Below are 72,089 nucleotides of genomic sequence, written 5' to 3'. Positions count from 1 at the left end.
ACATAATGATAAAGCATACCACACTACATAATGATAAAACATACCACACTACATAATGATAAAACATACCACATAACATAATGATAAAACATACCACACTACACAATGATAAAACATACCACATTACATAATGATAAAACATACCACATTACATAATGATAAAACATACCACATAACACAATGATAAAACATACCACACTACATAATGATAAAACATACCACATAACACAATGATAAAACATACCACATTACATAATGATAAAACATACCACATTACATAATGATAAAACATACCACATTACATAATGATAAAACATACCACATAACATAATGATAAAACATACCACACTACATAATGATAAAACATACCACATTACATAATGATAAAACATACCACATAACATAATGATAAAACATACCACATTACATAATGATAAAACATACCACACTACATAATGATAAAACATACCACATTACATAATGATAAAACATACCACACTACATAATGATAAAACATACCACATTACATAATGATAAAACATACCACATAACATAATGATAAAACATACCACATAACATAATGATAAAACATACCACACTACATAATGATAAAACATACCACATTACATAATGATAAAACATACCACATAACATAATGATAAAACATACCACATAACATAATGATAAAACACACCACATAACATAATGATAAAACATACCACATTACATAATGATAAAACATACCACACTACATAATGATAAAACATACCACATTACATAATGATAAAACATACCACATAACATAATGATAAAACATACCACATAACATAATGATAAAACACACCACATTACATAATGATAAAACATACCACATTACATAATGATAAAACATACCACATAACACAATGATAAAACATACCACATTACATAATGATAAAACATACCACATTACATAATGATAAAACATACCACACTACATAATGATACAAAATACCACATTACATAATGATAAAACATACCACACTACATAATGATAAAACATACCACATTACATAATGATAAAACATACCACATAACACAATGATAAAACATACCACACTACATAATGATAAAACATACCACATAACACAATGATAAAACATACCACACTACATAATGATAAAACATACCACACTACATAATGATAAAACACACCACATTACATAATGATAAAACATACCACATTACATAATGATAAAACATACCACATTACATAATGATAAAACATACCACATAACATAATGATAAAACATACCACATTACATAATGATAAAACATACCACATAACATAATGATAAAACATACCACATTACATAATGATAAAACATACCACATAACAAAATGATAAAACATACCACATTACATAATGATAAAACATACCACATAACACAATGATAAAACATACCACATAACACAATGATAAAACATACCACACTACATAATGATAAAACATACCACATAACACAATGATAAAACATACCACATTACATAATGATAAAACATACCACATTACATAATGATAAAACATACCACATTACATAATGATAAAACATACCACATTACATAATGATAAAATATACCACATTACATAATGATAAAACATACCACACTACATAATGATAAAACATACCACATAACATAATGAATAAACATACCACATTACATAATGATAAAACATACCACACTACATAATGATAAAACATACCACATAACACAATGATAAAACATACCACACTACATAATGATAAAACATACCACATTACATAATGATAAAACATACCACATTACATAATGATATGATAAAACATACCACATTACATAATGATATGATAAAACATACCACATTACATAATGATAAAACATACCACATAACACAATGATAAAACATACCACATTACATAATGATAAAACATACCACACTACATAATGATAAAACATACCACATAACATAATGATAAAACACACCACATTACATAATGATAAAACATACCACATAACATAATGATAAAACATACCACACTACATAATGATAAAACATACCACATAACACAATGATAAAACACACCACATTACATAATGATAAAACATACCACATAACATAATGATAAAACATACCACATTACATAATGATAAAACATACCACATAACACAATGATAAAACATACCACATTACATAATGATAGAACATACCACATTACATAATGATAAAACATACCACATTACATAATGATAAAACATACCACATTACATAATGATAAAACATACCACACTACATAATGATAAAACATACCACATAACACAATGATAGAACATACCACATTACATAATGATAAAACATACCACATTACATAATGATAAAACATACCACATTACATAATGATAAAACATACCACATTACATAATGATAAAACATACCACATAACACAATGATAAAACATACCACATTACATAATGATAAAACATACAACATTACATAATGATAAAACATACCACATTACACAATGATAAAACATACCACATTACATAATGATAAAGCATACCACATTACATAATGATAAAACATACCACATTACATAATGATAAAATATACCACATTACATAATGATAAAACATACCACATTACATAATGATAAAACATACCACATTACACGATGATAAAACATACCACATAACACAATGATAAAACATACCACATTACATAATGATAAAACATACAACATTACATAATGATAAAACATACCACATTACATAATGATAAAGCATACCACATTACATAATGATAAAACATACCACATTACATAATGATAAAACATACCACATTACATAATGATAAGCTATACCACATTACATAATGATAAAACATACCACATTACATAATGATAAAACATACCACATTACATAATGATAAGATATACCACATTACATAATGATAAAACATACCACATTACATAATGATATGATAAAACATACCACATAACACAATGATAAAACATACCACATTACATAATGATAAAACATACCACATCACACAATGATAAAACATACCACATTACATAATGATATGATAAAACATACCACATAACACAATGATAAAATATACCACATTACATAATGATAAAACATACCACATTACATAACGATAAAACATACCACATTACATAATGATATGATAAACATACCACATAACACAATGATAAAATATACCACATTACATAATGATAAAAACAACCACATTACATAATGATAAAACATACCACATTAACATAATGATAAAGCATACCACATTACATAATGATAAACATACCACATTCCAAAATGATAAAACATACCACATTACATAATGATAAAACATACCACATTACATAATGATAAAACATACCACATTACATAATGATAAAATATACCACATTACATAATGATAAAACATACCACACTACATAATGATAAACAAACCACATTACATAATGATAAAACATACCACATTACATAATGATAAAACATACCACATTACACAATGATAAAACATACCACATTACATAATGATAAAACATACCACATTACATGATGATAAAACATACCACATAACACAATGATAAAACATACAACATTACATAATGATAAAACATACCACATTACATGATGATAAAACATACCACATAACATAATGATAAAACATACCACATTACATAATGATAAAACATACCACACTACATAATGATAAAACATACCACATTACATAATGATAAAACATACCACATTACACAATGATAAAACATACCACATTACATGATGATAAAGCATACCACATTACATAATGATATGATAAAATATACCACATTACATAATGATAAAACATACCACATTACATAATGATAAAACATACCACATTATATAATGATAAAACATACCACATTACATAATGATAAAACATACCACACTACATAATGATAAAACATACCACATAACATAATGATAAAACACACCACATTACATAATGATATGATAAAATATACCACATTACATAATGATAAAACATACCACATTACATAATGATAAAACATACCACATTACATAATGTTAAAACATACCACATTACATAATGATAAAACATACCACACTACATAATGATAAAACATACCACATAACATAATGATAAAACATACCACATTACATAATGATAAAAACATACCACATTACATAATGATAAAACATACCACACTACATAATGATAAAACATACCACATAACATAATGATAAAACATACCACATTACATAATGATAAAACATACCACATTACATAATGATAAACATACCACATAACATAATGATAAAACATACCACATAACATAATGATAAACATACCACATTACATAATGATAAAACATACCACATTACATAATGATAAAACATACCACATTACATAATGATAAAACATACCACATTACACAATGATAAAACATACCACATACATAATGATAAAACATACCACATTACATAATGATAAAACATACCACATTACACAATGATAAAACATACAACATTACATAATGATAAAACATACCACATTACACTAATGATAAAACATACCACATTACATAATGATAAACATACCACATTACCTAATGATAAAACATACAACATTACATAATGATAAAACATACCACATTACAAATTGATAAAACATACCACCCCTTAAAATATGATAAAACATCAAAATTACATAATGAAAACATACCCATCACAATGATAAAACATACCACATTACATAATGATAAGATACCACATTAAAATAATGATTAAACATACCAATTACAAATGATAAAATATACCACATAAAAAATGATAAAAACATCCACATTCATAATGAAAACATACACTTACATAATTATAAAACCACATTACACAAAGATAAAATACCATAATAAGATAATAAAAAACACTACATATGATAAAACTAACCTCACATTTACCCCAAAAATTAAATAAAAATAACCACATTACATAATGATAAACATACCACATACATAAGATAAAATCCACTTACAGATGTAAAATTACCCCATAAAACCCAAAGATAAACATACACATTACTAATGACTAAAATTAAAATAATAAAAACACATTAAAAAGATAAACATACCAATAAACAAGATAAAAAAATACCACATTACATAATGATAAAACATACAACATTACATAATGATAAAACATACCACATTACATAATGATAAAACATACCACATTACATAATGATAAACATACCACATTACACAATGATAAAACATACAACATTACATAATGATAAAACATACCACATTACACAATGATAAAACATACCACATTACACAATGATAAAACATACCACATAACACGATGATAAAACATACCACATTACATAATGATAAAACATACAACATTACATAATGATAAAACATACCACATTACATAATGATAAAACATACCACATTACATAATGATAAAACATACCACATTACACAATGATAAAACATACAACATTACATAATGATAAAACATACCACATTACATAATGATAAAACATACAACATTACACAATGATAAAACATACAACATTACACAATGATAAAACATACCACATTACACAATGATAAAACATACCACATTACATAATGATAAAACATACAACATTACACAATGATAAAACATACCACATAACATAATAATAAAACATACCACATTACACAATGATAAAACATACCACATTACATAATGATAAAACATACCACATTACATAATGATAAAACATACCACATTACATAATGATAAAGCATACCACATTACATAATGATATGATAAAACATACCACATTACATAATGATAAAACATACCACATTACATAATGATATGATAAACATACCACATTACATAATGATATAAAACATACCACATAACATAATGATAAAACATACCACATAACCTAATGATAAAACATACCACATTACATATGATAAAACATACCACATTACATAATGATAAAACATACCACATAACACAATGATAAAACATACCACATTACATAATGATAGAACATACCACATTACATAATGATAAAACATACCACATTACATAATGATAAAACATACCACATAACACAATGATAAAACATACCACATTACATAATGATAAAACATACAACATTACATAATGATAAAACATACCACATTACACAATGATAAAACATACCACATTACATAATGATAAAGCATACCACATTACATAATGATTGAATAAAATCATACCACATTACATAATGATAAAAATATACCACACTTACATAATGATGAAAACATACCACACTTACATAATGAATAAAACATACCACATTACATAATATAGGATAAAATATACCACATTAACACAAGTGATAAAACATACCACACTTACATAATGGGATATGATAAAAAAAAAAATAAACATACCACACTTACATAATGAATAAAACGACCCACATTACACGATGATAAAACATACCACATAACACAATGATAAAACATACCACATTACATAATGATAAAACATACAACATTACATAATGATAAAACATACCACATTACACAATGATAAAACATACCACATAACACGATGATAAAACATACCACATTAACATAATGATAAAACATACAACATTACATAATGATAAAACATACCACATTACATAAATGATAAAACATACCACATGACAAGATGATAAAACATACCACATTACACAATTATATGATAAAACATACACATTACATAATGATAAAACATACCACATTAACAGATGATAAACATACCACATTACACTAATGATAAACATACAACATTCATATGATAAAACACACATTACATAATGATAAAACATACCACATTACATAATGATAAAACATACCACATTACATAATGATGATAAAACATACCACAGTACAAATGATAAAACATACAACATTACACATGATAAAACATACCACTTACATAATGATAAAACCTACCACATTACACAATGATAAAACATACCACATTACATAATGAGAAAACATACCACATTACACTATGATAAAACATACCACATACACAATGATAAAACATACCACATACATAATGATAAAACATACCACATGACATAATGATAAAACATACCACATTACATAATGATAAACATACCACATTACATAATGATTAAAACATACCACATAACACAATGATGAAAACATACCACATTACACAATGATAAAACATACCACATTACTAATACCACATACATAATGATAAAACATACCACATTACATAATGATAAAACATACCACATTACATAATGATATGATAAAACATACCACATTACATAATGATAAAACATACCACATAACACAATGATAAAACATACCACATTACATAATGATAAAACATACCACATAACACGATGATAAAACATACCACATTACATAATGATAAAACATACCACATAACACGATGATAAAACATACCACATTACATAATGATAAAACATACCACATAACATAATGATAAAACACACCACATTACATAATGATAAAACATACCACATAACATAATGATAAAACATACCACACTACATAATGATAAAACATACCACATAACACAATGATAAAACACACCACATTACATAATGATAAACATACCACATAACATAATGATAAAACATACCACATTACATAATGATAAAACATACCACATAACACAATGATAAAACATACCACATTACATAATGATAGAACATACCACATTACATAATGATAAAACATACCACATTACATAATGATAAAACATACCACATAACACAATGATAAAACATACCACATTACATAATGATAAAACATACCACACTACATAATGATAAAACATACCACATAACACAATGATAAAACATACCACATTACATAATGATAAAATATACCACATTACATAATGATAAAACATACCACATTACATAATGATAAAACATACCACATTACATAATGATAAAACATACCACATTACATAATGATAAAATATACCACATTACATAATGATAAAACATACCACATAACATAATGATAAAACACATCACATTACATAATGATAAAGCATACCACATTACATAATGATAAAACATACCACATTACATAATGATAAAACATACCACATTACATAATGATAAAATATATCACATTACATAATGATAAAACATACCACACTACATAATGATAAAACATACCACATTACATAATGATAAAACATACCACATTACATAATGATAAAACATACCACACTACACAATGATAAAACATACCACATTACATAATGATAAAACATACCACACTACATAATAACATACCACATACAAATGATAAAACATACCACATTACATAATGATAAAACATACCACATTACATAATGATAAAACATACCACACTACATAATGATAAAACATACCACATAACATAATGGTATGATAAAACATACCACATAACACAGTGATAATAATATCCCATACCATATACCACACAAAAACAAAAATGCAGACATAATGTATATCACATTAAACATTGAAATGTGTCAAGAGTATAAATGCTATAAAATATACAGCAAAACACTACTAAAATAAACTGCAATACACAACGACAAATGATTAGGGAGCTTTCACATAGTTATTACATATATTACATAAAATAAGCCTGATTATCAAAACAACAAAAGATATTTCCTATCGAAGGATTAATGATAAACATGAAAGAAACAATCCACAATCCACCGTTGGAGGGATGTCGATGGCTTCAATAATGCAAGGCGGCATGTGTCACATATCGGGTTTCTGTTCAGACAAGCAGGTGCGCCAAGGAGATTAGAAATCAAAACATACAGTCATCACAAGGTAAGATAATTAATTGTATTTTTAGCTTCAAGAGACTCTTAACATTCATATATAAGATTACTTTTCATTGGTTAGTTTCTTTTTCAGTCAAATGAGGATTGTCAAACGTGAATTAAGGTCAGTCAAGGTCAGTAGGTCCGCATATACCACTGTATACCAAGTACCACTGAGAAGGTCTTGCCACAAGGAACAAACATGCCAAAAAAGAAAGTCCTATCTTGTACAGTTAACCAATCTAATTAAAATCTAGATGGTCATTCTAACTACGTTACATGAAACGTATTGAGAATGACCATCTAGATTTTACAATCTAGATGGTCATTCTAACTACGTTACATGAAACGTATTGAGAATGACAATCTAGATTTTAATTAGATTGACCGTTAACATACAGTGATGGGGGATGACGTTTTTAGTCGTAGGTCAAAGGTCACGGTTAGAAGATCTGTATATTGTAGTACCAATGGAAAAGTTCTGGTCACAAGGACATGTAAAAAAACTAATCAATAGTATTGACACAGCACTGTTTAATAAAACAAAAACGTCAATAAGGCATGTTTGTTTTACCAAAACGATAGTGACGAAACCAGAGTATGTTGCGTAATATTCAACTTAATACCCAGTAAAATCCATATTGTTCATGCCTTTTTACAGAAATATATTTTGGAATGCACTATGAGAAGCATGTGCTACACACCAAAAACCTTTTCGATAGTTAAACATTTTGTATATGCAACTATTTCAAAAAGAAGTTTTGGACTGTTATCGAAACTAGAATGTAGATCGATGTAATCCAATTAAAAGTGCCAACGAGTAAATGTTTCAGTTCATGCGATGCACTGAGTCTTGTCGTTACGATTCAATAAGTAAGAATTTGTTATATATGTATTAGTATACAACAAAATATATAGATAAAACCAATACACTTATACTCTCAAAATTGTACACGACTGGAAAAGAACAAACTATATTGGAAATATTGAATGATGAATCTCTAACATGAAAAGGCCTACATATGAAATCTAAAAAACAGATTTTTTTCTAGGGAAAAGTGGTAATAAGCACTGTTAACAGTCAGACGACGGACCACGGACGATTTGAACAGCTCATTTGATGATGGAGGGCTAATGATGAGCATATTAAAAGCCAAAATGGTAACTAAACCAGAATCTGTATTTCCTGATCCGGATAACAAAACCGCACAATTGACACGATATTTGTTTTTGCTTGCGGGTAAAATAATTGATAACTTGACAGATGTCTCCAAATTCGTTCAGATTTCTTCCGTTTGCTGAAGGAGTTTGATAAGCTTGGAAACTCTTCCAACATATTATCAACATTTTCTCCAACAAAGACTAAATACTGTAATGCTACCAATTCTCAAAAAGCTTTTAGATTACTGTTGAATGGTAATCGGAGAGCCTATCAATCATGTGTAACTTGGAAAGCCTTTAAATTGCATTAATTAAGAGCTGTCATTAAACTACATCCTTGTTTTCGGGGTAACCACGAAATTTTTGACCCCTCAAGAAATAGAAATTTATGTAAGAAAGAAAATATACATGTTGCTCCATTTTCGTTATTCCTTTCCTTGATTCTAACGCCCTTCCTATTTGGTCTCAGGCAGTAGCGATTAGCAATGCACAACGAAACACACTGTTCTCTCGCTTAAACCCTCAATATTAAGTTGTAGGTAAGGCCTTATTAGTCGTGAAATATAGTATGGTGTTGTTCTACGGCTATAACAAATTGTACTTTGCTATGACAGCACGATACAAAAAGTCGTTCATTGAATCTAACATTCGTTTACATATAACATTTGCTTTATTTGACAAAGTTTTCTGATGAAAACATACACTATAAACAAAATATCAGGTACAAAGTCTATTATAAAATAAATTTAATACTTTCCAATTTTTTACCGGAACATGTTCGCTGGATTTTGGATCACCATATAATTATGTCGATTGTAGATAAAGGTTTCTATAATTTTGTATAAATGTCTTACATGTTTCCAAATTTGGAGTTTTATTGTATTGTTCCATCAACAATATACATTTTATAATACGCAATATGCATATATACAAACCTTATGCCAAAAAGGAGAGAAGCATTTTTTTTCTAAACAACATTATATTTGAGAAAACTGAATTTATAAAACAAGTTCAGAGTTATTGACTATTCGTACAACCCCAAAAAGTGGTAAAATGTTTAAGGTGCCCTATTACAAAGGCTACATTCCTGATATACTGATATTGTCTATTTTTATAGCGAAGAATTTGAGAACAAATGCTGTGAATAATCCTGTATTGCAAACTCTGCGATTTTGAATATTTCGTTTCATGAAATGGGAGAGTATAGATGTTCTCCCAGTCATCTTGGTGGAGAGAAATACCTTAAATAGTGTGCCACCTTTCATAAGTTTGTTGAGGATGTATCAATACAGTTGACAATAGTTAGTGATAGAAAGTCTGTTTTCAATATTTTTCAATTGCCTCAAATCATTATGTAAACTATTTTTAATATATCATCTATAATTGGTGGTCATTGTCTGTCAGCCTCTCTGTATTACACTAATAAGACTACTGTAGTAAATTAAATCGATATTTTTACTCAATATTTCTGAATAAGACAGCATTTACTACGTCTTTAACACAGAAGATGCCTTCATTATGCGGATTTCGATTAATTTGTATTGCTTTATTTAACCACAATGGCTGAGAGAGATCGTATTTCGGAGTTACTGGAAAGAATTCGTAATTATTTCCCCTAATAGACATAATTGCCGTCTAAAATTTCCGAAAATTATACATTTTATCTACTTCCGCCAGACTTATAAGCGTAGGCTATACCTGTTATGTAAATCAGATGATTAAAGAAACAAATCAAGGTGATATTTCTTTTCCAATTAGGACAAAAACGTGTGGTTTCACCTGGATTAAATCACCCCAAGCAACGACTAGATCTGAATTGTATATCATGTTATGGATTTTAATATTCGCTCTGGTATAATTACAATTACAGTCAAACCTGTCATATTTGACCTTCCAAGGGAGCCAATAAAAAAGGTCACATATGACAGGTGGTCTCTTAATCCAGGTTCAAAGAAAATGACCCAAAAACGAAAGTTCGTAATTCAGCTACAAATATCAGTACAAATATGAAAAGGCATTTCCTCAGTCATCAATTAAGATTGTGAATAATCAAATCTGTAAGGGACCTCTCGAGGAAAATGAAAAAAAAATTGAGAGAAGAAAACAGAAAAAGAAAAATTACTATCTACTTAATAAAATAAGATGCCTATAATAATTAACAATATATGGAAATTTCCCCATTTCTACAGATGTAGTACAATGTATTATAATCAACGGTGTCTACTTCGAATCAACATGCAACGTTACAGTCTCCTGTAATAAGGTTTATCATTCTAAATAGCTTCTATTGATAAGGCAATGTGACCATATATCCCACAGAGCTAATTGGATATTTCTTATGATCATATTCAGTAATTAAAACAAAAACCGTTTGGGTCGTTGTATTCACCCTCTAAACTGTACGACGTCTTCCGGGTGACTATCCGGGATCCTCGGGACCGGACCTACTGCGTTTAAATTAACTAAGTCGTCGTCTAGAAGGTAATTTAGTCTGAGTTCCACTACAATATCAGTGTTCAGCGGGGGGTTTTTTTGTGTGAAATTTTGGTGTTTTGTGATAAAAAAAATACACTCTGATATAAGTATATAATATATCATTCTATTATTACTTTAATGGCGATGTCTGTTCACCAACTAAAGATTACGATAGATTCAAAATGGACGCCACTTATTCTTGTCATTCTTATATAAATATTAGCGAGGGATTTGAATTCGCGTTTGACTCTCCTCCCGAATTAACGCGAAAATAAATCCCACGTGAACTATAATTGATTTACAGTAGTCGATAGAGTTTTTTAAAAGTATTGCAATAATGCTACAATTTGATGAAAACGACGCAAACCATCTTCCGATTCATTCCTTAACAGTGTTCCTGTATTAGTATCACTGTGCGTATCCGTTAAAATTATGATATAATATTTTAATTGGCATCCCTGAAAAACGTCCCGCCTTTTTATTAATCACTAACAAAACCTCGACAATTCAAACATCCGTTTCGTATTCTACTCATTTCCAAATGGTACTCTGATAATGACAGTAAGATGTAACTTCGACAAAGTTTACCTTAGTTTGAAATTATATAAAGTAGGACGCATTTGAAGCAAACAATGAAAAATCCCCGTTTCCCAATACCCATAGATAAAATTCCCTTTCATACATTCTCTCTTTATTTCGGAGCGTTCTCCGGCATTATTTTTGTTAATCCTAAAAATACGATTTTTACTGTGCCAACACTAACACAATGTAATCATATGTAATTTCGAGGTTATTATTTCAATTTTATGATTTGCAGAACTGAGGTTTATTCTGTACATGCATGTATAAATTGGATACTCGTGTAAATACATTTACTCACTCTAATCTAGAATAAATATGTAAAGTAAACGATTGTATTCATAGGAGTAAGTTCCTTAAGAGTTATCGATCCTTACACGAAACAACAACTCTGGACTAGGTATACAACATATGCATTTCTATAACTGTGTAACACAAATCATTTTTAATCCAATGTGTCCAAGATTTGGAAAAAAATTATTGTATTTGAATTACAGATTACACAATTAAGAGGAAAACACCAGTATCAATGTTATCACACCCATTTAAAATAGTGAAATTAATGATAGTTTCTGATGTAAAATTAATACATGTACATATGTGCGCTCGATGTGCATTGGTCAACACTGAAATAAATTTATCGTTGGAATCACCTATGAGGACGACACCAACTCATATATATATATACCTGCAGGTTTTGAAAAAATCTATACATGATAGCTATGGATTTTCTAAATTAAATCTTCGATTATGTGTTATTCGAATTTTAAATCCAACTTAGCTACCATGATTATACAGTGTACATGTATTTATTTATTTATTTATTTATTTATTGATACATTTTGAATTAATTGACGATTAATGGCAGATCAGCACCATGCACAACTGTGATGCAACTCATCTTTTCGTATGAAATTCATTCATACCATATAGATAATATGATAGTTTCCAGCTACAACACTATGTAATCTGTAAATGTACCAGTGATTAAGAAACAACTCGTAATGATATGTTCATGTAATTTTGTGGTGCAAATTGACTGACTCACTATTAAATGAAATTTATTTCTAAATTTATTTCTTTGCATTCCACATTCATAGATACATGTTCGAATAGTGTACTTTGCCTGATTAACAGGATATACAGTAGGTAACAAAAACAGTGAATTCGTATACAAAATACAACCTATAGTATATTAAATATCACATTGTAAATATCTAAATGTTTGTACTGAAACGAATTAAACGATCTTGATATGTAACAAAGAAGACTAGTTATAGGATCTCACTCAAGACGTCTCTGAATACAGTAGGGAGTCATTCGTCTGAATCAAGGTTCCAACTATCAAGTCAAAGTCGACTCAAGGTCACTCCAGGGTAACATCCGGTTATTGCTAAACTGGGTTCTTCAGGAGATCTCTCTATAATCTGGTAAAGAGGTTACATACAGGGCAAATCAATATGAGTCATACCAGAGTCTTTAAAAATGGTAGTTGCTGCTCCTGCTTAGCGCTCAACATACAAGGAGTGGGACGACTGGTTCGCCCGTTGTCAGTATAATGTGACCGGGTGGGGTGTGCTGCTGGATGTCTTCGGCAGTATGCTTCAGTGAGGTAGCACTATAAATCGGCAAAAGTTCCGGCCTATCACAAGGAGACTTAACACGAACATACTGCAGCCTCCCAAAACACACATACACACTCACCACACGCATGCATGTTGCACGCACGGGAGGCCGTCCTTAAATGACCTTAGCTGTTAATAGGACGTTAAACAAAATAACCCAAACCAAACCAATCCTTCGTCAATATCTAAGTTTAACTTGGAGTGTTGCTTGTTGTGGATATACGAGGTAATATTTTAGCTAGTGCTAACGATTGATGTGTACCTTTATTTTTACATAGATATATAGGTGCTTGGACTCATGTCAGTATTAATTAATAATATCTATATACGTGGTTATATGAACCACGCGTGTTAAAGTCATATAATTTTATTTCATCTGTTACACTCATTTTCATTGGTTAGAAAATTAAGGTTATCTAAGCATTAAACTGTCTTTTTATGGATTATATGGTCTATATAGATGCCAGAGCTTTGCAGACAATCTTCATAATGCGCGCTAGCGCATTATGAAATGATTGTCTGCAAAGCTCTGGCATCTATATAGACCATATAATCCATAAAAAGACAGTTTAATGCTTATATTTACGTTTTCTATATTAGTTTCTTTTCGATTTCAACTTTAATTTTCATTATAATTTAAAATCTTACTATTACCGACGTTTCCATTGTCAGAGGTCAAGAAATTGAACAGCCTATTGTGATTCACGTGCTGATTGGCAAAAAAAAAAAAAAAATAGTGCGTGGAAATAATTAAAAAAATACTGAAAACATCATCTCAATTATATTGGTAGTCAGTATTTCAGAATATACGGATGAATTATTCAGTTTGTTAACGATTTCGGATTTTTTTTTTTAATTTACCATCCGGAACAATTATGCGGATGGAAATTTCACCCGTCACCACGCGCACGCAACGGCTGACAGCATTGACAGAGTTTAGCTATGAAAGTTGAATGTGCAGTGGGAGGAAGTGGAATTCGCCAAAAAAACAGGTGTAAACATGTTCTTTGATTGCATGGAAACAGCATTACAGTTTATAGTAGCTACAACAGCACCGGTGTCAGGGATACGACCAATGAGAGAAGTGACAGTGGCCGAGGGAGTTAGACGAGCTTCAGCGACAACGTTGCTTGTGACGGGTACCATGGCTGTTTCAAGTTTAGGATGCGTTAGACACGATAATGCACCACTTGATGCTTTCTTTTGTGAAGAAGAAACTGTTCTATTGTACGACCGGAGGGAAGCCTCGTTCTTATGATTTGACATAAACATGATGTGTCGGGTTTCAAAATTTTTGTCATTCAAACACTGGATGGCGGTGGCGCGCAAACAATGTGGTGTGTAATGATTTTCCACTCTGGCCCCGGAACAAATATCTGTCAACATATGTGTTTATTAAATCTTGTTTTATTTCCATTTTCGTGATTGTTAACCATTCTTACCTTAACTTTTGTTTTACATTTTAAGATTTGTTTTCTGGTCTCGTACTCTATCCGATAGCATGATGAGCAATGATAAGATGCCATTTGTTTACATTGGTTGCAAGTAGTTCCGGGGGATCCGGTCGCGTATGAATAACACCTGAATGCACGATTTGGGTGTCAGTTATGCATAGAATGGTGTCACGCTTTGGATGTCAGTCATACTCTCATAGACTGCAAATTTGTTTAGTTTGTTTATATAATGGCTTTGCCATCCAAATGTATATATTTCTTCATAGCCCGAACACAATTACGTCATTTTTTATGACGTAATACACGTAGAACTACTTTTGACGTCGTCTGCTTGCAATTATCAATATGTCGTTCAACGTCGGCAATCCTGATGATATTTTCGGATTGGATATCGAACAGAACCATTATCAACCCATCGGAGATACCGAACTCGATGCAATATTATCATTTTTTGGATCTGCTTCTGATGACATTTCCCCTCAAAAAGCCAATCGGGAAATGAACGAGACATTTGAAGACTGTCAGCTGTCTATGCCTACTCCATACACACAACCGAAACGCTTTCCAGAGCTCCAGGAATCTAGTTTGCAAGAGATCGAGAAAAATCGACAGGCCAAAGCGACGAAGAAAAATACCAAATGGGGATTGAAAGTCTTTCAAGGTAAATTTTAGATTATTCCATCATTCATAGCTGAAATTTATTCCATTTCAAAGAAATTTTAATCGAAATTTTGATTACACAGACCAGGAATTGAACCTGGATCCCTCGCACATGAAGCCCGAGTACTCTACATTGAGCTACCTGTGTCTAAAATTTCATAAACAATCTTTATATCTATAGGCTACTCTATGTCCCAATTACAATTTTAATATGATTTTTTTTACATAAAGCAACTAATATGTCTAAGCGAAAAAGCTTATAGGCCATTTTTCATTTTTTTAAAGCATGGAGCACGGAGAGGTACGGAGAAGAAATCGATTTCGGTACAATAGACACTGGCAATTTAAATGACAAGTTAAGGGTGTTTTATGCTGAAGCAACACCGAAGAACCCAGAAAAGAGAGAAAAAGAAATGACATCCGATCAGGCCAGGGAGTAACATAAAAATTCAATGAAGAGCATAAGGGGAGCCCTGAATAGACATATAAAAGATGTAGGTCGGGATATGGACATTGTCCGGGACAAGGATTTTCGTTCGGCGAACAACATGTTGGATGGCAGATTAAAACAGAATATCGTGAAAGGAAAATCGCTTCCAACACAACATAAAACCATCATCGAAAATGATGACTTAATTAAGATCGGAACTTACCTTCATCAGAATGTAAATCCAGTAATCCTCAGACTTAGAGTCTGGTACGACCTATCGATACACTTTGTCTCACGTGGCCTAGAATTCCATTCCCAATTAACACCTGAATCCTTTACATTTCACACTGACGCAGATAGCACAGAATATGTCACTCTGTCGCACGAAACAAAACAAAAAAATCGCCAGGGTGGTCTTACTAGCATTGACGCATCGTCCGACAAAAGAATGTATGCCACTGGAAATATCCGTTGTCCTGTACAGCCGCTTAAACTTTTTCTACGAAAAACACCTTCTGATGCGAAACATCTATTCAATCACTGTGACAAAGACGCAATGAATCATCCAGAATCATTTGAATGTTGGTACACTAAAACACCAGTTAAACAGTACCAGTTCGCGAGATTCATGGCGGATATTTCCAAAAACGCCATTTGTTCAAATACGTACACCGCCCATTGTTTACGGGCCACTAGTATCTCCAAACTGAGTGAAGCTGACGTTGAACTCAGACACATTATGTACTATTCAGGTCACCGTAACGAAAGCTCTATCTGAAGCTACAGTCGGGATTGTTCTGCAAACCAAAAACGTGTAATCAGCAACACTTTAGCTTCGCTAACCAATCAAAACTTCGACCATAATGAAAATGGCGTAGGCCCACTTGCTGCCGCGGAAAAATACAACTTGCCTTTGATACCGTCCAACTCATTACCGATGACATACGCCTCCTCGAGTAGCAATGTTCTGTCGTCTGGACTGTTTTCAAACTCATCTTTCAATAACTGTGTGTTTAATTTTCCTCACTAGGCTCCTACATATAAACATTCCAGTGTAGACTGATTTGTTAGTCTACAGCACCGTGAGTGACTGTTGACTGGGCTGTCAATGTGACTAGTGCGAACTGGATCAAACCGGATCGGCATGGTCGTTTTCGCGGGAAATTTTAAAAGCGGCACAGTTATTGGCCTAAATGAACTGCTGGTTTGCTATTAATGCGCCGCACATAAATCTATTAATTTGTTAAAATAAATTGAATAAATGATGGTTTATGTCTTATAAGCATTGTTTTTAGTTATTAAACTAAAATTATAAGCATTATTCTCAATTTTTTTTGGTTTATGAAGTCATAGACAAAAAAACGGAGGGGTCATAAACCAAAAAAAAATGAGAATAATGCTTAAATAAACAATGTAATTATACCAGACAGCTATGTTATCCCAATAGTTCAGATGAAAGACAGCTTGAGGCTTATATCGTCCTTTATCGAAACCATGAACCAGGTATGCCAGGCGAACAACGATCAACGCACGCGCCCCGAACACACAAATCTTGACCAGATAAATAAATAAACAAATAGGTACATTAGAAAAATCCAAATACTAGTGGGGTGACACCTAAAGGAGTGTCACAGAAAGAATGAAGTGTAGTTAAGGAAGATAACTCTGGATGAGCACGAAAGACAGAAAAAAATAAATGCTGAGGGTGATACAGAAATGTCCGTCTTGAGTTCAGAGGTTCCATGCGCGAGTCCTGGTTTACATCAAAATCGTTCAATGTCAATATTTCGACCAATGAGAAGCATCAGCGTGGTTTTATGGCAATGAATCCCATGTGGTTGAATTCGAATTCCCCTATTTACAAAAATGTACCATTTTGCATCCAAATCCATTGTCTAAACTTCGACCAATCGGAAGCCTTGGCAATGATACCCATGCAATGGAATTTGCAGTCCCCTAATACCAATATATACCATATACCAATGGTAATCGAAATCAAAGAATATCTCAATTTTCACCAGGCAGAGGCAAATAAGTCTGCGGCGGCCATCTTGGCTGACCGATCGGAAAATAAAAGATCAGTTGCAAACCCCATGACCTTGAAGAACATTTGTGTCATTTTTTTTCAGTGGGACACTAAATAGATTATTGGTTATCTTATAACACTGGTAACCCCAAAAACCTTTATTTTCTTTCCTTTACCATAAATACCTTCACTTGCTCTTAATTTCCTCACTTTCACTTAATTTTCTCACCTGCACTTACTTTATTCGCGGGACATTTAAAACTCTCAAATACGTTTAAATATTAATACTGGCGAGAGGAAATTGAAGGTTTGGGGGTTACCACAGTAATAATTTTCATAATTCTTCAGTTTTCTGGAATATGACACATTAATTGATTATCAGGCATCAATTGGCATCTATGCAAGCATACGTTAGGGTCTCTCGTGTGTTGTTGTTCAGTGAGGCAGTCACCCACTACTATAAGGAGACCCAGCCTCATAAAGATTCTGATTGCAATATATACACGTGGTGATAAAACAACCAAACAATCAACCCTAAGTTCATCTTAGTAATAGATGTACTCGCGGTATTCTAATCGATAAATAATTACATATACGATCAAAGATAAAAACAAATGTCATGCATATCATTATGATGTCAAAATCAGGGCTTCTAGGGACCACAGAACAAAATCAAAAATAGATTGTGGGTTTTTCCCGTTTGGGCAGAAGATTTAATAGGAAGGTGAATGCATCCGGGCCTACTGATTGGATATTTAGGTGACTGGTGACGTAACATCCGCCACCTCTCGATAAAAACCCTATTGTGGCCGTTCTGTGAAAGATATAGAAAAACTAAAGATATGCTTTTCTTCAGAACTATCTCTTCTTGTTATGTTTGGAGTTTCAAATTTTTGGATTGAATCGCTGATTTTTAAGGACCGGTTAAACAGAAGCTACCGGTCAAAGTGACGATTTTGGCATGTTTGACCCAAAATATCTCATAAATACGAATTTCCACAGGGATACCAGATACATCCAGACCTAGATCGAGCCGAGTTTTACAATGGTTCAAAACCCTATCAAAATTGTATGTGTCATTTTTTCCACCCCCAAATCGCTACAATAGCCGGCAAAAATCGCGAATTAGCTCATACTATCATTACGTTCCGTAAGGAACGATAACGAGTTATCGTCCCTTACTACACTTCATTCTTTACTACAGGTGTCTGCAACTGTAAATGGCTGGTGTTCTAGAAATCTACAACCAGATTTGATGATCATACGTTTACTCCATTGCATGATCGTAAGAGGCGACTAAATTTGGAATCTTATCTTTGCTTTTCTTTCTGAACACCTTTCTTCTTCAATATTTCTCCCTTGACAATGCCTCACTTTTGACCGTCGGTTGAGCGTTTATCACTGTGAGGAAGGCTTTGGGTTATGTTCCCTAGCCGAGACATACCAGAGTCTTTAAAATAATAGTTTCTACTCCTGCTTAGTGCTCAGGATTTTAAGAGTGGGGCGACTGGTTCGCCCGTTGTCAGTATATTGTGAGGTGTCCTGCTGGGAGTCTTCGGCAGTATGCTTCAGTGAGGTAGCACTATAAATCGGCAAAAGTTCCGGACTATCACAAGGAGACTTAGACACGAAAATACCGCAGCCTCCCAAAACACATACGCACTCACCACACGCATGCATTTCGCACGCGCGGTCCTTAAAAGACTTAAGCTGTGATTGGACGTTAAACAAATAAAACCAAAACCAAACCACTCATTCAGGTTCTTCCATTTTGATATAAATGAAGTTGGGTAAATAAACGTAAACGCAAAAATATAAAATTTTGGTAGTTTTATCAGCTTATTAGTAATTATAGAGACGTACAGTGAAAATGTATAGATTAAAACTCTGCCCGGTACGCTTTTTCTTAAATATATAGCAGTTATATTTAAATATTGGTACTAAATCTATATCAAACATAATTTCATATTAAAACAAATTATTAGAATATTACACAACATGATGAGCAAGAATGAATGTAAAATGTTTTGTATTAAAATCAAATTATTTTCACGTGCATTTAAACAAAGAGAAACAACTTGAAGAAGACAAGGCCTTCGCTGCGGGAGCACATGGTCTAAATATCGTTAGTTTATTTCATAGTCTGCCCTTTTTTATCGATTCTGAGTACAAATTTCTGGGGTATTCTCTGAAGGTTTTTGAAAGAAGCGGCTTAACTTTAACATACAGAAGAATACAAAATATGTATTTGTTATTTTTAATTTCTTCATTGCTCTGCAATGAAATTTCGTTGAGATACGTGTACCTAAAATGCTAAGAAATTTCGTTGAGATACCTAAAATAATGTAGATTAGATTAAAATTTCCTCGACTCCTAAGATAGATGCTAGTCGTTGGGCCTGTAGGTATTCGTGTAATCGTGTTGGGAATCAACGTAACATATATCCCTTCTATTCTCCCTTATGGAGTTCACCGGCTGTCTTTTATACCCGCTTGTAGTGAACGGACTAGTCCCTTTAATATATCTACTGTTGAACTGTTAAGTGGCTATGATAAACACCTTTAAACATCTACTCCATCGTCAATAGTGAAAAACTGTAAGATAGGCCTGCAGTATTTCTGTACTCTTTGATTTGGTGTTTGATATTTTAGCCTTTTTTAACAATTATTTCAAAAATGATTTAATCTGACTTGTTACAAGCATTTAAATTGGCATGAATTAATATGTTATCAGCCCATTACATAAAAATGACGACGCCGCTTGTAACATCGCTTTTGATTTGGTGAATGATTTGAATTGAAAAATATTTGTATTGCAATAAATTTAAGCGAATAGGTTCGGTCACAAGTTATGAAATCATTTTTAAAACTATTTTCCCATGATGCAGCGGCGTAATGATTTCCGAGGGAAAACAGTCCATCAATAAAATTAAATTTGCGTAGGGAAGGCGTAGATTCATGTATGATAGGTTTAATTTAATGTATTAAAATGTTATGGTGCTCTATAACATATAAAATGAACAAGTCAAATCTTAACATTATCACAATGGTTAAACTCTTAAATATTCGTCAACATGTTTGAAGTCTTTATGTTTAATTATGATATTTTTTACGATAATATTTTTGACCAGAAAATACCTTTCTTCGAGATTCTCACGATATAACAATACATCCTATTATATAACGATGCATCTTTCATAATTCGATACATATCACTTTATTAATATAACTCTTGTTATTTTTCGGCTTATATGAAATTTCATCCTGAAGAGGGGCCGCGGTGGCCGAGTGGTTAAGGTGTACCGACACTTTAACACTAGCCCTCCACCTCTGGGTTGCGAGTTCGAAACCTACGTGGGGCAGTTGCCAGGTACTGACCGTAGACCGGTGGTTTTTTTCCGGGTACCCCGGCTTTCCTCCACCTCCAAAAACGTCCTTAATGACCCTGGCTGTTAATAGGACGTTAAACAAAAACAAACAAACCAAATTCATTGTGAAGTCCATAATTGTTTCCTACTGTTACGCGTTCTAAACGTAAGAACCGCTAGTCCGTCAATTTAGTATGAGATGCCTTTGTCAACTGTTACAAGGCGTCTGTTAAAACTAGCTCAATGTGTAAGCCTTTAATACTGGTGAAGTCTCTAATCTCAATAAACAGTGGTAATGACTAGCGTGCGTGTACAATGGTATGTTGTGACTGTTATTGTATCATAACAAAGGTCATTATCTTTCTACAATTAAAAGGGTAAAATAACTACAAAATAAACAATTCCACTGGCCGATCAGTCCTCATGACTCAAATCACCACTGACCTATCTGTTCCCACGACAAACATCACCACTGACCGATCTGTTCTCACGACAAACATCACCACTGACCGATCAGTCCTCATGACAAACATCACCACTGACCGATCTATTCCCACGGCAGATATCACCATTAACCTTTCTATAATTATAACAAACATCGACAAATATCCCCATTGGCCATTTAGTTTTCACGACAAATATCCCCACTGGCCAACCAGTTTTCACGACAAATATCCCCACCGGCCAATCAGTCACGACAAATATCCCCACCGGCCAATCGGTCACGACAAATATTCCCACCGGCCAATCAGTCACGACAAATAGTCCCACCGGCCAATCGGTCACGACAAATATCCCCACTGGCCAATCAGTTCTCAGGACATACATCACTGCTAACCGATCTGCTCTAACATGTATCGCCATTGGCCGATATTGTCTCACCCAGTCAGTTAATCTTTCTCGTCAGGGTACGTTTGATATATTAAACACGTGTAAATGCGTTCAATACAAACTTCAGACGCGGTTTGTCTCTTTTCCAAGCTTTTCATCGACTAGGTTTCCTGTTTGACGACCTGTTGGGAAACTGTTTCCCAGTGATCGACCATAACAATTTGTTTGCATGAGAAAAGGAAGATGATCAATACATTCTTATTATTTTAGGTATCGCAACACCATTGTGCTAATAAAACAGTACAGCTTTAACATAACATTATAAACTCCTTGAATATTGACATTGTCAAACCTCCGATCGACAATGATGAAAACCACGTACGTGCCGATATGTCGGAGACGACAAAACAGTACAGTAAAAATCAGAACCTGTCTTTCATAATATTATTTGATAATCTACGTTGGGATGATACCGAATTAGCCGGAGGAGTACACGGGGCCGCGGCGGCAGAGTGGTTAAGGTGCCCCGACACTTTAACACTAGCCCTCCACCTCTGGGTTGCGAGTTCGAAACCTACGTTGGGAAATTGCCAGGTACTGACCGTAGGCCGGTGGTTTTTCTCCGGGTACTCCGGCTTTCATCCACCTCTAAATTCTGATGACCAAAAATGACCCTGGCTGTAAATAGGACGTTAAACAAAACAAAAACAAAAACAAAACTACACGGGGGAACACCGGAGGTTGGGTTCCAAATCACGATTGAACTTTAGTGTTGTTAAGGCAAACACTGGACTGTAGTTAAAATAAACACTCTAACATTTGGAATTAATTAAGTACATGTAGATATATATTTTGCATTTTTAAAGAGAAAGACATACTATCAGGACGAAAAGACAAATTTGAAGTAAAGTAAATAGCTTTTGACAACCTAGATCTATGTAAGCTAAGAGCAAAGGTATCATTAATCACGTCTTCTAAAAAGAAGTCTGAACGTTAAATGGCCTATTGAATTTGTGTTTTCATCACAGAAGTAATATATTAACGTCCATTTTGTGACTGTCAATGGCTTGTGGACTAACAACCCAGTAAAACGGTTTTGTTAAAATATAATTTACTTCCTGTCATATATATTGACGTATGAAAAAAAAATAACATTCATGTTTAACGTTCCATTTTTTTAATGCCGGCCAATTTTTGTTATGTTGTCTTTGTTTTCCACCAGTTGATAACCATTGACATACTGATCTGTGTATGGATTTTTTAGAACTAGAACTAGTTTTCATTGAATAATCGGACAAATATTATACCCGTCTTTTAAATCTACTTTTGTTTAATACGTAGGCAGGTACATGTACATAAAAGAGAGTCCCATTCCCAGGGTAGACATGCCAATCCACGTGGTAGATAGATCTGGGTATCGTTTCACAAAGCTTCGTAACTTAACGAATTTTGCGTAAGTCACATTTACGAATTACTACACTAAGCGTTTCACAAAAACTTCGTAGCTTACGAATATAAAACTAACGTAACTTTACGCCATATCCATGTTGTAAATTACGAAAACAATTTAAAATCGTGCGCAAGCATACCCTTTTGAACAGTAAATGATGTCGTACTCAACTACAAATTAGCATAAGAGAACGACTATGCCTTGTGATAGATTGTTTCCGGGTTTTGATTTTCAAGGAGGGATGCCGGCGAAATACACATTGTCATGAAACTAATTGTACGCATATTCGCAGACTGTGCCAACAGTTAGTCTATTTTAAGTGCATTACGTATATATGTGAAAATTGCATTGTTTCTGTTTGTTTTACCGCATGATAAAAAATATATTTGAATTTTACAAAAAATTTGATCATCACTCAATAATACGTTTGTTTTGATAAAACATAATAAACACAATTTTCACATAAAAAATTTGGTCCTTTTTTACCTCCAAGTTAGAGAGTGGTATATTTTTACCGGGAGAATGTACGATTTTGACGTAAGATACGAAAACAGTTACGAACACCTTTGTGAAACGGACTTACGAACTTCGAAATTTTTCGTAATTTTTTCGTAAATATTTACAAATGTTCGTAGGTTACGAAGCTTTGTGAAACGATACCCTGGTCTCATTGAAGACAGTCACATCGTAGATAATCGATGGTCTCGCCCCAAAGGTAGACACTTGTGCCGTCTCAGTTTCCGGACTTTTCTCGTCTTGGTTCTAATCTTACAATTTCCGGAATTTCCTAATATTCCGTCATCCATTTCGCTTTTAGAAACCTACGCACATTTTCCGGCAGAAAACACAACATGGAACTTACAGACATATTTTCTGTTACTGGCGAAAGTTATAGGGTAATTATCAGCATTGTATATGTAAAAGACAGTAATAGTTGAAAACCAATCATCCCTTCATTTGATATTTGTTTAATCTGTAAAAATAACGATCTGTTGTCCAGAAATTTGTCTCTACTCTCATTGTAATGGTAATGTTGTTTGTTTTTGTGTATTTTAGTTTTCACTCTGTCTTATCGCTAGACAGTGACGGCATTAAACGAATGATCGACTATACACTCGTGTTGATTGTTCCTGCACAGTGAAAACCTGCGATCGTCAGCGAACAGAACATAATAGAACAGAAAGATGACAGACACGACGGTAAGTCCACTAATACCGTCAGGGTTAGAAACCGTCAGGGTTAGAAATCTTACGGGCGATGGAAAGGAATTATATGAAAATAACTTCCAGAAACACATGACAGGCCTTCTACAGATAAGAAGTCGCCTCGATACACTACTGAATGAACCCACATCCTCTGTTAAGGATATCCATTCAACATTTATGCAGTATGAAAATCTCTCAACAGAATTCACTGATTTCTTGAAAAGAACTAGGACAGAAGAAAGTTTGAAGGAACTAAGCACACACAGGTATATATTCTGTACCCTTGAAATGAGGAAAGATTTTATCATACAGCAGAGAACATCATTGAGACCAGTGGTCCAACCCACAATGAATCCAGAAAAACACACAGAATTACCGCCCCTACACCAGAAAGATCAAGATGATAGAAACCCTCTTTACTCATCACACAGATCTCACAGCTCATCTCACAGATCACCTGGGAGCTCGAACCGGTCAGAGGTCAGCTCAGTTTATCTCCGTGCAAAGGTTAAGGCAGAGGCCGCAAAGGTCAGACTTCAATTTGCAGAGAAAGAAGCCCTAATTGAAAGGGAGGCAGCCGAGAAACAGGCTCAACTTAAGGTTATAAAGACAGAAAGGGAATACTCGGAAGCTTCAGCCAAGCTCAGGGTGATGGATGAATATTTAAATGATAGCCGGTCCGGGTCAAGCATCGATGTCCCCGCTGAGGAGCTCTCATCACACAGTAAGGTTGAATTATTTCTTGACAGTCATGTACCTACCCAACCTAAATCATTCCATCATGCCCAGAGTCCCGGTCCTAATCCATTCCTTAGGAGAAAGGAAGTACCCAGTCTAAGTTCATTCAATGATGTCCCCTATGATACACATCTGGAACCTAAACTGCGACCTCAGGCCCCAGAGTTTACACCGAGTTATCTCCCCCCTCCGGATTTGTTTGCCGATACCTCTCCTGTAATTCAGGACCCCGAGAACCTTATTGATGAGAATGTCGACGCCCATACCTGTAATAAGACTAACAAACTGGACACAGAGCCCTACACACAGCATGACCATGCTTCACCTGGTGGGTCTATAAAATCAAAGTACCATAAGTACTGCTGGCCTAATGAAGATACTATTCAGGAGAATAGCACTCTGTCAGACCTTAGTAAATTTCTGATGAAAAAAGATCTCCTTTTGCACCGGCTTTCCAGTTTCAACGACAAAGCAGAGTCGTACCTTACATGGAAGGCCTCCTTCAAGAATATATCTAAGGACCTGGGCCTTAGTGCTGATGAAGAAATAGACCTCCTAGTCAAATACCTAGGACAGGAATCAAGACATCATGCTGAAAGTTTGCGCATTGCCAATGCTACGAATCCAAACCTTGCTTTGACTAAAATTTGGACCAGGCTTGAACAGCGGTACGGTTCTCCCGAACTGGCGGAATTGTCACTCAGACAGAAGCTTGCCTCACTACCCAAAATACCCAACAATGACCCGAAGCGTCTCTATGAGCTTGCAGATCTTCTAGCTGAAATCCTATCTATTAAGGAGCAGGATACCTACAAAGCCCTCATGTCGTCATACGATTCATCGACCGGAGTCAATCCTGTCGTTACTAAACTTCCTGTCTACCTACAAAACAAATGGACAGAGCATGCTAGTCGTCATAAGAGAACAAAATGTGTGATGTATCCCCCATTCAGTGTATTTGTTGACTTTATCAGTGATCATGCCATCAGAGCAAATGACCCAAGCTTTGATTATTCATCTAAACTAGAAACTAAAGCTGCCTACACTCAAGAGAAGAGTAAAAACCCTTTGGGACCACCTAATAAGACGAGATCCATTGCTGTGCACAAGACAGAAGTGAACTCCAAGGACACAGTTCCTGTGAATTGTCCACTCCACAATTCTCCACACAGTCTCAACGATTGTAAGGCATTTCAAAGGAAACCGATAGATGAACGAAAGAAGTTCATGAAAGAGAAGGGTATGTGTTTTAGGTGCTGTGCGATAAATGAACACATTGCTAGGAACTGCACTGAGTCAAAAACATGTCAAAAATGCCAGAGTACGAGGCACTGTACTGCCTTACATGTATCCCGATCAGAATCACCTGTCGCAAAGCCAGCAGGAACAACCAGGCAATCCGTAAACCCTACCGAAGACAAATCCACAAAATGTACTCGCCTCAACTGCAAAGAGTTCTCTGGGAGATCGTGTGCTAAGATCGTCCTGATGAAGGTCTACAATAAGTCTACTCCAGAAATCTACAAATATGTTTATGCCATTGTGGATGACCAGAGCAATCGGTCCCTTGCTACATCTGATTTCTTCGAAGTATTCAATGAACAGGGATCCGAAACTGAATATACTCTGTCCTCATGTGCTGGGATCTTTACTATGTCTGGCCGAAGAGCGTCAGGATATGTCGCAGAAGCAACTGATGGTCTCATCCAGATGGACCTTCCACCTCTTATTGAATGCAATGACATACCAAACGACAGAGGAGAAATCCCCATACCCGAGATTGCAGAGCACTATCACCATTTGACAGCCATAGCAAAGGACATCCCACACCTGAACGATGATGCCCCTATAGCACTGCTTATTGGCAGAGATATGGTCGATGCCCACAGGGTCCTGGAACAACGATTTGGCCCAAGAAATGCTCCATTTGCCCAGAGGCTAGGATTCGGATGGGTCGTGATAGGAGAGCCCTGCAATGGAAACGCACATATGCGAGAAAATGTGGACGTTTACAAAACCGAACTCCTGGTAAATGGCCGTACTAGCATCTTCAAGCCATGCAACAACTTCTTCGAAACAAAGGGGAAACAGCCTTAGAGGAAGTTTGCCTGTTTGAAAGAACTGTTGTGGATGACACACCAGGATTGTCCATAGAAGACCAGCTGTTCCTTGATATCATGAACAAGAACATGACGAAAAACAAGGATGGTCATTGGGAGGCACCACTTCCTCTCCGTCAAGATCGTCAACCACTTCCCAACAACCGTGAGGATGCAATGAAAAGAGCACGATCATTGACAGCCAGCCTTAAGAGAAAACCGCGAAAGCGGGAGCACTTTACTAATTTCATGTCGAAGATCTTCGAAAAGGGTCATGCTGAGCAAGCACCCTCTATTAGTGACAAAGTGGAACGATGGTACCTACCGATCTTCGGGGTCTACCACCCCAAGAAACCGGACTCAATCCGAGTCGTCTTCGATTCATCTGCTAAGTGTAAGGGAGTCTCGCTCAACGATGCCCTTCTGAAAGGACCAGACCTCTCCAACAGTCTTCTTGCAATTCTCATTAGATTCAGGAAGGACACTGTTGCATTCATGGCAGATATCCAACAGATGTTTCACTGTTTTGATGTGAAAGAAGAACACAGAGACCATCTCAGATTCCTGTGGCACAAAGCTAATGATCTAGAACAGGACATGATCGAGTACCGCATGAAGGTCCACACCTTTGGTAACTCACCGTCACCGGCTATCGCCACATACGGTCTGAGGAAGGCCGCCTTCTCTGTAAAAGAGGACTTCGGTTATGATGTCTGCGACTTTGTGCTCAACAATTTCTACGTGGACGATGGTCTGCTGTCCCTCCCCGACGTCGAATCCGCAGTGGATATTCTCAAAAGAACTCAAAGTGCACTGTGGGATGGAGGACGTCTGCGCCTACATAAAATCTCCTCAAACAGTCAGGAACTTATGGACTCATTTCCATCAGGGGATATCGCGGAAAATCTGAAGGACATCAGCTGTCAGACTGAAAACCCACCACTTCAACGAAGTTTAGGTATCTTCTGGAATATATCTCGTGACACATTCACATGCAAAGTGTCCCCTGAGAAGAAACCATTCACCAAAAGAGGACTTTTGTCGACTGTTGGAAGCCTCTACGATCCACTTGGTCTCCTTGCACCTATAACCATCAAAGGCAAAATGTTCTTCAGGAGTGTTATAAATTTGCAATGTGGTTGGGATGACCCTCTACCCTCTGACCTTGAGAGAGAATGGCATCAGTGGTGGTCTTCCTTGACCGAGCTCGAGACCCTCAACATACCTCGCTGCTATGGTAGTGGTACCACAGGAAAGAAAGTGAAAGAACTACATGTCTTCTCCGATGCTTCATCGGAAGCCATCGCAGCAGTAGCCTTCCTGCGAACTATCGACAGTGAAGGACTGTCCCAGGTCTCATTTGTTCTAGGAAAGGCGAAGTTGGCACCTGCTGGAGGACATACAATCCCTCGCTTGGAGCTATGTGCAGCTGTCCTTGCCACTCAGATCAAGGACACAGTGTTGGCTAGTCTGCACCTGGATATTGACAAAGTGAAGATGTACACCGACAGCAAAATTGTCCTTGGGTACATCTGCAACGCCAAGAGACGATTCTATGTATATGTTGGAAACCGTGTTCAGACAATCAGGAAATCGACAGAACCTGTCCAGTGGATGTACGTCAATACAAACGACAACCCAGCGGACGTAGGAACACGCTCAGTTGCTGCTTCCAAGATGGAATCGAGCATTTGGCTCCACGGACCGCCATTCCTCAATGAAAATGAAGCAGAACCTCTATTTACTGTCGACGAATTTCCGCTCGTCAATCCAGAATCCGACAAGGACATTCGCCCAGAGGTACACGTGGCTAAAGGGTCGGTTTCGAAGAAGAAATCGTTTGATATCACCAAATTTGAGAGGTTCTCGCAATGGGATCGACTTGTAAAAGCCATATCCTACCTCATTCATCTGGCCAGATCTTTCAAAATGTCCTCCCACCCCTGTGTGGGATGGCACCTGTGTGCCAAACACAAAGAGCAGTCTCTCAAGGAGGACGCCGAACGATTGATCATTATGAAACTACAGAAGGAACACTACTCAAAAGAAATTGAGTGTCTGCAAAATGGAAAGAATCTACCTCGAAATAGTTCAATACTCAGCTTGACACCATTCCTTGATGAGCAGGGAGTTCTTCGTGTCGGAGGGAGGTTGAACAAGACCCATGAACCTGCTCATACAACTCAACTCAATCCTATAATCATCCCAGGAAAAAGTCATGTTGGTCTTCTCCTCGTTCGGCATTTTCATCACAAGGTCCAACATCAAGGTCGACACCTGACCGAAGGAGCGGTCAGATCCGCGGGATTTTGGGTCGTTGGAGGAAAAAGGGTAATCTCCTCGTGTATCCACCAATGCGTTACCTGTCGGAAGCTTAGAGGTACCACTGGTATTCAGAAGATGTCCGACCTTCCGGTCGCTAGGATTACGATATCTCCCCCGTTCACCCATGTAGGCGTTGACATATTTGGCCCATGGCAAGTTGTTGCCAGGAAAACCAGAGGAGGTGTTGCCAATGCCAAACGTTGGGCTGCCTTGTTCACTTGCCTTGCCACTAGGGCAGTCCATATCGAGGTGGTAGAAGACATGAGTACCAGCGCATTCATCAATGCTTTACGCAGATTTACGTCTATCCGCGGAGAAGTCAGACGATACTACTCGGATCGAGGAACGAACTTTGTCGGTTCAACTGACCATTTGAAAATTGATGCAATCAATGTCGAGGACAGCGTAACCAAAGAATACCTCTACCAAAAAGGAGTGTCCTGGATCTTTAACGCCCCTCATTCATCTCACATGGGCGGAGTCTGGGAGAGAATGATCGGTCTCTCCAGACGTATTTTAGATTCGATGCTACTTCAACCCGAGAACAGATCTCTCACTCATGACGTGCTGTCGACGCTCATGTATGAGGTGACAGCAATCCTCAACAGTAGGCCAATAACGCAGGTCTCCACAGACCCGGATCACCCAGAAATTCTCACGCCATCATCATTGTTGACTCAGAAAGTTGGCATTCCCCATGAACCGTTTGGTGACTTGACTGTGAAGGACATGTATAGGGCCCAGTGGTCGTCGGTTCAAGTGCTTGCTAACAAGTTTTGGTCAAGGTTCTCAAAGGAATACCTTGATACGCTGCAAGTCAGACCAAAGTGGCAAGTGGCAAAGGACTACTAAAAACATGAATCCTGGAGATGTTGTCCTTCTTAAGGACGCCTGTGTTAATCGGAGACAGTGGCCTGTTGGAAGAGTCATCAAGACTTTCCCAGGTGACGACGGACTTGTGCGGAAGGTCGAGGTCAAAGTCATCCGAGAGAATGAATCTGCTACGTTCATCAGACCCATTACGGAGCTTGTACCTCTGCTGAATGACTAAGATTTGTGATCCAGACTGGTATCGGTTGTGTTCTAATGACCGTTGGTAGTGATATGCCTTTTGAACTTGAACTTGGAACCAAATTAGTGAGTTAGTGAATTATGAACTTTCAATATTCTATTGTGAATCTAGTCTTTTCGATATATCGCGATATTATCATTTATGTGACCACGAACTTTGTTATTTTCAAACATTGCTTGGAGCAATCGGACGGGAGTGTGCCGTCTCAGTTTCCGGACTTTTAACGTCTTGGTTCTAATCTTACAATTTCCGGAATTTCCTAATATTCCGTCATCCATTTCGCTTTTAGAAACCTACGCACATTTTCCGGCAGAAAACACAACATGGAACTTACAGACATATTTTCTGTTACTGGCGAAAGTTATAGGGTAATTATCAGCATTGTATATGTAAAAGACAGTAATAGTTGAAAACCAATCATCCCTTCATTTGATATTTGTTTAATCTGTAAAAATAACGATCTGTTGTCCAGAAATTTGTCTCTACTCTCATTGTAATGGTAATGTTGTTTGTTTTTGTGTATTTTAGTTTTCACTCTGTCTTATCGCTAGACAGTGACGGCATTAAACGAATGATCGACTATACACTCGTGTTGATTGTTCCTGCACAACACTCTAACTCACATGGCATATAGTCTTAAACCAAAAGGACACACTTAAATTCACATGGTAGATAGTCACAGTTCCAGGGAAGACACTCCTTCACACAAAGTATATAAAAAACGGTCACATGGAAAACAGTCCCAGTCGTCACATGGTAGGTAGTCAAGGTCACGTGGTTTCAATCACCTGATAAATAGTTCAAGTCACATGGTTGACAGTCCAAGTTAGTAAATTATAAATTCGTAACGGCCCATTAACACTACATAGTGCTAGGAAGAAAAAATGGTGAGTAAAATTGGCAACAGACGAAACAACATCAAACAAATGAAACGTTTAAAATTGTAACTATATATCAGTATGTAGTAGGAAGGGGTTAAGAAAAATACCCTGCCCGCGCTTGGGCTCGAACTAGCGACCTTTCGCTCCCAAGGCAAACATCCTACAATGTACCACTAGGCTAAAAGAAAATGTCCACTAGTCTGAACGTATGCTCTGAACTTTCATACGTACATTCGCGTACTGTTTAAGATGAAAAAAAAGTTGCTGACTCAAATCTTCTGATACAGATCAGCAGATTTGATATTGTACTAAATTTTGTAAATATTAACAGTTTTGAAAAGATCTTTCAGACTTGCTATGCTGGTGTAAAAGCTTTCTCCTGTAAGTTAAGATCAATACAATCCAATACAAGTGTTTAGCGGTAGTGTTAATTGAGCGCGGTGCACTTAGGTTGGTCCTAGCGCTTCAATAAGTAGGGATGATTTGTATTGCCAATCCTAAAACGGTCAAGAAAAAGCTCGCCTCCGCGACTTCTCTGTTGGAAGGAGACATTCCAAGTCATCAGGTAGATATTCCCTCTTACATGAAAGATAGCTTAAATGCCAGTTGCAAGATAGATTACCTAAGCCACTTGATATCTATTTCAAGTCACTTGGTAGATTGTCTCAAGCACATAGTGGACAGTCACATGGTATATAGTTCAAGTCTCATTCACAATGTAGATAGTCCAAGGCACATAGTTTTCATTGAAATAACGTTGTAAATTCTGTCACGTATCTGTTTGATATCTGCACCCTCTTATCTTAATATTTAAAACAGTAATCGGCTGATCACAAGTGTGACAATAACTAAGCCTGTGTAGCGTGGATATGGCGGCGATGTGCTCTACTGAAGGTACATGTTCTGAACATACAGGAGACAGTGTGAATGTGCTAAGATCTTATCTTTTGTTCCTTAATATTAAACATTTGGAAAGCTATGCCAGGTCCATTTGGCCTCTTGTAATTGAATTTATCTATATGTGATTATTTAAATGCAATTATTAGTTCGTAAACAATATTATCTTAATGCTCTTTTTAATCTAAAAGGACTTTATCAAACACAAATTATTCTTTTCAGACATGTACAACCGTATTATCGCAGTACCTAAGAGCAAAGAGATATTTACTGTTGTTTGGGTCATAAAATCAATTATTGCATTACATAAATAAATACAACGGAAAAACAAAATGAACTTTTCATCTATAAAAACTAAGAAGTACTCATCGACACATTTTTTATTTCAAAAATCCATGTTTGTGACTAATCAAACCCATTGACTTTTGCAGCAAAGAATGCACGTGTTTGTGTTATGATGAAAGATACTTTAGATAGGAAGGACATTTTGTTCTTAATTCAGAAGACTTGAATGCTGAGCGTTCTTGAATGAAATCGTATACGATAGGTGCCTGGATATCAGGGAAATCGCTCTGACAGATACAGATATAAAAATCATAACGAACCGACAAATTCAGTTAATGACACATTTAATGATCATAATAATTATTATATTCCCGTGCGTTGGAGATATTTCTATCATACTCCATAGCCCTGTGGTTTTCTTGATACTACCAGTTGTTCAATTTCAAAATGGTCCTTTATAATCATCTGGATTAATATATCGGGCCTTGACGATAAAACTGAAGACTTTTACAATAGTGTTCGAGCTTTTTTCACACACTGTAAACACTTTGGTTTTTTATGACATGATATGGGATGTTACTAATAAAATATGTTAAATAAGTTAAACGTTCCATATTTTCCAACCACATACTTTGCGTTTCTAATGAATATTTTTTATTCCAATTTAAAATGTTATTATTTTTATTCATGGGCATATTATCTGTTATAACAAGACTTGGAGTGAGACATGAAAACCAGGCAAAGAGATTGATTGTTTGTTTGCAATGAGTGTGAACTGATCGACCAATCACTATGACCTTTCAGTGTGAATGGGCCGTTAATCAATAGCTATTTTACAAGACTGCCTTGTCTGAAAAACCACCATGTCAAGTAACGCTGAATGATTTACGCGAATATAAATCCGTTAATTCTAAGTATATTCAGCTTCATTAAATTTGATATTGTGACAAGACTGTTTTATTTTCATTTTCAAATTTGATTAATAACATACATATTTTTGTCTTTACCTTTACCATTCCATCACAACAGATTGGGCTTTATCGTTTTATTTTCTTCCTCTTTCACAAATTCGGTTAATGTGATTCGAGTTGAGTCTGCTTAGTAACATATACACCAACAAACGCCTTCTGTACGCTTGCTTACACATTTAAATCATAATGAATCCGTTTCGACTAATAGTGTGATAATGTTTATTATGATATACTTGAAAAGAACGTTTATACCTTCAAAACGGTGTTCCCTTTAACGAGAAAATAATTAATTCCCCTCCCATTGACACCGTTGGGTGTATTCTGAAAAAAGTTTAGTTAGTTTCAGGTATTACATTCGTCATAAATATTTACAAAGTAGACCATGTTATGTTATTTGTTGTACAACAGGGTTTATAAGTCACGTGGGAGGAGGATATATTTTCAAAATGATGTAAATGTAAATGTCATAAAAGTGCTACAATGGCTGTGCCGCTTTCATAAAAAGATGACTGAGCTAAACCAATTTGATGACCCTACATATTCTAAGTTCAATTCATGAGAACTCTACACTAGCGCGAGGGCTTTTCTGTAGTAATACTGTGTTTGATAGTCTCGAAAGGCTGTCTTACTAGTGCAGCTTTCGTTGCATAAGTCAAACATTGGTGGGATTACTGTTTGAATAATTAAAAAAAAAAAGTATTTCAGTTTTCCTCAGTCAATATATCTTATTTTAAACAAAATATCGGGATGGATATCCCTACCAGAAAATCACGGAGTGTGTTCTGTCAGATATGGTTATTATATATATTCCTACAATGTGATGTACACTGTTTGGTAAGTATGATAAAAAATATTACCACATAAATATACGTACAAACTTTGTTTTTGTAACCTCATTATATATACACATGTATATATATATACACATATAATCTCAATTCTGTTTTTAAAACAGGTAATGTGTATTGAAACAGAACAATTTAAAGCTCTACGGCAGTATTTATTTTTTCACTTAAGAAAACTCTTGATTTCCCAGCTTAAGTTTGACGTATAGTTTTCCTGTTTGAATTGTTCCTGTATGTTTATTTTTATTGGATCATGGAACATCCTAATCATGATTTTGGTATTTTTGTCATCTATTTTGAGTTTCGTCTGTCGGCTTTCATGTTTCAACACTTTAGGCCCTTAAAATCACTAACGGGTCCTAGAGTGACGAAACAGCTGTATACTACATTTAAATGTCTGTTTAAGCTTTAATCAATCTACTTCTCATTTTGCATTAAATGAACTTATATGTTGTGTGTCTTTTGTACAATCCTTTCCGCCATCTTAAGCTATCCAGTTATAAAGTTATTGTCCAGTTAGATTTTCTAAATCTCTATAAGACATGTTAATGCTATATACATAATCACTTCTTTTATTTTCTGGATGAATTTATTCTATTTTTCTCTTAAGATTGGACCCAAATGAATAATTTTAAAATCGTTCTGAATTCAGATTATAATTGTGCAATTTGTAGTAAAAACATTAAAGCCGTCATTGGGCTAAATTGATAACATCAGTTTTAACCTTTTTTCTTTTGTTTTCAATGTTTGATATTGTTGTTTTTAGTATATGTACGGAAATTTTCAGGTTTCTCTAAGATAATACTGCATTATAGTTTGCAATATGTTGTGTAAGCTTATGTAATAACTTTCATTGTAAAGTATGAAGATGGTACCGCTGTTTCCTGTGTTTGGTAATACCTGAAGATGCCTTCTGCGGGGTATCTGCGTTTACTTTTATATCTATGTATGCAAATGTGGAGTACAGTATGTATCGTAATTTTCCTGTGTGCGCTTTAACACTAAAGGCTAGGTATTACGTTAATAATTGCCTTGCCAAATGCTTACGTAATTATTATGTATTTATTATATATATTTTCCAAATACGCTGTAGTTTAAGTATAAATTATATTACCGGATATAGAATAGATATATAGATACACAGGGATGTAGGATGTATTATATTCTAATATTACAATATTTCTTATCTCTTTTTAATTACTATTCTGTGTTTTACATTATTACGTTGATAATTGCGTCAAGGATTTATTATGTGTTTGTGTCTCAAAATATTTTGAGAATAAACGATATAACCTTTTATAGTTTAGAATATGTGATAAAATATTATCACAACATTTCCTGTCTCTTTAATTAATGTATTAATTCTGTATTTTGACATACAACAATATACTTAACTAGCAATGTAAATGATGTTTGACAACACTAGTGATCGCCTCAATAAATGAATCGTCAATTTTTAGAAGTTGGTTTATAAACGTATATCCTTCCAGAACTTAAGACCAGCAAGGATTTACGTCTTAAAGGAAGCTGTAAAAAAATCAAAAAACATAAAAATAAACTTATATCAAAATATATTAATCTTATTGGTCAATGCCCCTTGAGATGAAACACGAGGACCGGGAGAAAATCCTTGTGGACGGGCAGGTAGCCCCGTACCTTCTCACACATGGAAAACGGGGAAGCAGTCCTCGGAGTGTGTTGTATCTGCGCTTACGACCACCTACCGCGAGACTCAAAACACATGCATGTCGCACGCACGGGAGGCCGTCCTTAAATGACCTTAGCTGTTAATAGGACGTTAAACAAAATAAAATCAACCAAACTCTGTAAGTGACGTTTCTGTAAATGTTTCCGTCAATATTAAAATTATGACCACTTCAGGCCAAACTGACGAAATATCACTTTTTTATAATTATATAAAACTTTTATTTCGAAAATATTTCTCCTGTATAAATTCAATTTGTTGAATACAATATACGTTTTCTCTGATTATGTCACGATTTGCACATCGAGCCGTTTTCACGAGCGTAGGTTTATATCAAGTCTCAAGATAATTAAAGTCATATGCATTCTTAACGAATGAAACTGTTAAGATCCCGCAGTATCATCAGACTGAATATTTTTAAAGTATTTCACAAAAAATATTTAAATTACGAAAAATAAAAGTGTCGTTACCAACAATTAATCAATAATCTACTGCAAACTAGAAATAGGAGGGCTTGGTTTGTATTGTATCAACATACTATCAACAGCTAACGTCATTTTAAGACGGCCTTCCCTGTGTTCGAAATACATGTGCGTAGTGGTTGGGTATTTTGTGAGGTTGTCGTATGTTCGTGTTTTTCTCGGTATAATAGCGCAAAACTGATACCGACTATGAAGTGCGATCTCACTGAACCATACTGCCGAAAACTCACCACGCGACACACTACCCGATCACACTATCACCGTCTTGAAGGTTAACGGAATTGGAGGTTACAGTACTTGTATCTCCTTGTATAATGTCGCTCGGCGCCGGATCAGGAGGGAGCGTGAAGCGTGAATATGGCGGAAGATACGAGCTTGAACTTTTTCGATCCGATCAAGGAGAGAGGCTCGCTGTTTTTGCAAAGAATATAAAAGCAACAACCTTTCGTCTCAACTCGCGTTAATAATATTCCTTAGCATGAACAAATTGTGAATCTTTCGCTGAAATCAACACCTTTATACCGATAGATTAGTGTTGGCTGTAAAATGCAAAACAAATGTTTTAGGTAAATTGGTTTTCGATATCTATCTTATTATATTAATAGAAAACAAACACTTAGCTCATTTTGTGGACAAATGCCTTTGAAAAGTATTGCTATACGGCGCGCTCTGTTTTTTTATTTGTTTGGTTTTTCGTTAACAATTTTTCGTATGTGAGGGAACTGAGTAAAATGTAACATGAGAAAATAAGGTTGTTACTTTCGGGAAAACATTGGTCTGATTGTTGAATATCAAGAAACAATTTAGATTAAGATTGATATTAAAAGAGGCACAGAAAAATCAATTAAAATAAATAACAAAGAATGTTGATATATAGTTTTTCTACGCAGGGTTATCGCAATAAATCCCGATAATCACACTTTAAAAGGCCACGTGATGATCGCAATATGCCTCTATATTTACACTGAATTGGCGCCGTATGACCGCAATATGACTTGATTATCACAGTGTGATACACGGACTAATTGAAAAAAAACTCGATGATCTATCATTTGAAGGCGACATGATTAATAAGGTGTCAGTAATCATACGGTGGCCTCACTATACGAGGCTGTTAGTGCTCATAGTTTATGACCAACTAATGAGATACAAATTAACTTGCTACTCTGGCCTTGTTCAAATATTGGCTTCGTTTTGAACCACTATGGAAACACCAATTAACTAAACTGACCCTAACTACACACATCTCTGTGACGTTATACTTGTGTTTAAGAAACTACCAATACATCAAACAATGGGGACATGAACCTTATAGGTCCCCAACCGTCAGGAATTGCATTCATTACAGTGGCAAATATGTATGAAAATATCTTTTATTGCATTTTTGCCAGTGAAATATAGAGATTGATCAAACTAATAAAACTTATATTTTCACTGCAGCGATGAGTAGTGAAAATATAAGATTTTGCAGTGAAAATATAAGTTTTGCAGTGAAAATATAAGTTTTCCGTTTTTGACCAATCAGAGCGGACCTTTGTATTCACCTCGTTGAAACTTGCCGATTTTTCCAATCGAAGCGGAGATAGATAAATTGGTTATTTTGCTGTATTTCTGAAATATTCTGACTGTTAATACTCACTTGACGTCAGCTATTCATGCACAGATTCTCCAATAACAGCAGAAAAACGCTTAAAATGCGCTGATCAGTCCTGTCAAAATGGCGCCGTTTTTATGAAATGCAATAAAAAGAAAATTGAAAATTGAAAATCGTATGACAGAATACTTCGATATTTTTCACTCGTGCTTCGCACTCGTGAAAATATCGATATTCTGTCATACTCGTGAAATATATGTTATATTAAACAGGAAACCATTCAATATCCTCTATTTATTGCATTTTTGCCAGTGAAATATAGAAATTTATCAACTTGATAAAACTTGCATCTTCAATGTATTGATCAAAAGTAAAAATGTAAGATTTTGCAGTGAAAATATAAGATTTTTGTTTTTGACAAATCGGAGCGAAATTTGTATTCACCTCTTTTACCCTTGCTGATTTTTGATATCGAAAAGAAGACAAATGGTTGTTTTGTTGCATTTCCGAAATATTCAGACTGATTTTTTACAAAATGCGCCCTTCATATTAGCTCTCCATGCACAACAGAGAACGCTTGAATTGCTTTGATCAGTCATTACAAAACAGTGCTGTCGTTGACGTGAAGTAAGATGACAAAGAGACGAAGTCATGAATTATGTTACTGATTCCTGCACTCGTGAAAATATCGAAATTCTGTCATACTCATGAAATATATATATCATTCAACTGGCAACTATTCAATATCCTCTATATGTCGGATTACCTCTATATGTCGTTTTTGATTCTATATAAAAAGGAAGACAAAAATTAATGAAATTTACATAACCATTTACACTATATAACAACATATTATGTAAGCATACCTCTTAGATAATATAGACGTACATGTACTTGCCCTAATCTAAAATGCAATACCTTATATTGTCACAATATTGGCCCTAATCATTTTTTTTGTAATATATTACTACTCTTGTCATTGGCTGCGCCTTTCATAATTCTATTGTGACGTCACAACGACGACATTACATGTACGTAATGCATTAAAATGGTGCCACAAAATATCTGCCTCCGATTAATTTGTCTTCCACATTTATGAATTAATATAAAATAGTATAATACCTCAATATCCTATATGATGAATTTAGAATGATAAAACTCATATAATTCGCTATCATCTGTTTCATACGAATTTAATCAGTTGCCTTACAAATATACCCTTATGATACTTCTGTAAGAACCTTTCTATGCTTAAGGCTAAATTATGACTTTGAACTCATACTTTCCAGCCACCCGTCCTACACAGTCTGCCAAACTCGGTCTCCATCAAGGAGAGTGACGTGGGGTCGACAACCACACCTTTATTGCCAGTGTCACCCCTCAGTATAAGTGACCCAGAGGGAAACGCCTTCAGTTGTCAGGTCTCCGGAGTTGTCCCTTCAGTCACTGCTTTCACACTCACATATGATGGTTCCGGTAAGTTTCTACGGTGTATTAGTCATGAAGCCTGTATCATCTTACTCAGTTACTCTTCTGAACTTATTCCATCAGATGGCTGTGTTGAGGAAAAATTATCTGGTAAACTAAGGGACCATTCATATTTTGTTTATTTATATGTTTGTGTCGTGTATATATGGCACACACGACAGCCTTTCAGGTATTGAAAACCGTAGACCAACTCAAAGAAACCTGGTTACAACACTTAGCAGCTATTAATATAATTATGTAGTTTTGGAACATGATATATAATTCTTATAATATTTTAGCAATCTCTATTTGGCGACTTTGTGAAGGCAGTGATGGCTATTCATTCTCAGCTTTTCAATTAGAATATCATAAATGTTTTTATTTATAAAACGGTATATCTCTATATTCTGTTGAAATACCATGTACGAATGCGTTGGTAGGCATTTTCTTTTCTAAAATAATACCAGTTATTATTGATATATATTTTCAGATTATAATTTTTTCATGACATCGAACCCTAACTTCGAATCCGACACAGTGAGTCTCTATACAGTAACTATAACATGTACCGACTCCAACTCAGAGACCGGAACCGGTGACATCATCGTCAACATACTACCCAACACGTCTCCAACTATTGCTGGTATGCCAGCCTTTGTGAATGTACTAGAAGGGGAAACTGTCACAAGACTTGTATACACCATCTCTGTTTCCGACGCTGAATCGAACACATTCATATGTTCCATTTCTCCAAACACTTTCCCCTTCAACCTAAAATTAAGTGGTGCAGGTAAGTCAGTGAACAACTCTCGCCCACATTATTTTCTTAGCTTAACGTTCACATTTCAGCTACTTGTATAGTAATATTTTAGCGATTTCCGCGTTGAATTTTTGCGATTACTTATTAATGAACTATTATTGTTCATCTTGCAGTTTATACAGTTCATCTGAACGATAATCCTTCATTAGACCAGGCAGCAACGCCATCTTATAGTATCACTATCATGTGTTCTGACCCATACGGCCAATCAAGTGGTGTGTTACAAGTCACCGTCACACCTAATAACGCCCCGGTGATAACTGGACTTCCGGCCACAGTCTCTGTTTCCGACATTGAAACAGCATCAAGGTCTCTACAGACAGTCACTGTTACAGACTTGGATGGACAAACCGTTACATGTAGTGTAACGTCAGTTCCTAACGGTCCATTTTCCATGGTCCAGGATGTATCCATTCCAGGTAATGCTTCCGTAATTAACACCCCAGGGTCCAGGTGTTCAAAAGGTGACTAGGCTAATCACAGTTTAGCAACAATTTCAAAACCCTGATCAAATCCTTTCTGATAAATCAATCTTGAAAATTTTTTATGAGCCTATTACACTTATATCTTTCTTCTAACCCGCTCATTTAAAGAAAAACACACTCTCAGATTTTGACGTAACGGATAAATTAGATTTTCACTAATCCAGTAATTAAATTAATCACTTTTTTAACAAATCGGCCTTGGTGTCATCGATTTGTCAAGCTGATATTGTAAACAAATGGTTGGTTTGGTTTGGTTTATTTTGTTTAACGTCCTATTAACAGCTAAGGTCATTTAAGGACGGCCTCCCGTGCGTGCGACATGCATGCGTGTGGTGAGTGCGTATGTTTGTTTTGGGAGGCTGCGGTATGTTTGTGTTAAGCCTCCTTGTGGTAGGCCGGAACTTTTTCCGATTTATAGTGCTACCTCACTGAAGCATACTGCCGAAGACACCCAGCAGGACACCCCACCCGGTCACATTATACTGACAACGGGCGAACCAGTCGGCCAACTCCAAATATGCTGAGCGCTAAGCAGGTGTAGCAACTGCCATTTTTAAAGACTGGTATGTCTCGACCAGGGGACAGAACCCAAAGCCTTCCTCACAGCGGCGAACGCTCAACTAAAGGCCAAAAGTGAGGCATTGTCAAGGGAGACATTAGAAAGAAGAAAGTTGTTCAGAAAGAAGAGAAAAGTCGCCTCCTACGATCATGCAATTGATTATAAGATATTACAAGTGACATATCACCAATCATATGTTTCAAAAAATCTATTTTATTTCCATTACTGTCAACCTATTCATTTTGGTGCACTAAAATTTTCGCGCATTTCCGAATCATGACAAATAGGCGAAATGAAGAATAAGCGCATTCTTATATTTTCTTTATGAATAACACATAGACATGTATTTAGGGCAATCATGACTTAATGCAATGTTTCAGGAGTGAAAGGCGCTATAATATGCTAACCACTGTAATATGTTCAATGTACATTTATAGTTTTATTCTAAGTGGTAAAATCAATATGAAATGTTTTTGTTAAAATAATTTCAATTTTATTCAATTTTAGAATACAAGGTCTATTTGGACGCCAATTCTAACACTGCTATCGCCGCCGCTGGAGTCACAACCTTCACTGTCACTGTTTCCTGCTCCGACTCAACTGATACAACATCCGCAGTTCTTACTGTCGATGTCACCAGTAACAATAATCCTTCCTTGGACAATTTGCCTGCCTTTGTGAATCTGGGGGAAAGTGCAGTAGGATCGACTGCTGTAGCAGACAGTTTGCTAACTTTAACAGTAACAGAACCGGAAGGGGAAACCTACAATTGTGCCCTTACGCCGGCTGTCACAGGTTTTGCCCTTATCGATAATTCAGGAAGTAAGTTATTAAGCGAGTATTTGACAACTCTGATCAATAATAAACTATATAATTATCTTTAATAAATCTGTTTAGTTCAGCTTTCTTTGTTGCTACATACAATATTTTGTAAATATAAATGTTATTAAATTAATTTTATTCATTTTACAACTATTGTGAAACAAGTTATATCAACCTATATTATTCACGCTTCTGGTCCAGGGCTCAATTGTCAAAAGGCAATTAGCTTAATCACTTGATTAATGAAAATTTCATTTCTTATTTGTTGCAAAACCTGTGAGTGTGTCAGCTTTAAATTGTGTCAGTTAGAAGTGAATTAAGAATTTCAGAGTTTCAAAATTTTGTCAAGCTATTTGTACTATAAATTATATCAGGATTTTAAAAATGTTGTTAAATGTGATTAGCCTAATCACCTTTTGAACAACTGGGCCCAAATGGAAGCGCGCGATATAATTGTGATTATAAACTAACAGATTAATATTGTAATCATGTTAAAACTCATATATTTACTAATATCTTATTTTCTTAGTATACTTTTTTTTTTAGTTTTAAACAAATAGAGCTTACAACAATTCAAAGGTTCTGGAAGAACTTATCTATATGAAAAGGGCAATGAAATGAAAATGTACATAATTTGCTTTGGTGCGTATGTCCTTCATTTTTTGACGATCCCTATTAATTAAAGCAATAATGATATAACTAGGTATGAGTAGGGGGTTGAGATCGTCATTCGTGACTTTGTATATCTTCATATAGAAATATGTTTGACACTATCATAGGTTGGTTGAATAGTGTCTTATTTGCCTTGTTAAAATCACAGTCCGGTAAATGTATAGAGTGCAATTCGGATACCAAAGGGACTTTGTAATATATCATTATCGGGGATAACAATGATGATCTAACGCCTTTTGTCTGCGTGAAATTGATTATTCATCACGTAAATAAGTAAGCGAATTGACCCGTAGAAATTAGAGAAAACTTTCATTACGTCGGTGTTAATGCGTCTTTTTGTGTCAATTGAACACTTTGTTGAGTTTTGTTCAAACAAAGCAATTGACATACTCTTGCGACCTCGGTACTTCCACTGGAATGACGTGTGTCCTAAAAAGTTGCAGACAGACGAATCATCACATCTGAGCACACCAGACCTCGACAACTTAAAAAAACCCATTTCAAAATAATTTACTTTAACTAAAGCTGAAACTTAATGAAAAATATGATACCTGTTCATACTAGTATGTATATTATTTTATTTTTCCTCTGATAGATAATTACTATTACTTTGTGGTGATCTAAAACTCACAAACAAATGTTAATAATCATATCAAAGATATCACAACAGAGGAAATCGGATTAGGACAATTTAAACAGCAAAGTGACATTAAACGAAATTAAAAAAAAAATATCAAAAAATCACGTTAGATAACTCATGTATGTTTTACCATTCAAATGTGATAATATATAATAAAGATATTGTTACATCAGGATAAATGTTGCTGTTATGATTAGCAATAGGAATTTATGGTTCCCGTAGACACTCGGTCTGCATCATTATTGTTGTTGTTTGATTTTCCTACTTAACGAACACTCGTAATTAATTCAAGGTTATTTTCCAAAGATTTATTTACATATACACGCCAGATTCTCTGGTATTGACACCAACACATCAAAGTTATCTTGAATATTTCTTATACAAATTAATATCAATGTGTAGTTCATGTTTACCAGTGAAATATCGAAAACAAAATTCTATCAAAGTGAAAGTTTTTCAAAATATCACTTTTTCTTATTTGACAAATCGCTACTTACAAAGGACAATGGGGAAAACTAAGATTTGCATATAGCTGTCTGTCATCTTATATGACGTCATATTGCAATATAGAATACATAACTTCACGATTTGGCGTACATTTGAGAGCCATTGACGGAACTGCAATGAATCATTGGAGAAATTGAGCTGCCGCGGTATATTTTGCTATTAAATGTAATAAGCAGAATATCTAGTAATATCTTCAGCAATACAAAATATATTTCACTCGTGTGGATAATATATTTAAGTGCGAAAAGCACTCGTAAAAAATATCAAAATATTAGCCACACTCGTGCAATATATTTGGTGTTACTGAAAACATTGTTAGATATTATCTATATATCTATGTCACGATATGTATTTTTCCTGAAGCTGCGTATATTTTGTCTTTGATTGACATTCAGGGAGATTCGAGCATAACTAGATTATATTTCATCTTCGAAAAAAATGGAATTCGTGTTAATTTGGTTGACATGGTTAAAAGCACCCTCGTTTTGTATAAAAAGTATCACAGTGATCGTAGTGCATTGTGTAGTATGACGCCTTTTCCACCGACATATTGTCGATAACCAACTAACGTGTGCATACACAAATGGTAACACAGTGACTAGGCAAATCAAATAAAGAAAAATAAGTAACTAAAGGTCTATTATTACCTTTCTATTTGTTTAATTCTGTTTATGTCATCAAACAGAAAATCTTATTGTACTATTACCTATTGTTCCTCCTTCCTTTCTTGTGGTGTTATATCATTAGCCTTCCTTAAGCACACACCCGACACAAAACAATCTTGTTCTTTTTATTTCGTAGATTTATAAAAAAAATACCTCTTGACTAAAAAAAGATTCTTCCATTCCATTTTGGAAAACAGAGTACAATGTGTCACTACAACTCTCATCCAATCACCATCGGTATTGTATCATTATGTAAGTTAGTATGTCCTTGGATCTTAAAATTGGTTTCGTTTTGCTAATGCATGTAACCCAACCCAACCCATTATCATATAAGAGTTCCGTTCGCTTATGTAAATATACTTGCCTTATGATTTTTATCAACAATTTGAATAAATGCACCAACCTATCTGAATGATGCATTAATTCAATTATTGACTCAGCGAATTAGCTTTCTTTCATTTTTCTTTTATGTGATGTGAAGTAGTATCCAAAAGACGTAGTATATTGATAATATAGAGGCTATTTGGTTAGGTGATAACAGTTGTTTATATCAGTTAGGGAAGTTCAGTCTAATATGTATGGTATGTGAAATGTATATCATATAACAGTCGCCAGTTTAGGAAGGCTGACAATATGGGTTTGAATAGGACAGTTAGAAAAGTAGACCAAGGCATCAGACACATAAGATAATCACTAGGACTGACAAGGAAAAAAATAAATAGAAATCTTCTACACATGGGCATAGATAATAAATACATAAAAAACACTTTAAATCTATCGGGTTTTGAGTCATTAATTTACATTATATAAGATCCATGGAGTGCCCCCTGAACTTCTTTTGTATTTGATGTTCTTTGAACTGTTCACGTGTTTAGTTTTCAATTATTTCAATTAAAGAGTAAATATTCTTCTTCAAAGACATAATTATATATGACTATATAACTACATTCAGATATGAAAATTACAAAAAGATTTTGATTGAATTAGCACATGTTATTTCTGCTATATGACCGCTACTTTGAACGATTGTACAAACGACACGAACGATTTGAAAACATTTCATTACAAAACGTTATTTTTGCTAACGCTGACCTGTCGAAATGTCTCTGAAAATATGTATTTGGTCCTCTGTAGGTTTGAAACGATAAATATGTCATTAAACATCCAACTGCTTTCTTTCTGACCCGTTCGTAAAAAGAATAATTGACTTTCAGTCTAAATAAACTGGAAATTATTTTTTTTTATAATTTTTACAAGATTACTTCCTGGGTAAATATAAGATTAGACATTTGATATGCTAACAGGATCTTGAAATCTAAAATAATGATTGCTCAGCTAGTTCTATGGTATATTTTGTAGATATTATCCCTACCGTTAAGATAAATAGGGTATCAAGTCATGCATGCTAACAACGAACGAATGAATGTTTGGTAGAAATTCACTGCCTGGCTAATTAACTATGAAGTTAATTATGCTCTTTGAAGAAGACGCTTACGCCTCAGACACACCTGGCCTTTAATCCTTTGGTTTTTTTTTGTTTTGTTTAAATGTGATGTATGTAAATATATACATTTTTTGTATTTCAAATTTTGTCCTTGTTTTATTGATTTTGAGACGTATAGCTTCATTCAAAGCTCCGTATTCTTTCGGCTCTTCAATAAGATTACTTTGTTTTTGTTTTCTTCAGCCTACAACTTATACCTATCCACGAACCCAGGTTTTGAGTATGATACAGTACCTCAGTACACATTGAATATTGTATGTACAGACCAACACGGTAACGCTGCTACCTCCACCATCACCTGTTGATATACTGCCCAACACGCCCCCTACCATTTCCGGTATGCCAACTTCCGTAACAGTCAAGGAGGGTATCACTGTTTCCACTCTTGTACACAACATATCTGTGACTGATACAGATTCATTCTCGTGCTTTATCGGAACTACGACACCCGCATCAGCGCCTTTCAGCATTCTGCACGGTACTTATGGTAGGTAAATTGCAATCGTGTGATGTACCCAGCCCATGATCGGTCCCTTTAAGCTGCTAAGATGTAGAACTCAAGTAAATTCTACCATTTGTTATCTTAGCAGTGGAATGTATCATATTGTAGGGTACTACAATACACATACATGCATAACAATCACTGTTTAGAGGAAAACATATCTCCTTCATCAGCGCAAGTACTTTTTGACAACCTTGTACTAGCAAGATAGATATATTTCATACACTTTATTAATTTGGTCGGATATACAATGGGTATAGTATATGATTAAGCCACTCCAGGTTAAGACATAACAATTTATTCTAAAATGTATCGATGCTTCTGTGAGTGCAATGTAGATTAACACTGAAATACTAGTAGAGCGAAGTATATAAGACATCTTTATATTTAAATACTATTTATCGGAGATACAAACATTTACCCTACGTTCACTCGGTGGATAGGGATTCTTTTGTGCATTTTGTTATGTATGCTCATTCAGTTAAGCATTTTGTACCATGTGGTTTACTTAAGTTCGTGGAGCAATTTCCCTTTCTATTGAAGCTTTTTTCTGTAAATAGGCTTAACTTTTGCTAATGACTTATATTTCATCAATTTTATATTTTCTATAATTGATTTCGTTTTTTTTTTCGGATTTACCACATACCTTAATATTGATACTGCTGCAAGAGTATGTTAAAATCAACCTGCGTGTTGTGTATATGGCCAAAAATGTGTAAAGGAAATTGATAGCAAAATTTCATCTTACTACCTCTTCTAAATTTCCTTTACGATTTTTTTTTTTATCTCTCCTATCTAAGCTTTGCGCAAGTCACCAGATTTAAATTATTTCCAGTGTACGTCGATGCTGGTGCTGGACTAGACCAGGCTACTACTCCCCAGTATACGATCCCAATCGTCTGTTCAGACAATTGGGGCTCCTCGACCGGAACACTCACCGTCAATGTGTCTCCTAATGGCGACCCGGTGATCACAGGACTTCCGGTCACGGTGAATGTCGACGAGACCGAGACTGTCGGGCGGGATTTGCATACTTTAGCTGTTACTGACCCTGAAGGGGACCCTATCACGTGTAGCGTGACGTCAACGCCGACCGGTCCTTTTTCCATCGTTCAGGATGTATCTATTCCGGGTACTGTAGCTTAATATCGTTTGATATTCGTCTATAAACAAGGCCGATATACTGAAATTAATTCATACCGGATATTCTTTGAATACATATAAAGTAGCAAAATGAACTCTTTATTACTTGTTGTTGACAGTTCTACTTTAATCTTCTAGAATACAAAGTCCATCTGGATAACGATGCTAACCTACAGCTGAGCACTGCGGTAGCGACGCAGCACGTGCTAACTATCACGTGCTCTGATGATAATGGAGGTACCAGTTCAGCAATTATGTACGCCGACGTGGCCGGAAATACAGCTCCAGCATTCACAGGGTTACCGGACGTTTACTCTGTCTCCGAGAATCAGGCAGCTGAGATTGAGATTTGGGCCCTTTCTGTGACAGACGCAGAGTCAAACGTGTTTATCTGTAGTATTTCTGTAGCTCCAGCCAGTTCAGCTTTCGACCTCAGAAAGAATAGCACCACTGGAGGTAGGTACTTACACCATCGCAGTCACTAATCACTTCCGAATATGAGATAACTTGCCTGAAACTTCCGGTTATTAAATACGCGAAAATAAGCGCATGCTTTATGAAAAGACAGTGCCAGCATTAGGTATGTATTTGTCACCTTGACTTTGAGAAAGGGGAACGCGTTAAGGACGAATTGAGTGTGTATGCACCATAGGTTGGCGTGATATAACTTAGCTCTTCTAACTATAAGGTCCGGAACGTTTTTGACAGATAGCCAGGGTTATAGATAATGAGTGAGCGTTTTTGACTGCTGGTCAGGGTTAAAAATAAAGAGTGAGTGTTTGACTGCTGGTCAGGGTTAAAAATCAAGAGTGAGCATTTTGCAATATACGTCAGCGCTGTGGATCATGAGTGACATTTTGGACTGTGTGTCAGGTTTATAGATCAAGAGTGGGCGTTTTGGACTGTTGGTCAGGGCATGGGCCATGAGTTGGCTTTTTTGACAGTGGGACAGGGTTTTGGATGAAGAGTCAGTGTTTTAGACTTGGTCAGGTTTATGGATTATGATTAAGCGCTGGTGATTGGGTCAGGGTTTTGGATAATGGGTGGGCGTTTTGGTCTGTGGATAAGGATTATGGATCATGAGTGAGCGTTTTTGACTGCTGGTCAGTGTTGTAAATAATGAGTGAGCGTTTTGGACTTTACGTCAGCCTTTTGGTTCATGAGTGAGCGTTTTTGGATGTGTTTCAGGGTTATGGATCAAGAGTGGGCGTTTTGGACTGTTGGTCAGGGGTATGGGTCATGAGTTGGCGTTTTGGACTGTGGGACAGGGTTTTGGATGAAGAGTCAGTGTTTTAGACTTGGTCAGGTTTATGGATTATGATTGAGCGCTGGTGATTGGGTCAGGGTTTTGGATAATGGGTGGGCGTTTTGGTCTGTGGATAAGGATTATGGATCATGAGTGAGCGTTTTTGACTGCTGGTCAGTGTTGTAAATAATGAGTGAGCGTTTTGGACTTTACGTCAGCCTTATGGTTCATGAGTGAGCGTTTTTGGATGTGTTTCAGGGTTATGGATCAAGATTGGGCGTTTTGGACTGTTGGTCAGGGGTATGGGCCATGAGTTGGCGTTTTAGACTGGGACAGGGTTTTGGATGAAGAGTCAGTGTTTTAGACATGGTCAAGGTAATTGATTATGAGTGAGCGCTGTTGATTGGGTCAGAGTTGTGGATCATGTGTGGGCGTTTTGGTCTGTGGGTCAGGATTATGGGGCGTTTTGGACTATGGGATAGCGTTATGGATCATGAGTGAGCGGTTTTGGCTGTGTGTCAGGGTTGTAGATCATGAGTGAGCTTGGTTTTGTTTTGTTTTGTTTATTTTGTTTAACGTCCCATTAACAGCTAAGGTAATTTAAGGACGGCCTCCTGTGCGTGCGACATGCATGCGTGTGGTGAGTGCGTATGTATGTTTTGGGAGGTTGCGTGAGCGGTTTTGACTGTATTTTATGTTATTGGTAATGACTGAGCGTTTTGGTCTGTGTGTCAGGGTTATGGATCAAGAGTGAGCGTTTTTGGAGTGAGAGTCAGCGTTTTTGACATGGTCAGGTTTATGGATTATGAGTGAGCGCTGTTGATTGGGTCAGGATTATGGATCATCAGTGAGCGTTGTCGGCTGTGTGTCATGGTTATAGTAAAGAGTGAACGTGTTCGACTGTAGTATAGGTCCCGAGAGAGCGTGTTTGACTTGGTCAGGGATATGGATCATGAGTGAGAGCTTTGAACTGTGGGTAAGGGTGATGGCTCAAGAATGATAGCCTTTTGGACTGTTTTGCATGATTATGGATCATGAGCTAGCGTTTTTTACTCACAGTAAGAATACCACATTACGAGATTGCGTTATGGAATTTAAGTCAGAATCTTGGATAATCAAGAACGTTCGTGTTAGTCTTGCTGTCATTTCTGTCATTTGAATTATTTTTAAGTAGACAGATTTTATATGACCGATATCATGTAACTGAATTTCACGACAGTGACGTGGTTGAACGTAATATACTATGGTTGATCATCATAGACTATGAGTGAGAGTTATGGAAGTAATGTGACGGAACGTCAATAAAACAGTCCCTTATCACAGTAGGGCTGACTGAGTCCGCCGGATAGAAATCATCGAAAACTACCCGTATGATGTTATTATCATTATCTTTGTATTCGTTTAGAAATATACTGTTAAGAATGAACCAGCCTCAATTGTTAAAGTTTCACCATAGTTTCCTCTGAATATAGCAGGATAATATGTTTATTTACAGTTTACCAACTCTATATCCTGTCCAACCCCGGATTTAATCACAACATATCACCATTATACAATGTCACATTCACCTGCGTCGACTCCCCGTCGGGGGCCTCAGGGACAGCTGTCCTTACCGTAGATGTCATCGAAAATCGTCCACCAGAGTTTACCAATTTACCAGGTAATTAATTGGTATACTAATATGTCGATTAATTTAGTTTGGTTTAGTATTATTCAACATCCTATCGATAGCTCTTTCCTTTCATTGTCTTACTGCTCTGAATGTCTGTGCTTTCTTTTCTTTTTATTACCGATGTGCCACATGTATGCATGCAGCGTATGTGTTTTGGGAGCCTGCGGTATTCTAGTGTTTGCGATAGTACGTAACTCATACAGGGTAGCCAATGGGTATTTCAATATACCTGATATTAAAATGGAATGTTTAACCAATGTAGCATTTAATGAAGGCGTGTACGATTATATGAAATTATGGAGGATTGGACCAATATTCTAAATTATAGGGTGATATACTAACATATGTTGTCGGTGTTGACAGGGGCTGTTTCGCCCGATCAAGACGCATTGAACACGGCTATATACACCAGTATTTTCACCGTAACTGCTACTGACGCAGATCTGGATCAGGTCTACTTCAGCATGGAGGCCACCCCGACCACCGATAGTTTTACTATCAACAAAGGTAGCGATGACGTTGTACTAACAAACTGACGAATCATCAACGGTTGGTCTAGTGGTATATGTCTATATATGAAAACAATAATTATAACGATTGATAAAAGAGAGCAAACCATTCGTTCTTGACCAAACAGTAAGCCAAGAGATTACCCCATTATTTCGAACAGAGTTTTTGCACTTTAATAGCATGAACACTTCAAAAATATGGAATAATAATGATATGAAAATCTTAATGCATTCCAAGCAGAATATGAGTTGTGAAAAATAATCAGAAATTTAGTTATTATTAGTTTAACATATGTTTTATAAACCATGTGGGGATAAGGGGGAAATTGTAAATCCTTTTTCAAGGAAAAGTCATGTATGTTTCAATGAAAAAGGCAGGTAAAAACAATTATCAAGCTGACGTTTCCTTGGAGAAGATAAAGGTAAGGGTAATCCCAAGGAAACCGTTACCAGGCGGTCGTGTCTGGTCAACTTTGAACTATAGACAGCATGTCATGTATCAGATTGCTTTTGTAGAGAATACGTACTATATAAGATAATCTTCCTAACTTAGTTATTGTGGGAAATACTGTTAGGGCTACTGTTAGGATGTACTCTGATTGCGAGGGTTCGCTTGTCGAGCCCTGGATACGATTTTTTTTAATATCCCGTACTTTATGTTTGCATCAACTTATTGTATTAATATTCTTGTTTATCGTTTCAGCAACTGGAGTAATAACAGCAACCAGGAATCTACAAACAGAGTTAACAAGTGTATACGTGTTTAATGTGACCGCTACGGACAACAAACTCTCTACCTCAGCGCTACTCAGCCTCTCTCTCACTAGTTCGTACATTTCTGTAACAAATATTTCATCACTAAACTTAGAAATTATGTCTTAGAAATTTCCTGTTTGTACAGGGAGCATGGACATAGATATAAACTGATATACAAATGGCCAGAAAAAGAAATGCTTTTCTTCGGATTACACAAACGGCACCCAAGATATAGCAAATTCCAATACAAATTAAGAGCTAGATACAATAGAGTCAGCATTAATTAAACTCCACTATACAGCTGTCTCAACCTTCAAGGGCTCGTTAGTGACGCAAAATGTTGATAAATGAATGATTTACCAAGCAATTTTGAATTTTGAACAGCGAAGTGAAATATTTAACGAGCAATATGGATCTTTTAAATTTTGAACAGCGAAGTGAAATATTTAAGGAGCAATATTTATTTCTTTTGATTTTGAGCAGGGAAGTGAAATAGCTAACGATATTTACACGTGTAAAATGTCTTTGTTGTAGACCTCAACACAGAGCCAACCATTACCAACCTCGCTCTCAATTCTGTCACTTCCGTTTCATTTTCGGAAACTACCGCCTCTCGCACTGTATTATATACCCTGAATGTAAATGACCCGGACAGCGGACAGACTCAATATGTGACATTTGACACCACACCTGCTACCGATGCTGCCTTGTTTAACTTGACAAATAGTAAGTATGGAATAATTTTCAAATTCCTATCATTAAAATGTGTCAAAATGACAATATTCATACCAAAAGCATTGAATACAAAGCATACCTGAATTATTTGATGACTAATATACTTTTGTACAAATTAAATAAACAAACATGAATATCTGTTGCAGACGTGCTGTCGCTAGCGCATCGCAAAAGTTTTAATTATGAAGGCCAGGTCACATACACGCTTGACTTCTATGTTACGGACGGTATACACACAACAGGTCCGTACCACCTACAGATTATAGTACTAGAGAAGGGGGAGAAATGCAACTTCGACAAGACACTTTATGAATACTCCGTTGACGAAGGAGGGGTACGTACAAATTGGATATTGTGTTTTTGCAATTACGGAATCAAATGTGGATATACATTTATCGACGCTAAGATCTTTTGAACAGTTGGCACATTTTTTAATATTTACATTTCCACTGTGTGTTCTCTATATGAAGGTACTAACAAAATTAGCGTTCATTCCTAGGTGAACAATTAACCTGTCGCGTATGAATACATACAGTACATTGTTGACGGTGCCACGTAGAATGCATAAGTGTGAATATAAAATCGCGTTTGATTACACATGAAATCATGTTTTATCAACTTTAAAACTTGTTAATAATTGTAAAATTGAACTTGTGTACTTGATTACCTTTCCCGCCAAATTGCAACTATCTGTTTCGCTGCTACATCGATCATTCAGCTGTTTCGTCACTACGTATAACGAACGTAGAATACTGTTTCTTATGATTGTTTTCAAAGATTACGTTGAAAAATAATTTTGAAATGTAAATATAAGAAATAATTGTTATTTTTTGTTGTTCATTGGTGTATGAACGGCATTTTTTGACAGATATTTCACTATGACGCGCGTAGCGCGTCATTTAAAATATCTGTCATAAAATGCCGTTCATACACCAGTGAACAACAAAAAATAACAATTATTTCTTAAATAAGGAGCAGGGTCGCCAATATTAATATGATACCATAATGATAATAACAATAAAAACATTCATATTTCCAGATTGGATATCCGTCCATTAATCTTGGATTCTCCATAACTGATCCGGATAATCCAGATTCCCATATGTATACAATTATAAGCGGAACAGACTCGCATCTATTTGCCATTGATCAGAATAGCGGCATCCTCACATTTGCCGTGGATTATGATTTCGACAGCGGCAACCACCCACAGAACGCGACGATTGTCATCCAATGTACAGACACATACTCTCTGACCGGTAAATGAATTGTTTCAGGATATAAGTAAATACCCCAAACTAAACAGAATGTTACTAACACATGTCAACTAAAACGATACATAGCACGTCCGTGAGTTACCAATGAGTGATGTTTTTATTGTGACGGCACAAAATATCCTACATTGTACATTTTTCGGGAGTGTTGTATGGTTTGTGTTGTTAAACGTCCTATAAACAGCTGTGGTCATTAAAGGACGGTCCCCTCTGTTTTCGAGCTGTATATGTGTATGGTTGTTGATGCTGACTTTATGGTGATACCTCACTAAGCATGATGCCGTAGACACCCAGCTGGACAGCTAATCTGGTCAAATTATACTGACTATGGGCGAACTCCTAAAACTGTTGAGCGTGAGGAGTGAAAACTACCATATTTTTGGATTTCTGTATATTTCTTCCAGGGTACAAACCCCAATGCCTTCATTATGGGGAAGAACGATCAACTAAAGGCTAAACGAGAAGAGTTATATTGGAGGACTTAGTTCATCACATATACATATATTTCATGTGGTAGTGGTATGGTTTTAGGGCCCTTTAACACCATTGCACGGTCGTATGATAAAATGTATTTCCATTTTGATATAGAGGAAGGCTACAAATGAAATACTGTGGTTGATATTGAACAGCGAATGAAGTACTAATTGCTTGTAAATAATTTATTGTATGAATATGATTTGGGGAGGGGCATTAATTCTGACGAAAACACTTAAGTTTAGAGAATTCATCTGAGTGACCTAATTTGTAGCTGTTATATAAAACAATAGGAATTATTTGTTTAGGCTTAATTATCTTCTGTTAAGATGTGTGTATTATCTCGGAGGAAAATATTTAGTCTTTCAATCTAATAGTTAATATATTATTCCTGAATTATTTTATTACCTGTGTTTTTATCCGTTACAGGGACGGCAACCGTGTCAATATTCATCAGAGACATCAACGACAACATACCTGACTTCAACGCAGGAGGTTATGTAGTGGAAGCGAATCAACTCCATAGCCCTGGGAACATTATCTGGACCATGAACGCCAGCGACCGGGACTCGGGAAACAATGCTGAAATAGAATATACTGGAACTTCTTCTACCGGCGAGCCGTATTACAAACTCGCCAAAAATGGCCAGATCATATTACTTACAGATCTGACCTTCGAATACGGTACAACACATCGGTTTTATGTGACAGCTGTGGACCATGGAATTCCGCCACTGACCGGAACTACGTATGTTGATATTGTATATAGGTATCGGACCACTACCACGCCCACCACGACCACTACCACACTGGCTCCGACGGACTTTTGGACAGTGGAAAACATCGCACTTATAGCGTCTCTGGTGGCTCTAGCGCTGTTGGGACTCATGTTATTGCTGTGTTTGTTGCTCAGAAACGCAGGTTGTTGCTCTGGATTGAAATGTCCAACGTAAGTGTGATAGATATATCAATAGTTCCCGTCGGCATGGTGCCAGGCAATGCTTATATCTATGTCAGGAATTCGGAAATGGCGTAGACGCGCGAGGGAGGCTTAACGAAAGCGTATCGCAGAGTAGTTTTAGTAAAGGGAAAATATAGTCTTATGTCTGTATGAAAATATTCGAAGTATCATATGTTATGCTGAAACATGCTGTAATACTTTATTTAACATACTGTTTTGTTGTAAAAAAGAAACACAAGTTACCCGTACCTTTAAATGTTATTATATACAGCATGGTAAAGCAATGGGGTAAAGCTATGTTATGCAATACAGCACGATATTAGTAGTATTGTGCGCAGTATGTCTGTATACCAGTCCTAAGTTAACTTATAAATAGTATTCTTGGTGTAAACCTCGTCATTTGATTTTTCACAGAGACTGCAGCAAGATGTGTAAATGCCCGAAAAGAACACCTAATCGTGTTATCGTGACGTAAGTAGCCTTTCCTGTTTATATATATTATTATATATAATGCTATGATATGTCTAAGCAATTAAAGAAAAGCTATTGCCGCTTTAACCCAAAGGCATAAGTGAAGACTGACAGAAAGAGATATCATTGTAGAGAATGAAAAGGAAGATAAAATGACCCAAATTTAGTCACCTCTTACGAATAATGCAATTAAAAACCATCTTTTTAAAGACAGGAGACATCCGAATGTAATTAGCTTTACATATTTGTTCAGAAGTATAACACGACTTACATAGTTATGATACAGCAATTCGCAGAATATGTTCTGAGATCAAATCAAACTCTCACATTGTAATATCAGAAAGCAATGAAATAGAAATATTGCTAAATGGTAAAAGTTGAAATATAATTGAGGAAATGGTACATCAAATGTAGATTAAAACGGTCGTGTTTTACTGACATTGCACAGTCAGACTACCAACAAAAAGTTGCGACCTATATTTACAATATTATACTATTATTATAACTTTTTAATCTATGGCATACATAAATATACCATTACACAATTTCAGGCCGAAGAATCCGAAAGCTACAGAATGGAAACTTTGGGATAACAGTAAGTTTTATTTATGTTGGTAATTTAGTTAAAGCGTGCATGTTCTCTACCTGAATGGGTTTAAATATCGTCAGATCATTACTCTATCGTCAACATAAATAATTGTTGTTATGCACTATTTCCCTCTTCATCCCCCCCCCCCCCCTTCCCCAACCGCCGCCGACAACGAAATCATGTGTACAACAATGAAATTAACACGGTTGAACTCTCATTCCCTTATATCCCTATACACAAATTTTCATTAACAGTGGACAATTTTAAATTTCGACCAATCAGTCTTCCGTGTTGTTACTATGGCAACAAAACCAATTAAGTTGAGTTATCAGTCCCTTATTTTCATTAAAACCGAACATTATGTAAATGTCGACAAATCAAAGGCAAGTAAATGGCGGCCCTTTTCTAAAAATGCGAATTTGAGGTTGCAAAAGTAACCAGTGTTCCATGGTGAATCTATTTAGCACATGTCATGAAAATTGGACAATGCTTAATAATACACCGCTTTTGTTTTTGAAGTGCAATACTACTCCTACATGCTTAATGTCATCGAAATCAGACAATATCTTAATATTGACCAGAAGTCATCTCCGGTGGCCATTTTGTTTTTGATTTCAATTTTTTATACATACTTCAAGTTCATCCTGTAACCATACCTTCACAGTTTTATTGGATAGTAAAAGAGTCATTGCGAATTTGTTTTTAGACGGACAGACAGACAACCTGATTCCAGTATATTCCCACCCCCATCCCCAACCCTAACATGCAGGGGAAGGTGTATAATGATAAAAGTCACTAGCATTTATATGCACCTGTTCTGAAATGTTATGAATTGTTCACATTGTGTATAATTCCTTTAATTGAAATCAGATGCATGGAATAAAAACAACAATGGCGACATGTTTTATTCCGATACAGATTGGTTGTCAACTGGAAATGTAAAAAATGGCAAAATTTGGAATTATTGTATATAGATACTCGTAAGTAACCGGTATAATGACTGTTTCTACCAGGGAAATTTAACTGTCATTGGTTTAAGTGATGTAACCACAAGCCAGGAGTGGAATATGTGTGCATTTAAATTGCATCGCCTCTCAATGTCGAATGCAAATTGCAGATAGGCTAGAAAATTGTTCAAAATATATTATTATGTGGAAACCCTTGCAAGTGTACTAAATTCCCATGTGCTCCGGAGGAAAGACGCCATATAATTATACGTAAAGATTTATGCATACTTTAATTTCATTATATACTACATAGATAGAGCAATATATTCCTTTGGAATTTTTAGTACATTTAAACCGGGAGGAACTCTTTATGAATAACTTAATATTTTTGCGTTGACAATAATGACGTTGTTGGCTGGTATCTAACGTATTTAATATCAATAATACCCCTACCCCGTTTATCATCTTTTGTGGCTTTTTCTCTTACATTTCAATTATTTTTGATTGATATCCGTTAACAGGTCACCGACTGTCTAGGCCTAATTTGTCATAAAAATGAACAGGTTCATAGATGGCGTAGATGGTTCGTAAGTTATTGAAAGAGTATTTTGAATGCTTTATCTGTGAAATAAATTCTGAACAATTTGTTTATTTTATATTTCAAAAATTCGAAATGGGCGTGGCATGAATATTAAAGGTAAAATACTTAGTAAAGTAATGATGGGATATTTTTTTTATTCGAAAGGCGAACTCAGTTACACATAAGAGTAAACAAAACTGATACATATAGGTACAAACGTGAATAAGACACTGGATGAAATTACTTTGGCGATTTCAACAACAAATTGGAAGGGGGGGGGGGGGGGGGGGGGAGATTTAGCTCTATGTTTTTGTAAAGGAAAGAGGTTTTTTTAATAAGATTTTAAAAGAGTCACTCTTGGTATTTGTTTTAATCATTACAAAAAAATATTTAATAATTTATAATATTTAAAGGGGAGGGGGTTAATATAACACTTTCCGTTCAATAATTCCCTTTCTTTTGTACGAGTCATATTTAGGCATAGATGTTTAGATAGTAAAAATGTGAACAATATAACATTTTTCTGTTTTTATAAATATCATATTCATCATATGTTGCAACATTTATATCTACATTAAGTAAATAAGTTTTGTATCGTGTGTACTTGTGTAAAAAAAGTAAAATCAATTTCCCGTCACTGTGGTATCTTGAATGGTAATATGGGTATCATCAAACAATATAATTACGTGTACAGTTATCAAGTCAATTAACGACATACAGTTGATACTTAGCTCTCGAGAATGCGTTAAAAACTTGAGTAAATCCAGTTCCGAGTTTCGTTTAACATAAACGGAACTGCAATGTATTAGCTTTATCGAGTTTTGGTCCCAGTTCCGAGTTCCGTTTAAGAAAAACTGAAATACTATGTATTAGCTTTATAGGTTTTGGTCCCAGTTCCGAGTTCCGTTTAAGAAAAACTGAAATACTATGTATTAGCTTTATCGGTTTTGGTCCCAGTTCCGAGTTCCGTTTAAGAAAAACTGAAATACTATGTATTAGCTTTATTGGTTTTGGTCCCAGTTCCGAGTTCCGTTTAAGAAAAACTGAAATACTTTGTATTAGCTTTATTGGTTTTGGTCCCAGTTTCGAGTTCCGTTTAAGATAAACGGAACTCGGAACCAGTTCTTTTTTACTTAACCGGAACTCGCAACTGGCTTCAATTTTTTGTTTTCGTCTTATCATATTATGTCACCCTCTACCCTCTTATTGGTTGAAATTAATATATTTTCCGATTTTGATGAATTTGGTTTGTCGGTACATCATGTGATACCGGTCACTCTCGTAACCTCACTTTCACATTTTATCAAAATGGCCACAATTTCCTGGCCTCTGATTGGTCCAAATTTAAATATTGACCGATATTGATGATATATGGTATAGGTACACGATGGGACGCCGGATACTGTCGTTACCTCACTTCCACATTTTAAAAAATGGCCGCCATTTCCTGGACTCTGATTGGTCCAAATTTAGATATTGTCAGACTTTGATGAAATTTGGTATGTAGGTACATCATGGGACACCGGTCGCTCTCGTTTTAACAATAGCTGCCATTTACTGGTATCTGATTGGTTCGAATTTCAATACTATTCGCTTTCAATGTGTTTGTTTTGAGGGATACCGAACACATTGGTATGACTACGGGGGCGTTTTGGGGACTTATTATTCTTGTTTCTTCTCATTTTTTTCGCCGCGGAGGTTTCCTTCACTTTTCGCATAAACTTCTCGGAGGATCTTCATGAAAATTCACAGACATACTCTTTAACAGGGGGAGGGGGTGGGTGGGGGAGAAATCTGGGAATGCACACTTCTTTTTCGTGATCGGAAATCCAAGATGACCGCCAGAGCCAATTTCCCTTTTTGGAATTTTGGTCTCAAATTTCGATAAAATTGGTACATAGAGGGTTTTTAAGGATGCAAAATAACGTGGTAACATTTGGTTGCCACGGTAGCGAAATGAAGGCCTTTGATTGGTTGAAATTAGGAAATTGTCAGATTAAAGTGAAAATTGGTATAGACATGTTATAAGGGGGTACCGAACAAAATGGTATGACTGCGATGGTGTTTTGGGGACATTTGTGATGGTCCCCATTTCAATCAGTACTTGTTTTTTTTCTAATACACAACCTAAAATAATATTAACTGTTTTCCAAGATTTCAACATTTGAAAAAAAAATAATGAGATATTTCAATACATAAATATTCCGCTTATGAAGTTTGTCTAACATGCTAAATCCATTGAAATATTCATATTATTTATATGAGGTTTTTTTTTAGTTTTTCCTTGCGTTGTCCTTGGTGCTTGTCTGAACAGATTTTGCTCTCTGAAGAAATTACAAAATTGAAAAAAAAAAAAAAAAAAAAAAAATTACATGCGTCTCGTCTACCCAGTTGTCAAGATATCATGGCCGTTCAATTGAACCTGAAGTCACCTAGTAAATGGTCTGGACTTTAGTGGGTCACAATTACGTATTCGTAAGGGTACATGAGCACTACCAGCTATTGTTATCTTTTTTCATGGGTTATTTGAAGCTATTGTATACTGGTAGAATTGAAGCTAACTCACATTATTAAATGGTCCTCCCTCCAACAGTGATTTCGCACTCACGATAAAGAATTCATCTTGGTATACCTCAATCCGTTATTGAAATGATTTAATAATGGTTTCATTGAATTCATTCTATACTGGTATTATTGAATCATATGCAAAGTACATGGGTAGTAAAAGGGAAAATCAAATTGCACTTTTACTAACCTATACATTATGATAGATCATATTGGATTAGGGTATGAATTAGGGTACTTATAAACGCTCAAGTATTATAATTGCATAGGTATGTAGTTTCTCAAACAAACAACAAAGCACATTGAATGATACAGGACATTCATTAAGATCTAAATGATAGGATTGTTCACTTACCTGTTTGAAAGTAATACATATCGTGGTCTCCATACCTATAATTATACACTATAGGGGAGCATTACACCAACAATCAGAAACACTTTGATCAAACCCATCTGACGTCCGTTACCTTTTTTGTATATAACTCGGTCATCTGGGTGTTTATAGTAACCATATTTCAAGTAGTTGATACAAATCTCTAAAATGAATATATTTTGCTTGATTTAGTATTTCGTCCTATCAACAGCTAAGGTAATTTAAGGATGGCCTCCACAGTGTGCAAGGCTGCAGCATTTTCGTGTTTGCGTGATGATGCCGACTTCATAGTGCTACCCCACTGAAACATACTGCCAAGGACAATCTGCAGTAAACACCACCCTGTCACATTATACTAAAAACGGGCGAACCAGACGTCCCACTCCAAAAATTGTTTCTTTGATGCCACGTCTACAAATAAATTCAATATCTATACTAAAACATTAGGATGTCGCCAACTCATTCCGGTTTTCTGCACCTTTTTTTATATTAGGATTTAATGTTAGAAAATGTTATTACGCATAAGTATTTAACGGTGATTAAACGTCATGCAATCTAATTAATGAATCCCGATTTAAACAATCAGTAAATAAAATATAGATTTCAAACGATACAATGTGTATGTTGACTCAGATTAGCATATAACCGTCACGGCGATCTGTTTAACTTTATAATCGCTATCATTTAATAAACAAATATCTGGATGAAGTAAATATTTGTTAGTCTGATCATCATTCAAAATAATCATTTATCAAATAAAACACGGTTCAAAGATTAATCAATTCTAAACAGTTACTCAAAATGCCATCCTTCCTTAATCTGCTACCCGTCAGCACTATCCCTAAACCTGAAAAGAAACTGATGAAAAGCTATAAAAGACAAAAACGAAATACCGAAACTGGCCAATTATATAATGAACGTAATTATCTTAAATCGACTCCATGTATTATAGAAGGTACCAATCAAGTAACGGTTAATTATAAGGTTGAAATTCTTGTTTTGAATCGAAATTGAAATTAAAATTGGGACTATTAAAATGAGACATATGTGTTACCGGCAACAATTTACGGCCTCGCTTCGTGTTAAGCTTTCGTTAGGTAAATATTGGTGTTTCCCAAAACATTTAGTTAATTGACAAACAAGAAATATTGTTCGTTACAATTTAGAATTTACAACGTTTTGATATCACCTACAGGTTATTAAAACCTTTTTGTTATTTTTAGATGAACTGAACATACAACGAAAGCCATTCGTTACCAACGTAACCGAGACGGCCATACCACAGACCATGAAAATGTAAATCAAATGTCAGCAGCCTGTGACTCATACTGGAATGTCCATTCAACAGATTAGGAGAAATTGAATGGAGAAAGCACGTTTCGTATCACAAGCAACGAAGATGTAAAATGGACAAAGGAGATGGATATCTCCTTTTAATATTGAATGGTCATGCTATGCCCAAACTTTGACAACAAAAACGTCGTTTCAAGTCAATTGACACCGTGTCATCCATGTTAAAGACATGCCGATTAGACATTCTGATATTATCTTTAACTCTACAATGCAATCCTTTTGTCACATTTCACCACATCATGAACAGAAACGCGTGACATCTTTCCAATTGGAATCTGGTCTACGGCTTGCCTCTTTCGGATTGAAAAATGTTTAACGCGGGACCTTTTTCCAATTGTAAATTATTCTGTGTTTCCGTCATAGCAAGAGGACGGACCAACAATGACTCGACGACTGTGGTTCAATTAAAATGTCTGGGAATTCCGAATGGTTTCGTACGTCAGCCTTTTTCATCTGGTAACCTACGCAAACCAATACCACAAACTGTTATAATATTGATATATGTTTTATATATAGTTTGTGTAGCACTGGAATTTGAGAATATGAATATTCATCTATTTGATTGATATGTAACAAAATAATCTGACTCAAGATAATTTAATCGTGTTTTAATGATCGTAACTTCACCGGTTATATGCATTTAAACGTATTTATTTTTTTAATGTATCGATTTACTGATATATATATATATATATTAATTCACCTTGTGGTTTAAACGGAAGCGCACTTATGGTCTGAATGATGAAAGAGATACCAGGTTGCCTGTGGACGGCCAAGTTGCGTCATAACTTTTTACGCGAGTCCGAGGAGTTGAGACCAAGAGAGTTATTGGAAGCGTGTTCTCCTTGCGCGACACGGCGACTTTATTTAATTTCATCAAAAGGCTTCATTATGCATATTCAAGTATGTGTAAAATACATGTACTAAGTTGTGTATGTTTATGTCTCATGTGCCAAATTTAATTTATTGATCACATACTTTAAAAAGAACTTGTTAGGATAAAATGTCAATCTAGAATTATTAACAATTCAGTCATAGACTTCTTCCTGTAGAAATGTGTCGGTAGGTTAGTATAGCTATTTCGTTAATGCTACACTATTTAAAGTATATTTTATGCCGTGTGTTTATACAGTGTTCATCAGTCAATTTCTATTCCTTCAAATATTTCACCCATAGTAATTTGCACTGATTTTACACTGACGTTACGAGATGTATTTATAGCAGTTATTAGTGATACCATTTTTCTAAATAAATTGTACATTCTAAGTTCTCTTGCGAATCTAGAAATTTAATTAAAGAAGAAAAAATATCATTACAAAGAACGAAATACTGTAAAATGTGTTGAACTACCGAGTTATCAAATAAAAATATTTCCCTGCCATTATTTCTTCTCGTTGCTACTTATATGATCTATTGTTCATGTCACAATGAATTTATTATAAGATTACATCTAGTTTATACTTAACGAGTCTTTGTCTCTCTTCAAAATGTAATGATGAATTCAAGATAACAAGAACACCTGGGTCAAATTACAGTTTGACTCGGGAAATGTGCTTAAATTTGCATTTGCAACGGTTCTCGGTATAGGAACGATGCATGAAGGTCATATTTTTCACCATGAAGACCATAGCGTGTCTTCTTATATGATAGTGTGACTTCATTTATGTATGTCATCAAAAGTATTTTAACAGTGTCACAGCTCATCTCATTGTTTTGTACATGCGCCACATCAGGGATTGACATTTACACGGTTCGTATCGGTCACTACAGGTTATATAGTTTTACATGTGATTATTATTACTCTAGTCATCAGTGGCAATATAAACAGAAATAAACAGCTGGCCTAGATGTATTTATGTAATAACAAGTACAAACTATTCAATACAGTGATAATATCACACAGTAATTACTTAGTTTATCTGAGTAATCCTAACTACAAATATACATTAACAGAATACTATATAACAGAACAGAATAGCATCCTATATGGATAACCGAGCGCTCCATGACCGATGAAATAAACTTTCTCAACATTACGTAGATCAGGGTATTAAATCACAACCCTCAAGCTTGTCTTAACTAATAACCAAAAGGGCAGCACAGAGTTCAATACTCATTGACCGAGTGAAATTCACTTTTACCGAGCGCTCAACATACCGACCACCCATTACTGTCGATTGAGTACTCACAATCTAACTGAAAACTCTCTAGCATAAAGCACAAGAAATGTGTGTTCTTGGATACTTTTTCGATAACAACGAGCAAACCAAAGGCTAAAGAGATTCAACTTTTATCTAGTTTTTCTAATATCTGTAATTTCTAGTGCCATATTAAAATATATTTTGTATTCAGTGATGACCCAGTTGAATGTACAAGGTCTTAATATTTAGTTTTTTTCCTGGTCCATCCTTTAGAACCATATTATGAGTTTGTGGTACAGAAGTATGTCACCTTTTGACCTGATTCATTCTCTCATTATATGAAGAGCATTTATAATTGTCTTTTTAAAACTTTCATTTAAAGTGAACGGTGAATGAAAGTCACAGAAAGAACCAAAATTGTTATATGTATAGAGTATCTCATTGGCATCCAATAAATCACGTACATTTAATATACCACATGCATACCACCCTTTTAAGTACAACTATTGCTTTTTAATTATAACAAGTAAACTGTTCCAAAGAGGCTCTTGCAATAAGAATCTTTTGGCGGAGCTTTTCTTTTTACTTCCCTCAACGTTAAAAAACTCTTTCTTTTTGGATAGATCTACAGAGAGTCATCACCAAAATATTATTATTAACCTTTATTGTAGACTGATTTGGGTCCCCCTTGTATAATGTGAGCCCAAAAAGTAGAATTGTTATCAACTAATTTCTTTATCGATGTAAGCTTGAGAGGTTATTTATAATGAGTACGACTAGTTCGCCTGTTGTCAGTATGTGACCGGGTGGGGTTTCCTGCTGGATGTCTTCGGCAGTATGCTTCAGTGAGGTAGCACTATAAATCGGCAAAAGTTATATCACAAGGATACTTAACACAAACATATCGCAGCCTCCCAAAACACACATACAACACGCATGCATTTCGCATGCACAGGATGCCGTCCTGAAATAACCTAAGCTGTTGATAGGACGTTAAACAAATAAAACCAAACCAAACCAAACAATGAGTACAAGTGTATCGTATATAGCCCTATTTCTTCCATTGTTTGCAATCTTACCTGTAGTGTACTCCCAAAAATATGAATGCATTATTTTGGTTAAATCAGCAATACATTATGTTGTTGGATTTAGAAGGCACATAAACAAATTAATCAATTTGGATATTTCTAAAGATTTAATGACAATTATAAAGCTTTTATGTGTTAAATATCGTTCTGACCAAATATCGTTTTGTTTGAAAACTTTCGATTTCGTTTATTTCATCGTCATTGCATCCAATAGGAACTAGACGCATAACCTTCACATTAGTGACGCCATCGTCGGAAAAGTACCGCATATGTATGGCCTTTCTGTCATAAGTCGTAGACAACACAAACGGTAGTTTCGTTTACAACAGACTTGATCAAAATCAAACACCATTCAGGAAATTTTACAAAAAGTTGCTTTTCATTAAAATATCTTTAAATGACAAAATATGTGATAAATGATGTTTATTCAGACCATGACAATTTTACTGAATATGTCACAATAAATAATGTGGCAAGGCAAAACTAGGATAAAGTCTGTACTTAATGTGAAAAATGGATTTATTCAACCCAAAACATAATGCTATCTAAAGATTTCGGTGTAAATATTTCATCAAAATCTTATCGTTTACAAAAATTTATAGTCGAACAATAAACGCAGTTAAGATATGCTTAGACATGATAACAATGTTGAAATAAATACAGTTTGTTCGAGTTTAGTCATAAAAGATGTCGTTTATACTTTATGAAAACATATTTCAAAACTCTGCTGTTATTCATACGAGCATATTTAAAAAAAAGACAAGAAAGAGCAATGCATTCATATTGATGTTTTTTTAATTGTTTTGTCTGTTTAGTATATTCATTTTTCGCTGCGTCATTCTTAACTTCGAAGATAATCAATAAATTTGCTGACCTCTACAAATGGTCATGGCATTCGTATGACACCACAATGTAGTTTTTATGCGCATTTGTATGGGCTTTGCATCTACTTGTACGGAATTCTAAAGTCATTGTTCTGGTAGAAATTCATATTTCCAGTCGCTAGTTGTGTTAAGCATGAATTGATAATTAAACAAGTAAAATATGTCATGCACTTCATTTCTCTGTGACACAAGTTTATGGTGAGATACACGTTATCTATTGAAAAGATATTAAAAGCAAAGACACAAAACTGACATCTAAGCACAGTTATATTACAGCAATACCCCTTATACCATTATCCCTACACTGAGTACATCGTACACAGCGAGCTTAACATTACATTAAACTTGATTGACAAGAAAGGTGTACAAGAAAGGTGTACTCTCTAGGTTGCAGTACAACAAATACAGTTCGTTCACTTCCGAGAAGCAAATGCAGTCATTTCAATAGATTTACCGCAGACCGACCAGATTTTCTATTGAGATCTTACCGTGATTCTTAACAGCAATTTAGGTATTTCCAACATTCGAACAATTTTGTATTCGCTCTCTCTAGGTACATTACAGGAGATTTTGACATTTTGTCAGGGTGAAAAGGCGGATGTCGTCGATAAAGAATAAAACGCTTACTCTTCCGAAACACTTCGTCTCATCCTCTTTGCACCTGTTTACATATGTGTGTGTAAAGCAATATTTTACTCTTATCTTGTCCTCAGCTGATCGATGTAAAAATAATTTTTATTTGCACGCCGGCATCCTGTGTTGTTTTTCTAAACAGGCACAGTTAGGCTAATAAGACGTCATGTGTATTGCGACAGCGGTGATACTATGCAGATAATGATCAGTTGAAGACCACGTAACGGATATTGACGAGAAATGGGTATAACGTGATGTCAATTCCTTGATAAGTACAAGACTACAGGAGGCCGGCGGCGATCATAGACAGCAATAAGTAGCATAGCGTCAAACATATCCTTTTGATAAACTCTTTTGTTAGATATGGATATTCGATTACTTCCCGTTAAGGTGTCACATTGAGCGTATGAATGTAAGCATTTTAATCCTGAATACTCAATGGCTTTCATAATTTCATTATCGATATCACTTACTCAACCCCGTGTCAATATCTCAGTATGTATAATACATGTACTCCTCATTACAAGATAATACTGCTATTAACCTACTGTGAACGTTTCACGCGGTGATGTTGATCCTACGAGACACATCAATTAAAACATAACAATGGGAATTCAGAGTTTGTAAAGCTCTACGTTTAACGTGATAGATCAACGCGGAACAACACAGCGGCATTGTCAACACTGCCATCTGATGTCACAGTAATGTCACGTGATTTCTGTCCGACTTTTGAAAAGTTGCGTTAGATAAGTGTTTTGTTATTTTCCGTGGTGTCGTGTCAACATATTATTTGGGCATGTATAACTAAATGTTTGAACGGTTCAATGAACCTACTCAAACGCGTTTATCAAAATGATGTTAGTGACGTCATCATTCTTAAGAAATATACCGAACATTTGATTAATCACTAATTAAAATCTTAATATCATGTACTGAGCGCGGTGTATCAAATCAAACATATCAGATGTTCAAAACAGTCCTTTAACAAACACATTACAAAACAAAGAAAGTGTCTTGTCCTCACAGACATGGAGACACAAAAAAATCTGTTGTGACGTATGGCTTCATAAGCTCAATACAGTGCTTGACTGTTACCGTGAACCTATTTCTTTTGAAAAACACAATATTTTTGCCATCACCACAGCCTTATAATGTCAAGCATTCTTAATCGGCATCAGTCGGAATGACGTCAACTGTTATCTATTGCTCAATAAGGTGTAAATCGCCCTGATTTTAATGAATATGTATTGAAGTCGGTAAACGTAAATTTACGCTGTTAACAAGAAAGAAATATATGTTTATTTATCTAAAATGTCATACTTCGACAATATATACACCCATGGTCCACATCCTTGTCTATTTATCAATGTCAATATAGACTGAGTCAACACAAACAACACTCCCAAACGTACTATAAGATAAACAAAAAACATAATATTTACAACACTATAAGAACATTTTTAACAGGAAATAACTATATAAAAATGTTTATAATCGTGATCACTTTAATCTTACCACTACCTACTACAAATTTTTCCAAATTGCAAAAGCAACGTTTTATAAATCACTTCGACTGGAATCTATTTTTCCTTCAGGGCTGGTTGGACGAATATCTATATATGCCAACATGTCAGATGATTAAAAATAATATGGTATAGCCAGTAAATTTATTGCAGATTCAAAGCTTTCGTTTGTAATAAATTGAAAATAATATGGTATCCCCGGTACAGTAACTGGTTTCAAAGCTTTCGTTAGCAATGATTTGAAAGTAATATAGTATATCTGGTACATTTACAGCGGCTGCAAAGCTTTCGTTTGTAATAAATTGAAAATAATATGGTAAATCCAGTACATTTACTGCAGTTTCAAAGCTTTCGTTTGTAATAAATTGAAAATAACATGGTATGTCCGGTACATTTACTGCAGTTTCAAAGCTTTCGTGTGTAATAAATTTTAAATAATATGGTATATCCGGTACATTTACTGCAGTTTCAAAGCTTTCGTGTGTAATAAATTTAAAATAATATGGTACATGTATATCCGGTACATTTACTGCAGTTTCAAAGCTTTCGTGTGTAATAAATTTAAAATAATATGGTATATCTGGTACATTTACAGCGGGTGCCAAGCTTTCGATCATCCATAAAGGAAAGGTGCTTTTATCACATGAGCCGTATTTGAAGTATAACTTACTTATTTTGAATTTGAGGTCATGTCAGTATTTCTAAACATATTAGATGGCATTTTATTGAGCATAGACTGCGGATGGTCTTGTTCTTTTTATACTATTTACCTTCTAGTTGTGTGGATGTCAAACTTTGTTTTGATCACAATGTATCAGACAGAAAACAAACATTAGCATAGTATTTATTTTGATATGACCGACCAATATTCAATTTAGATGGAGGTGATGGTTTATGTACTTAGTTCCTGTGACATTAAACGGGTCTTTTTATAAGGTATGTTTTTAATAAGCTAGCCAGTTCTGTCCGATGTGCTGGATGATTTGTCTAACAATGCACTGCTTCATAAAGTTTCCAGTGACGACTTATCTGAATAAACTTTTCCCATGATGATTTGTCCGACAACTGACTGTTTGTCCTATGCTTATTTGACTACCATTGAACTGTTTGATAACCTTTTCTCATGATGATTTTGATAGCGCCATGCTGTTTGATAACCGTTTCCATTAATGATTAGGGTAACATCATACTATTTAATAATATCTTACCATGATGACTTGGCTAACAAAGTACTGGTTGATAACCTTTTCCAGTAGCTAACTCGGTCTGAAGATGTTATATCTATAGTTAATATTTATCTACGGTTCGATTTAAAATAAAATGATAATATACAGTTAGCAGTGTATTAATTAACAGTATACTAAACGTTGCAGATGTCGTTTTGCCTTAGTGGAAAATAAATGTATACAATATTATCTTTTAAGCCAAAAAC

At 35.2% G+C, this 72,089-nt stretch overlaps 2 protein-coding genes across 2 annotated transcripts; both read left to right on the top strand.

The window, feature by feature from the left end:
• The first annotated feature begins 29,130 nt into the window (after positions 1-29,130).
• Positions 29,131-32,217, top strand: LOC117317008. Its single transcript, XM_033871785.1, has one exon. It carries the CDS (start codon positions 29,131-29,133, stop codon positions 32,215-32,217), a length of 3,087 nt encoding a protein of 1,028 aa, XP_033727676.1.
• A 4-nt stretch (positions 32,218-32,221) lies between these two features.
• LOC117317007 (protocadherin Fat 4-like) lies at positions 32,222-65,619 on the top strand. Its single transcript, XM_033871784.1, is given in 20 exon segments — positions 32,222-32,395; positions 41,387-41,573; positions 42,055-42,354; positions 42,498-42,803; positions 43,936-44,250; positions 48,422-48,537; positions 48,539-48,725; positions 49,576-49,872; positions 50,022-50,339; positions 52,625-52,789; positions 53,165-53,308; positions 54,014-54,136; positions 54,601-54,792; positions 54,948-55,135; positions 55,841-56,060; positions 56,979-57,498; positions 57,925-57,981; positions 58,533-58,576; positions 64,259-65,519; positions 65,598-65,619. Coding segments are annotated over 19 exon segments (3,930 nt in total). The 3' UTR covers positions 64,336-65,519; positions 65,598-65,619.
• Positions 65,620-72,089: the final 6,470 nt, after the last annotated feature.

Source organism: Pecten maximus, chromosome 18 (genome assembly GCF_902652985.1).
Source record: "Pecten maximus chromosome 18, xPecMax1.1, whole genome shotgun sequence".
NCBI classification, from domain to species: Eukaryota; Metazoa; Mollusca; class Bivalvia; order Pectinida; family Pectinidae; genus Pecten; species Pecten maximus.
The sequence above is the reverse complement of the archived record's forward strand: the minus strand, read 5'-3'. Positions and strand labels throughout refer to the sequence as shown.

Bases quoted from the DNA above. Each gene is read 5' to 3' on its own strand.
- LOC117317008 (XM_033871785.1), top strand. From the start codon at position 29,131: ATGACGAAAAACAAGGATGGTCATTGGGAGGCACCACTTCCTCTCCGT.